General features: G+C 50.3%; 1 long non-coding RNA gene across 1 annotated transcript; it reads left to right on the top strand.

The window, feature by feature from the left end:
- The first annotated feature begins 31,251 nt into the window (after nucleotides 1-31,251).
- Nucleotides 31,252-59,362, top strand: LOC130146632 (uncharacterized). The gene is made up of 7 exons (XR_008820967.1): nucleotides 31,252-31,744; nucleotides 43,997-44,220; nucleotides 45,106-45,233; nucleotides 46,974-47,092; nucleotides 48,939-49,147; nucleotides 51,225-51,405; nucleotides 52,215-59,362. It is a non-coding gene; the product is annotated as an uncharacterized LOC130146632 (long non-coding RNA).
- The last annotated feature ends 11,538 nt before the right edge of the window (nucleotides 59,363-70,900 follow it).

Genomic DNA, 70,900 nt, shown 5'->3' with positions numbered 1-70,900 from the left:
AAAGGTGCTAATTTACATTTTGTTAATGATGTTTTTTTCCTTCCTCCCTTGCATCCCTTTATTCAAGTCTCTTAGACCAAAGGCTCAGAGAGGATATTAACACTCACCTTGACATTATCAGCACATTGGAGAAATGGGTGTTTGCTCCCTCGCTGCTGGGAAAGCACATCTCAGCAAGAGCTGGCCCCTGGAGATGCTGAGCCCGCTGTGCCGGCAGCAGCAGCAGGTGTTGCTCTGTTGAGGGGTTTCTGTGGCAGTAACGCATCAGCCTGCAGCATTTCAGTCCTCGGGGAAGAGGGATTCAAGGAGGGAAACATTAAAATAATACCTATTGCAAAGGAGTGGAAGAGCGCAGGCTGTTATTTACATTTGAAGTAATAGCTTGGTGCTGCGGTGGCTCATGGCAGCGTGAGAGGTGTCTGAAGGCTGCGTGCGAGGAATAAAACTGATGGATACCTGCACTTCCCTTATGTATAAGGCTCATGATGGAGGGTGCTGCTGTGATTCAGCAGAGCACAGCAGGCAGAGAGGCTGCTGCTTGGTGGAGCTGGAAACTCGGGGCAAACACCCCCCGAGCTGCTGGCCAAGGTTTTGGCCCCATCAGCTCCTGGGAACACTTGAGCCCGGTGAGCATCGCCTTGAGCCCGGTGCAGCAGCATCTCGGGCATGGCTAAGCCACTGTGGGTGCACTTTCCCCTCTGGCTTTGTGCAGCTGCTCACCGTCCCTGCTTGTGGCCTGCATGGGAAGTTGTTCTTCTCCCTGAGCAAATCTGCAGGAGATCCCTCCCCCGACAAGCTCTTGTCCCTACAATTTTAAATTATTTTTTAGAACCTGCCTGATTATCAGATTCGGCGCTGTTAATTTACAGAAATAGATACCACAGAGGAAGGTTTGGAATGGCTGGTGGTTCATACAGATGCTAAAGCCTCCTCTCAAGCTTGCAGCCTTGCAAATGGAATAAAGTGATTCTTCTTAAAGTAGTTGAAATCAGTTTTATTTATGTAATTGGAGAAGTTATTATGCGCAGTCCTTATCTGACTTCATGATTTATGGGAAAGATCCTCAAATCTGTATTTAAAATTACTGTTAAACAGAATTTTTTGCCTCTTCAGCTGAGAAAGAAGAACCATTAGCAGTTGTTGCCCTAGAGCTCAAGTACTTCATTAGTTTAGGAAAATTAATTTTTTTCCCATTAAGTCTTCCTAGGATTCTGACGCTATATTTGCTTGTAAACTTTCAATGAGAATAATTTTTTTAAAAAATGTTCTGCTAGTAGTGATCTTTGGTTTCCTCCTCTCTTTAAGGTCTTGTGTAGATGTAACCTGTGGCAGCATCCTCTGGCTCTGGGTTGAGCACCAGGAAAGTGTGCTGCCATTGGGGGAGGTATGTGTAGGCAGGGTTAGACCTTGTAGTTGAGGCGGGGAAAGAAAATTGCCACCTGATTCAAAGAAGCTCATCTTGTACTGCTTCTTGTTTAGATTATTGTAATGCTCTTTCAAAGGGTGGTTGGAAAAGCTGAAATTTCTGTGGCTCCTAATTCAGGCTGAAAAGCCTAAGTGTGCTTCAGCAGCCTCATCACCCAGGCTTGCTGCTCAAAGGCATTTTGCTGCTCGCCCTGGGGCATAGCTGCTGCCACCGCCTCCTCACAGCCTCCTCCCCAAAAGCGTGGGTGCCTGCTAGAGGGGTCCTGTAGGATGTCCCCCCGGAGAGGCAGCAGGCAGGAGCTGGGCCAGGGTGCACACTGGCACCTGAGCATCCCGGCAGCTGCGTGGGAGCTGCCACGCAGCATAACTCGGGGCCATACGCTCTCTGCTGTTTCAGCCAGTTGCTTCTGGGCCACACAGATTTTGGTGCCAGCACTCAAGTGTCACCGCAAAGCAGGAGGACCAGAAATGACAGCAGCTGCCCCAGAGCCCCAACCTAGGGAACAGGTATCCCAGCATCACCCCAGCTTTTGGCATGCTGCTGCCCACTCTGGGCACCCACGGACAGGGTGCTGCAACCATGCTAGGAACGAGCAGGGGCTGCAGCTGCTCCAGAATCGAGTGGTACAGGTGGGCAGGGCTCAGGGTCAGGCACTGGATCCCCTTGCACTGGCTGGAGCTCTTTTCTCTTTCCCAGCCCTCACTGCATGAGCAAAACCCTGGATTCATAAGAGATGGCACATGCTGTTGCTGTTAAAAAGGCTGCTTGGTGGAGATAATGAGTTTTATTTAATGCTGAATCATAAACAAAACCCCAGTTGAAGGGGGGTCAGATAAGAGGCGTTAGCTGTGTAAGATGAGCCGATTGCCCAAGTGGCGGGTGCTCCCTTCAGGCATGATAATGCACATTAGCAAAGCCTGAGAAACCCAGCGTGCCCCTTGTGCCCTTTACCATCTCTCCTCATAAGCAGCAAAAAGGAGGCAGCTTCTAACCTCTCGTATGGGAGTGAGGAGCGGTGGAGCAGGGAGCAGGGGCGGCAGGGGCAGAGATGCCATGTGTCGGGGGGTGCAGCATCCCACCTTCGCCCAGCGGCAAGCACTGAGAAGTTGTGCAGAGATGCTCTGCGGGGAGTCAAGAGGTCAATTCCGATATCCAAACCTGATTGTCAACAATCTTTGATAATGCACGATGAAAGGAGGCAGCACTGTGGGGTGAAGGTGATGCTGTGAGGCTCCTGCTGCCAGGCAATGCTTAAATATCCTTTTGTCAGGGTTTAACCCTGCAGGCAGCTAAACACCACACCGCTGCTTGCTCACCCCCCACCCTCACTGGGATGGGGGAGAGAATTAGGAGGGGGAGAAAAAGGAAAATCCATGGGTTGAGATAAAGATAGCTTAATAGGACAGAAATGGAAGGGAAGATAATAATAATAATTATAAAAGAATTAGAATATACGAACCAAGTGGTGCACAATGCAACTTGCTCACAACCTGTTGACAAAAGCCCAGCCAGTTTCCCCAGTGGCCAGCTTTCCCCTCAGTTTATATGCTGAGCATGACATCATATGGTACGGAATGTCCCTTTGGTGTCCTCTCCCCGCTCCTTGTCCCCCCTGCCGCCTGCTCGCTGGTGGGGTGAGAGGCAGAAAAGGCCTTGGCTCTGCGTAACTCCTGCCCAGCAGTAACTGAAACATCCCTGTATTGCCAGCATTATTGTCACCCTAAACCTAAAACCCAGCACTGTACCAGCTACTAGGAAGGTAATTAACTCTATCCTGGGTGAAACCAGGACGTTGATACACACACGTTTCAAATGAAACTCTTTAGGTCCGAGCTGGGGACCTGGCCAAGGAGCTGGCTGGGATCTTGCCACCACAAGGCACCGGCCAGCCTGCTGCCAGCACTTTGTGTGGCACTGTGATGCCCAGGCAGCAGGAGATGCTCTGGAAGTTCACAGTGCTCCTGTTCTCCATCCATCTGCTGCTCAAATCCTGCAGAGAGGTGGCTTTTCAAGTGAAGATTAATCTGAATTAATTTGGCTTTCTCTTCATGAGCCCAGAGAAAATGCCAAAGACTCTTGTCATGTGTACAGCTACTGCTGGCAGGTTTGAGGTCCTCAGAAGACGTGTTAGAAGACATGTTACTGTTTTCATGCTCCTCCAACTTGGTAACAGAAGAGCTGATAGCAATTGCGCATATATACATGTGTATTAGTCCAAACCTGGAATATTTATATTGAATTCTATCACATTTTCTTACACCTTTCTGGTGTAAGGACTGCGGAGGTGAGGACCTCTGAAACAGAGCTGAGCAGGGAGGCAGCGGTTGTGTTTCAGAGAGCCAACCTGCAGCAGGATTTACAGAGATATTCAATGCTTTATGGACAGCATGGTAAATTTCTCTTTTAATAGAGCCTTAAATATTCATCGCAATATTTACATAAGGATCGTAACGGCAAAGGAGTCGTTAAGGACTACTTACAGAGATAATCCCGATTTAAAAATTCCTTTGATGTGCATTTCCAGAGAGATTACAGCCACATCTATCTGGTCAATAAAATGCATGCGCCCCTCCACAGAGTTTGAGAGCAGACCAGGAAGGCAATTGAAAATAAAGGGGCAAAACTTACTGGGCTTAAGCTGTGTTTGTTTCTGGCTTCTGTTGGCTTAGTTTGCAGCCTCCTGCTATTCCCAAGGAATAGCCAGTGTGCTAATTAGCTACTGAGCCTGAGTAATCAAATGCACAACCGATAAAATTAATCAATGCCCCTGATAAAAGGTTCTCCTCATCCAGTTCCATCCACTGGGGTTATTTGTGCTTTCGAAGAAATTAAATAGGGTTTCCCATCTCCTTTAACTAACACAGCAAGGCATGTCCAAGCCGTTACACTTGTGCTACCTGAGTCAGGGACTGCTGTTGTGTCGAGTTACTGCTCGTTGAGGTGTTTCTGGCTACATTTTGCTATTTTAGGTTGGTTGGTATATTCAGTTTCTAATTGTATAACCATCCACAGCATCTCCCGGCAAGGATGGGTTTTGCTTGTGTCAGACTTCCTATCACAGCACCGAGTTTTGCCAAAATACCCTGCTCGGCACCTTTGGCTAGGTGGCCGTAGCTGCTGTATCTTGTATATAAAGTTTAGTCTCCTTTTGGAGACTTGCTCAGGTCCCCCATGCAAGCAGGCTTTCTCCGTGGCTTCTCCATGAAAAGCCTGGTTCCCACCTAAAAGGAGATGAAGGACACCTAATTGCAGAATGCTTTCTCATAAATTAAGCTATAGCACAGTATGTAACACAAATTAAAGTTTAAAGATCCTGACTCCTTCCCCTCTTCCAACATCTGAGTCTGCTTGTGTGGAAAGACACTAATTTGAGCTGGCAGCAATTCATGTTCACTTTTCAGGACAACAAGGCATCAGAGAATAGGCAGGAGCAGAGCTCAGCTGAAGAGTAGCTGAGAGGCACGGGGGCAGGGATGCACTGGGAGCTGCTCACAACGGATTCAAATGAAAAAAAGGAAAAATTAGGCTGCCATCTCTACCTAGCATCGCTATTGGGCTCGGAAGTGCTTTTGAAGAGGTTTTCATGCTTTGGTTTTCCAAAAAACAGCGCTGCGGGGAAGGGCGGGGGCAGGAATCAGGGCAGATGTTGGTGAGGACAGTGTTTTGTCCACAGCTTCTTCCTTGTGTGAGTGGCCAAGTGAAGCAGAGAGTATGGGCTGCTTGCAATACCCCAAGCACAATCACTGGCAGCAGCAGCGTGGACCTTTTCTCCTTTCCCTTAAGCTTACAAAATGGGAACATTTCACTTGGAATCGTGAAGAGAGAATAAATGTGGATCGTGTTGCTTTACGAGTTTCCTGCACAGAATGGCACTTTAAATTAAGCACAGTAAAGCTCTACCGAACGTAATAGGAGAACAATTCAGCGTTGAACTGAATGCATAATAACCTTTCCTTTTCCTTTTCGTCCTTTCCTTCCTCTGCCAGTCCCATTACAGCCTGGACCCGTCCCTGCTCCTGCTGATGTCTGCAGCCCGCACCATGCCAGCTGTGTCCCGGCAGAGCAGGCTGGTGGTCTGGCTACCACTCTTTCGTGGGGGTCAGTCCACGAGTCAGGGCACCGGTGCTGTGTCCTAGTGCTGAGCCGTGATGAGACACTTTTCCCAGCTGCACAGCCTTCCCTCCACTCACTGCAGGGATGGAGAGCTGCCGTGGCCGTGGGGTTAGAAGCAACACTAGGTGTAGCAGGCTGAGAGTTGTGTAAAAGACACTAATGCTTGGCAGCATAACATGCTGTTACCCTTTCAGCCACTACACGGCACATCGTGTGAACTGTTGGCTCTGAGGGCTTGCCATGGGAGTCCCAGTTTCACTCATTCCTTGCCTCTCTGAGCCTGAGACTCTGGAATCTCATCCGTATGACGGTGAGCTCAGACTGCTGTGGGCTTTCCCGGTTGCCAGCCTGCGATCCCTCGAGTGAGCAACAGCTAGCCATGGAAGGTGGTGACGCAGCAGCCTTACTGCTCCCCCAGCATCAGCACATCACCCCTCGAGTATTCACAGGTCACCACAAAGCCTGGCTTTGCCTTTCTGTCCAAACCCTCATCCTGCAGGACTTGTACTTCTGGTTATAAGTGCGTGGTGTGGCCAGGATTTCGGTATGCTCCAAGCTGGGGGGGCAGAGCCAGCAGGCAGCCCCCGTTCCTGTGCGATGCTCCCCATGGGGGGCTGGGTTGAGGCAACTGGGGGCAGATCTCAGCCCCAGCTGCTCGCCTGAACTGATTACTTGGAGTTTTACACAGCAGCTTAGTCCCAAATTTGCCCGGTGAGAGTGATTTCAATAACTCCACCCTGCCTCTGAATCCATGGAAGTTTACAGAAATAAACCTGTTTGGTGCTGAAGCTGATTTGAAATGGCTTCTCTGGGCAGCCCTGCTTCACTGAGCCAGAAATGTTTTGTTTGAAACCTCTCCAGTCCAATGAACCTCTCCTGCCTCCCAGGCTGGGGTCTGGGCCTGGCAAGGTGCCCTGCAGTAAGGGACTTCCTTTGGAACAAGCCCAAATTCAGGGAAAAGATGTGGTTTCCTACCCAGGCAAGCCTGGTTTTCTTTCTGCTTCAGTCCATGCCCCAGCAAGCCCCAGTTCTGGCTGGCGATGCCCTGGTGCCGCTCCTTGGCAGCTCTCTGGCCTTGAAGGGAAAGCTTTTGATGGGGAGGTTGCTCCCTTGAGCTGGTCCTGGGGATGGGGGCAGAATCCAGCGTGGGGTTCCTCCAGGTGGAGATGCTGTATGGTGCTGGGGAGGGGGGGATGCTGCACATGCGGGCAGAGCCGCAGGTCAACATCGGGATCTGGCTCCTGTCACAGGATCCAGGAGCAGTTCGGTTGTCGTATCCTCCACTCCGAGAGGTTTGCTGCCAGCAGAGGTGAGGGCAGTGGGTACATATTTTCCCACGGCCCACTGCAGAGACTCACTCATTTTTAACAGCCTGGCTTTGAGATGCCTGAGCCTGCTTCCCACCAAGCCAAATTTTCATCCCTGGTGTAAGCAAACAGCACTCCAGAGAAACCACGTTCTTCCTGAGCTGTCAACTATTGTTTTGCCTGTGCTCCCAGAGAACAGAAAATATTTTCAAAGTAAAGTAGGAATACACTTGGGAATAGGTGTAGGGGAGAGGAACCAGGACCCTTAGGATGTTCTCCCTCTCTGCCAAGACTATATGTGCTCCTTTTAATTTCAAGAGGTATTTATAGCTCCTTCCTTCCTTTCCAATTATCGCCGTGTGAAGGCGGTGGAAGGGAAGAGGAAAGCAGGAGGGAACCAGCTCTGAAGTCCGTGGATGGGAACTGGGTCTGCTGGGTATTGCCCCCTGCCTTGCCCACTGCAGTCCCACCTGCAAACATCCAAGGCTGAGCAGCATGCCATGTCCCTGTGCCACATGCTGGGAAGATCCCGAAAGGTGCCAGCTCGGTCACTGCCTTCTCCCTTGCAAGTGAGAGGGAGTCAGAGGAGGGGAAGAAACAAAAGCCAGAAAACAAGCTGCAATTTCAACTTTTAATTTACTTTGCTATAATAGCTGAAGCAATAATTGTATTTGTGGAGCTGAAAAGTGAAAGGAGACAAATGGTTTAATTTGGATCAATATTAATTTTATGCAATTTAACTTTTTATCACAGCAAATACAATTATCGTACTTGCGATCCATCAAGAAATAAAAAAAAAAAATCTCTTTAGCTCAGAAAACACTTAGCTAACTAGGCAAGGTGTTTTGTGGGCTGAGAGAATTTTTATTACCTCAGTTTTGACAGGCTGCACGTTTGTGTTTTAGAGGAGCAGTCCCTGCAGCAGCAGGCAGCAGCTCAGGCAGGCAGGGCTCTCCCCCAGTATTGCTGCGGCAAGCAAAGCTTGGCAAAGCACCTGAGCTGCCTTTTCCCTGGCACTTTGGGCCACTGTAATCAGGGAAATGTCTGAAATTAAGGAATAGGATCCCTAGCATTTGCTAAGAAAAAAGAAGCAAAACTCCATGTCCCTTGCCTTCTTTCTGAATAGACATCCAGGCAAGGAGTAATTACACTGCTGCGGGCTAACAAGAAGCCTTGTTTGCATCTCTTAGCTTCCTCTTCACCAAGACTGGTGCGGGAGCAGCCTGAAGTGCACACAATTTGTGGTTGCCCTGGGGACGTGCCGATCTGGGGTGCCCATTGCACACCTCAGGGGTGCCCATCGTGCACCTCACCACAGCAGCAGGCATGCTGTCGGTAACAAAAGGCTTTTTCCTGATGGCATCCTGTATCTGTGCTCAGTTTCCAAGCTGCGTTCAAATCTCAGCTGCATCCCCCTTACACCGGAGAGCGGTGGGAGAGGTGCGGAGGGGTGTTCACCCCTAGCCTGTGCAGAGGCGGGGAGCTCGTTACTGTGCGGGGGCTCCGGTGTGGGGTCCGGGGCGTGCAACCCACTGGGTCTGAGCCAGCATCATTGCTCTGAATTGGCATCATCTGCCCGTGTGAGCGGGCAGGGCTGCAGGCAGGAGATGTCAAGTGCGTTTCTAGTTACACCCAAACGAAGGATGTTTGTGAATCGCGTAACTGGAACAGAACAAAACTCTGTGGTTTCATTATGAGCCTTTATGCCTTGCGACCACCTTTGAAAAATATTGACAGGCTGCTTTGGCCAAAAACGATTTTTTCCTTACAAGTCAAAGCTACATGCTGCCTTTGGGTTTTTTTTTTTGTTTAAAGACATGAGAAGGTCACCAAAACTAGCACACAGTTGGCTTCAGAGATGCTCCAGCATTGTGCTGGTCCCAGCACGGCTCCTCAATGGGATGTGGGAGCCGGGGGGCTGGGCAACATGGGCTTGGCACATCCTGGGGAACCAGCCATCTCAGTTTGGCATGGGGGCCCAATCCCTCCTGCTCCTCCCTGCGTTGGTCCTGGGGAAACTCAGGTTTATAGACCTGGAGTATATTTGCTGCAATGTGAAGTGTCGGCATCCTTTAAAACCGCCAGTGTAAACCATTTTCAAGTGAGTCCTTGCAGATGCCCGTTTTATCTCTGTCTGAAGTGTCTGTCCTCAAACCACGAACCAGTCAAGGAGCTGCATTACTAATGCATAGGCATTAATTGGGAAATGCTGGTACTGTCTCATATATGCACCGAGGACAGCTTCTTGAACAATCATCGCAGCAAAGTATTAAACACAGCATTTATCTTTCTGAAAATTGGTACAGGCTTTGAACATTGATTTTTACCTTAGGGCTAACGTGTTACTTTGGGGAAATGGCTTTAGAATAAAGGATGTTTTGATCTGTTTTGCTTTAACCTTTTTAAATACAACTCGAGCACAAATGCTGACTGCTCGTTCATTATGTGTTTTTGATCGCCTGCAACATTTGGAGGAAGAGAGGAGGGAGATCAGAAGGACAGAGCGGTTATTGCTGCCGACAGCAGCTCATGTCCACCGGCTGCGGCACAGCGTGCCTCCTGCTTGCTTCGGGACCACACCGCAGGGCCAGGCGCTGGGCAGATGCTCAGCCTGTGACCGGGTACCAGCTGGACCAGCTGTGGCACAGTGTGGCATGGTGTCTGGGCACAGCAAGTTGTGCTGAATCAGGATTCATCTCCTGTACTTCAGGTAGCCAGAAGCTCAGAGCATCACTCAAGCTCAGCTCCCTCAATATCCCCTGCAAAAAGAGAAGCACCTGCAGGGACCCGGGGATGCTGGCTGGGGGCTGAAGAGCACCGGAGACACGGCTGCACCTCCTGCCTGGTGCTGCGGCTGCATCCCAAAGCCTATCCAGTGCAGGACAGAGGGATAGGGGAAGCCCAGAGCAAAGTCAGGAGCAAAATCTCCCTTTGGGCTTTGCAGAGCTCTTGGACGGGCCCTCGTGGGTGGATGCGAGCTGCAAAGGGCACTTCTTGACTTGCTGACACAGAGATGCTCAGGCACTGACGTAGCCAAAGATTTTTGGCAGTCAGAGCGGGCAGCCAGAATAACTTGTTCTTTTTGCACAGGCCTGGGGGAGGTCTGTCTCTCTTACTTCTTTCTGAGAACCAAAGAAAAACCCACCAGAGACAGATGTCCGAATTTTAAGGTCATTTTTTTCCCTTTTATATGGTAATGTGTTAGCTAGGCAGAAGCAATCCTCAGTAAGTGCCTTAGGACAGAAAAGCTGTTTTAGGGAATTGGCTGTGAGATACTATCTTTCACTTAAAGTGCAATAAAAAAATACACTTTCCTCTTCAAAAACACAGGCAAGCTATGCCATGAATCTTCCGGAAAGTTAGAAGACCTTTAAAGCATTCCGTTTTAGACATAATCAGTCATGTTACGCATTTAAAAAGCAAGCAAACTGGGAAACCAAACTGTAAACCTCTCTTTAATGTACAAAAGTTTTGGGAAATTTAATTTTTCACGGTGACTGATGGGTGAACAGGCCCAGCCTCTTGCTGAGATCTGCAGAAAGATCGCATTATGGTAAAATTTATGATTCTGTAACATGTCTTTCACATGCTCTACTAAATTCCTTGTGTTTTATGCCACCTCCTTATCAGTGCCAGGCTGATAAGGTGTTATAACACCGAGGCTCTGTAACATTAACAGATGACTGGATGGGCTCCTGCATGCCTGACGGCTGTGTGCTGCCACACTGCAAGGGTTTGGTGCCACCAGAGTGACGTGTGGCTGCATGTGGCATGGTCCTCCACCCCTCAGCCTGTGGCAAGGGGCCTTCGGCCGCTGCTGCGGTGTGGGAGTCCCCACCGAGCTGCACCTCCCTCGGCGAGAGGGGGCTGCAATGGCATCTTGCAGTTCACCCTCTTGCAATTAAGTTGTCATTGACAGGGAAATGGTTAGTCAATGTAAGCAACGTGTCTTGACTTTGCAATGCTTTTCTTTCCTGTGAAAGGTCAGGTGTAGAAACCATTGATGGGTGAAGTTGTGTTCGGTCTTCAGTGCAGTGCTGGCAGCTGAGTTGCCTTTTGAAAGGCAGCAGGACCAGGGTGCTGCTCATCCCTGGTGTGCAGGTCCGAGCTGTAGGCAGGAGCCAGCCAGGAGGGGCAGGGGCCGGGAGCAGGCATGGGGCTGAGACCCCCAACCACTGGTGTTACTAGCCTGGAGTGCTGCAGGCTCCAGCTGGAGCTGATTTTCATGGACGCTGTTTCCCTAGCAGGAGGTCACTATATTTTTACTGAAAGCAGAGGCAGCTCAGCATCCAGCTACTGGGCGAGCTTTCCTTCCCTGCAGTCCAGGGCCAGGACCTGGCAGGAGCCTTGCCAAGGGGCTCACCCTCTGGCACAGCAGTTACTAAATGGTCATATTCATCAGCAAACACAAAACAAGGGAGCGGAAGCAACCAGGAGTTTTTCAGGACAAAGCAAGCTGGTATAAAAAGACCATTTGGAAATAAAACTTGTTTGGAATTCATTGTTCCCTTGGAGCAAATCTCCCTTTTAAGGTAGAAAAGCCTTTTGATAAGTGCAAAAGCATGTACCATGTTCTCCTGGAAAGAAGAACTTGTGATTCGCATTGCTTTTAGCACAAAAGCCTCCCAAACGTATAGAGCGAGGCTGTGGCATTTATTCCGCTTGCAGGGGGGCCTCAGGCAGCTGCACCCCTTGTCTCACCCCGGGCTGTGGCAACGGGTGCAACTCCTGCCCAAAGGTTCCCAAAAATGCTACTGGGAGGGACCAAGCAAGCCTGCCCAGCATCTCAGCAGCCTTCCTGAGACTGGGGATCAAAGCCAGTGCTTCCCTTCATTGCTCCTCTTTCTCCTCAATCTAATCATTAAGTAGAGCGTACATCTGCATGCCTGCCACGGCATTTTCACTTCAAACGTGGCAGAGGTCATGAATTCCAGAAGGAAGCTGCCTGGCATGTCTTTCCTATGACATCTCACCAAAAAGAGGCGAAGCAGGATAATATTTCAAGTATCTCCATGAGGTTCCCATGATGTGTGCGGTCGGTCCTTGGCTGCTGCTGTGCCTTTTGTCTGAGTTCTGCCAATGTGCTGCCCCTGCCCTGGGGCTGGCATAAGTTGTTCCAGGTGTTTAAGAATTCAGGGAAGGAATTAAAGGTCATTTAAGGATTTAAGCAGAGGCCTCTTGGTGATGGAGAGAGCTGCCTGGGGTGATGGCTTTGGCCAGGATGTCCTTGAGGTGATGGATCTGGGTGCCCAGTGCTGCACTTCTCTGCCCACCTGTCCTTGGTTGCATGAGAGGGGAAGGAAAAGGTGCTGAGGACACAGAGTGGGGAGGTGGGTCGGATGGTCTCTGTGCTGGCTGCTGCCTCCCATGGCAGCATTCACACACCCAGCGACCCACTTCGGTGCATCTTTGGCTGCTGCCCTCAAAACTGCCATTGAAGCAAAGGGAAAAGGTACAAGAAGCTTGATGGAGAACAAACACAATCCTGTATCTGCTCGAGCTGTTAACTGGTGCTTTTCCAGCAGCGGTCCCTGGCTCCAAGCCACTGCTCAGGCTGTGAAAGCAGAAGCACGGCTGAAGGTTGCTCCTGGCTGGGACTGCAGCCGTGGGCTCCCTGGGCAGCCCGTGCAGCACGTGCCCAGAGAATTAGGTTCAAAGCTCATCGACACTCGGGGAATCTCAAGCTGGGTTATAAATGATGTTTGCAGTCTGAGATAACGATGAAATACAACGTGTTGTGTCAACAGGTATTGCTTTCTACAGCATTTGCTGTACTAAGGCAGCAGAGTGCACAAAAACTCTGCCAGTTAAGTGGAATAAGGTGAAACAGCTCGCTTCTCTGAGCTGGTATTTCCCAGCAAGTTTCCCTCATTTCAATAATGTAAAAACACTTCAGTGTATTTCTGACATTTTCCCATCAAAACATGATTATGTTTCACTATTCAAATATTTAGAAGAAAGTTCCTAACCAATCCTTGCTACATTAATTATTCCTATTAATTATGTATGCATTTATAAATAGCAATATAATTAATATTTAATAGTATTTTTATGAGAGAATTTCAAAAGCGTATTAAAAATCTGCATATCTGAATCACTACCTTTTAAGCTGAAGGACAGTTTTCTTCTTCATCTTCTTCCTCACTCTCTTTCATACCAGCTTAAACGCTGTCCGCATTTCTCCCTAGGGAAGATATTTTTAGTTTGGGGTTTTTGTTTTCTTAATCATTATTTGTAGTAGGATGTATAAATTGGGTGCTGCTAATTAGAGCTGATCCTGTGCACACATTATTCCCAGGCGGGCAGCAGGGCGAGGGCTGTAGCTCTGCCCCATCCCATCCCAGGGGAGCACTGCACCTGCGGCTATTACCAGGTAATTAATCACCATGAAGCTGATTAGTTTCCTCCCAGGAGGGCTCAGAGCAGCTCGGCCATGCCCTGCCGACTGGCGACTGGCAGAGCGGCATCTTCGCTGATGCAGCCGGGGTGGCCATGAGGCTGAGATGCACCTTTGGTCCCTGCTGGCATCGCATCTCCTGAGCTTTGCTGGCACGAGGGCTGCCTGCGTCCTGCATGCCCTGCTCCTCCTTAGTGTGCCGGGGGGGCCCTTTGCACCGTAACCAGTGCCCACCAAGCCTGAGCCATCAGGAAACCCCAGCAGCTGCTCTGTGGGCTGTGCAGTTTGAAGGCCAGCGTGGCACATGGGTGATGTCAAGAAGAGGGGGCTCAGTCCTACCAAAACCAGCAAACAAACGCAGGCTCCCCAGTGTTTGCGGGGCTGTTGATTTGCTGCAAGCAAAACAAAGATGACTTGGGATAGGGCTAGAAATCCGGGGGGGTAAACCCCCAAAGGCTCAATCTGTGAAGCAAATGGTGAGCCTGACGCTGTGCTCCCCATCCCAGGTGGAAGGGACCCGGCCGCCCGTTGCGACTGTGGCCTGAAATGGGAGCGTAGTTGTTCCTCCGCATTTTCTTCCATCACACAATTCAGGAGCAGGTGCCCCGTGCCTGGTGGTGCTCGATGCCATGTGGCACAGCCCGGCAGAGCCCTGCCAGCTGCATACTGTGCTGCCAGTGATGCCAGGCACGGTGAAGCCACTCATGCAAAGCACCCTGCTCCCGGGATGCAGAAAAGGCAAATCAGCACAAATCCTCCCCTCTGAGTCAGGTTACATGTATTTTCTGTTAACATAACGTGAACCACCTGCCTGTGGTGCACACATTTTATTTTTATTTGCAATGCCTTTTACTTTCCCAGTGGGATCCTTGGTCACCTGAGTGTGGTATTTCTTGCCTCCAAACATCGGTGTCAACATTTCTCAGCCAGTGCGTTTGCTCCATCTCGGGGATGGGCCTGGTCTTGCTTGACTCATCACTTTCTTACTGCTTTCTAAAAAGACATTGCAGGTTTTGTTGCTGATTTTATGCAGAGTGTAACATCCCAGGAGTAGCTGGTATACTCCAATGGGGCATAGCATCTGCCTAGATCTCTAAATTACGGCATTTAAGTCCCTGTGATGGCCAGTCCTGCCTGCACACTGCAGCTGCGCTCACGGCAGCCAGGTAGGTTACTGCCCCGAAGTGTGTTTTCAGTAAGATCACTAAAACTATTTTCTCAGGAGAGTGCACCTCTATCAAAAGACAAAATAATAATCCTCTTTTCTCCTGGCCCATTCTGCAGGCTAGAGCAGAAGAAAAAAAAACAAACCCAAACCAACAAACTTAGAATGAACTAATGGAAAATTTCAGTACAGCTTTACATTGAGAAGGAAATAGAGCCTCTGTGTCAGCATCCCTAACCGCTGAGGAGGCTGCGTTCCAAGCCTGCGTTATGCCGGTGGTGGTCCCCAGGCTCCAGGAATGATCCTTAGCAAATGGGTTTCTGCGTTTCTGCCTTGCGCCTTGAATTGTTTCCAGTCTTCCATCACCTTGAAAAAAATCTGCATATGGTGATGACACTTGGGTCATCAAGATTAATAACGATAGACTTCTGCTAGTGTTTAGTCAGGGAAAAACACCTGGAGCTGCTCTTTTATGACTGATTAATTAGGGGGGAAAAAATGCCGTGGTTGTAATTGGCATTTGAGTTCTTTCTGAGTTTTAACATTCATGCTATGCAAATATATCAATTCCTAACAATGTCTAACAAGATCATTTAAAAATGAGTCTCCCTGGGGTATTGCAATCACGGCTTTGGGAAAGGCCCAAGCCTCTTTGCCATCCATGTGCTTACAGAAAGCAACAAAAAAGTTGCGATCTGCGGTTCAGCGGCTGATGCGCATCAGTTGGGCACTGCCCCAGGGGGAGGGGGTGGCTATCACCTGTACCTAAGCGCTGGGAGGAGGTGCTGTTCATCTAACTCTTGTTTCAGTGCCTAATTAAGAGAAAAGATGGGATCCTAGTCTTTTTTTTTTTTGCCCCTTCGTCTTCATGCCACCCCTGTGCTCCATCCCTGCTTGCTTCTCCGCAGCCCACTGACAGGAGCCAGCGATCTGCCCTGGCAGGCTGGGACAAGGAGGCTGTGCTGTGCTGTGCCTCCAGCCCCTCTCCTCCCCACCAGGCACCAGATGTTTCAGCAGAGGGACCAGAATTGCCCATGGTTAATTGAGCCTCATGAAAAAGCCATGTTTGACTCCAGCTAATAGCTGGTTTTAAGGGTGTTGCATAACTTGGCTCTGGAAGGAAGACTGCTGATGCCGTCTCGGTGATGTAAGGTGTTCCTGGAGGTCTTGTTTACACTGGAGTGATAAAACAACTCCTCGACATATTTTAATGTGCTAATTGGGGGTTATTACGGCCCTTTTTATTTACGATTATATTACAAATGTAATACTCCATCTCATTTTACGCTGCGCGAAGAGCTCTGAAAGGATGATAATTACCTCTCATGTAAACCTATACTTATATAGAAAAAATGACGTGTGAAATGAAAGGCCTGAAGAAACGGCATAATCTGTGTTTGCTTTGCGTAGACATGCAGGATACGCGCCCGCTCCGCTCCTGGATGTATGCAATATTTACACTGGAGCAGCTCGTTAGCGCCGCAGACGCACTGCTGCGTTTGGGCACCCAAGGCAGCACGAGGGGACCGGCATCCCTGCACCTCCCCGCTGTTTGCTTAATATTAAGGCAGCCCTCTGCATGTAAATGCTGGCTGGGAGGGGATGAATAATTCATCACTAGCACGCGGAGCAGATGGATTTTGCCTCTTTTTCCCATCCGGTTGAAAGCCGGTGTGCAAAGGGCATCATTGCCTGCTCCGGAGCCTGTCACAGACTCCGGAGGATTGCAGAGAGGTCTGGAGAGTATTGCCTCCTTCTTTTATTCCCCACTGGATCAGCGTTCTGAAACTATCAGGTTTGGAGGGTTTGCTGGCGATGGCTTGCACTGCTCCACGCTCAAGATTGCCTTTGCATCTGCTCATCTCGTTATGTGAAGCACGTCGTGCCACAGCGTGAAAAATTAGCTATGGATTTAAAAAAAAAAAAAAAAAAAAAAAAGTACAAGTACAGGGCTATAAAAGCAACAGGTTGGTGAGGCATGCAGGAGGGTACTGAAGCACCCGGCTATGCTGCAGCTCCCTCCCTCAGTAGCACATAGTTTCCCTGTGCCTGCGGGGAAACCATCAGCTCCCAGAGCTGGCGAGAGAACTTGTTTCTGTAGCTCTTCCCTCTCACTGCCTTTTCTGTTCCTTTTCCCCTTTTTTTATCTCCAAGGCCTCAGGGCGATAATTATTTTTTGACTGGAACAATAAGCTGAAGCTCTGCAACTGGCAGGGTAAGTTGCAGTTGTTGTTTATTTTGTATGACTAAGCTGATTTGCTTAATGCTGATCTCTCAGCCCGGGATGTGGAAGGGGCAGCTCAGCCCAACCTCTCGCTTTGCTGCTGTGGAGGAAAGGTAAATATTTCCTTGGCAGCCAGTTTCTCCAAGGCTTGTGAGATGTGGCAGCCACCACCTTCCAGCGCAGGGTGAACCTGCAGCCGTCTCAAATGCACAAAGAGAATTTAAAAGGAACTTTGCCCACCCCCCACCCCCTGCTGTCCCTGCTGCCCCATGAGAGTCCAGGCGGTGTGGAAGCCTCAAGGGATGGAGGTGATCCCCAAGAGAGACAGCCCTGAGCTTGGGGCTCTTGATGGTGTCTTCATCTTGGTGTCATCACCTGGGAGTCATAACAGCGAAGCAGAGGGATGACATGACATGGGCTGTGCCGGGTCCTCTCTGTTCCTCAGCACCAGGATGCCAGCACCCCACAGAGAGATCAGACCCTGGTACTCAAAGCCCATGTCTGCATGGCAATGCCACCAGCAAGGGCATGTTTCTCCCATGTTGCATCAAGAATGCAATTCTAGCTACATCTGAATATTTTTTCCTTCTGTTTTTGAAGCTTGCCAGGAAACTTACTAAGGAAGCTAATACGGAGGTTTAAGCCTTTTCAGAGCAAAGCCAGCTAGCTGACCCAGTTAAGTCACCTGTCCACCAGTATAACGGGATATCTGCTAAACCCTTCAGTGCCACCAAGGGACCGCTGCAAATCCTCCCTGATGGCACGCTGCATCATGCCAGGGATGGGGTAATAGGGAAAGCATCCCACAGGCTCTGTGCATGGCTGCATCCCTCCCTGCCAGGTTTGCTTTGGTCCCGGACCAGACCGAGATCATCCCAACATCCTCAGGCTCACCCAGAGCACTAGAAAGGACTTGCCATGTGGTGGATGCAGCTCTGCTGTCACTCTGCTACTCACTTGCCTCTTTTCTTTTTGCTTTATTTTCCCAAAGCATCCACAAATAAGTCGGTCTCTGCTTTACAACCCTGGCAGGCAACAGCTTTGCCGCACGGCTGGCTGCTGCAGCTCTGTGGGGCCTCCTGCGCCTGCGCCCGGGTCCAGCGGACGATTCAAGGGCACTTAATAAAAAAACAGCCAAACTTCTTCCGGCATCACTGGGCTGCTCTTGGGGTGCCGCAGCAGAGCAGCCTCGCACAGAAAGGGCTGCGCAGCTGTCACGGGCTCTCTGGGTATCCCTTCGGCACGCGTACTGACAGGGCTCTGGACCCCACCGGCCGTCAAGGAAGATGCTGACAAACCACGACTGGGATGTTTTCCATGTGCGACTGGGCCAGGAAGCGTCGCCGGTGCAAGCTGCCACAATCCTCCCAGATATTTGCATTGCAACAGATGTTACTTTCTACATTTCCTTTCCCTTAAGTCGGCGGTTATTACTGAGAGGCAGAGACGCCAGGTGGGACTCTAACTACCAAAATCAGGACTCGTTCAGTGCTTTGATGACATCAATTAGCTTCAGGGTGCAAGTGCCAAGATTTCTCCAATTACGGCAGGTAAATCTCTCAGTCTGTAATAATCTTGTTTGAAGTGGTTCAAATTAGTTCAATTGCTGTAATACAGAGACATACATCCATATGGGCCTACATAAGTGAAGTAGAAAACTGCTTGCTACACTGTGACTTTTGCCTGCAAAGGCTGTGTTTACATATGCCATAATTTTTTGGAAAAAACATCCCTTTTCTGCTGATGCCCATGTGAGGATTGAGGCCCCAGAGAGTTGCCAGCCCAGGAAGCTTTCTGCAAGAAGAAAATGACCTTCCCAGAGCAAGCTGAGCCCTTCCAGGCAGCCACTGAGAACTAGTTTCTGGATCAATCTGGCAACAAACCTCCAGAATTACCAGTAAAAGAAAGCAAAAGCACAAAACCAATCAATTCTCCAGGTGCGGAGGATGACTTTCAGACTGTCTAGGGAGTCTGTTCCTTCGAGGACTCTGTCACTAGATAAAAACACAGTTGTCAAGTACTGTCACAAGGAGGGAGGTGCTCGGTGCTGGCTGAAGGCACTGGGATGACTGATGGGCATCAAGGCAATGCCTCTGCGCTGGGCAAATTCTTCTCGAGCGCTTCAGCCCAAGCAGGAGAAGAAGGGAACTTCAGAGATCAGCTGTGCAGAGGGAATAAATTCATTATAACTCTTGATGTGGAAAGGGCTTTGTTTAAGTCTGCTTGAGAACAGGCACCATGGTCCCACATCACTGCCAGCGCTGGGCACAGACTGAGCCGGGGTGGCTGTCCTGCAGGCAAGGCTGCCCACATGGGGAGAAACCTCGTTGTCCTTAGTGTAACTGTTCACTGGATAAACAGCCATGTTTAATCTTCAGAACTTTTGCTTAGACACCTTTCATCAGAACCGTATTAACTTCTTTTCTTTTTTTAATGAGAGAGTATTAAATCCAAGAGGATTTGCAGCAGAAGTGAGTTTCATATCCCAATTTCCGCACCCAGGAAATCAACTTCTGAGTCCAATCGTTGTCAGAAAGAGTTACCAAAAAAAAAAAAAAAGAAAGAAGAAACTCAAAATCTGCACAGAAGAAGAAACACAAAGTCTTTGGTGTGAAGGGAAGAGGCGTATCTCCCTGGAGAATATGATAATTTATAACGAAACATTATCTACAGACCCATATGTTACGTTTTCTATTTATGGCTAATTTGCTTAAGCATTTATAATGTGCGCCCCAAGGGAGGACAATTTGTCTTTGGGCAGCTGGCTAGCCAGGGAGGGAAGAAACAACACGCTTTTTCATCTGAGCATGCCGGCAGCCAGGAAGCAAACAGCACCCGCTCGGTAAGGTGCTTGGAGATACCTTGGAGAGGCTGCTCCCGCTCGGAGAGCTCTCCCTGCAGCCTGCACAGCTCCTGCCGAGCCTGCTGCAGCACAGCCAGGATGCTCACCATGGCAGAGGAACCCCAGGGCAGGAGCCGGGGTCCGTGATGGTCTTTTGGTCCCTGAGTTACCGCTGCAGCCCTCAGGCTGGGGGCTGCCCCCACCCACCTGCAGGGCCATGGGCTCCAGAAGTTAGCCTCCTGTCCTTACAATTTCTGGTGTAAAAAAAATGAGGGGGCAGCTTTCCCCAAGCCACAGAATATCCGTGGCATTTCTTGCCAGCATCTCATCCCTCCTGGACCAACCTGCCGTGGGTGAGTCTGAGGACAGGGCTTTGGTCAACCCACCTGGTGCAATCAGGTTAAAGCTGGGAGTGGTGCTGAATGAGAAAGCCCCGCAGCAACCCGAAGAGCGTGTATGAAAATGATGAATGCCTCTCTCAGCCTTGCTACGAGGCTGAGGAGATCCTGGGATATAAACATGACAGTTTCTACGCAGGGTATGACTGCTCTGCTCTTCCCGGATGATATTCAGCCACAAACATTTCAATCACATCCTCAGCGAGGGGTGGATAACCCAGATGACTCTCTGCATCACTAAAATATTTTCAGATCTGATCATAGACGTCTCAACAAGATGTTCACAAATCAGCCCAGGAACACATCTCCCTGCCTCTGATGTTCAAATTTCACCTGTGAGCTCTCAGAGCAGCAAAAAAAAAGGACCATTCCAAGATTTCCTCCTGCTATTTGACCCAGATGCTCCTTGCAAGCACACAGAGCTCTTCAGGGTGTATGGGCCAGTCCGGAATCCAGAGCGCACCGGCCCCCGCACTGCTGGCAACAACGGCCCCGCCGCAGAAGATGACTTCATTGTGCTCAAGCAAGGCTTGCCCGCAGGGCCACAAGCTGCTTGTGGAGATGACGTGATTTTGCTTCAGAGTGCGGCGATGCTGTTTTGCTGAAGTCCAAGTTACGGGTGCTCTGCACCTGTGGGGCTGCAGAGGCAGTTCACTCCTCACTCTGTAATTCCTTCTGGGCCTAAGGCCGATCACAGGAGGTTGGAGTTAGATAGTTAATTGATCGGCTATCGGTGGGATCAGTGAGAAGTTCAACCACGCTTTTCTTTCAGGGAAGGGAAGATTACAGACCTGGATTTCTGCTTTGATGATCGAGTGTGTACACGCCAACCAGCTGGCACATAGATCCTCGGTGAAAGGAGCAGGTGTAGCTGGAGGTGTACGTAAGTGTATGTGTCTAGCAGTAATGTGTGCACTTCAGAAATGAAATAATGTGTCAGTCAGCTCCTGCCTTCCTCGGGCCAATTACATCCCCATCCAGCTAATCAGCAGCGGAGGAGAAGCTCGCTCTCCCTGAATACTCGGATGACAATTTTATGGGTACTTCACACTTCGGCAGCATCAATCCAGCTCTCAGCTTTGCCCAGTTTATTTATTAAAAGCGTATTAACAATTGATAGCTGGTCTAATTGTGGGGCTGCTTTAATGGCTGCTTCCCACGGCTCCCAACTCTCGCCACATCCACGATGCTCGGCAGCAGTGGCAGCAGCAGCAGCAGTAGCGTGCCGTTCCCTCTCCCTCACCCCCTGGGAGCTGTACAGCTGCCTGATGTGTGACTGGGGATCTAACATCTCCCCAATACAATATCAGCCTCCCAGAGTCAATTTCAATAGAGGAAATCAAAGTGAACTATTAAAACTCATTACCATTTTTATCTCCAGTGCTGCAGATTCTATTTGCTATAATTTTTTTTGAATCTGAATGCATATTGTATTTGCATAGGCAAGAATACCCTCTCTTTCTCCTCCTCCTTTTTGTTCTAAGGAATACCTAGTCATAACCGTAAGTGGAAGAACAGCAGCCACACACATCCCTTTCGCAGCCAGGCTCTGGAGAGAAAAGCAGGTTTGAAGTGCTGAGGCTTGGTGGGCTGCAGAGCCGCTGGGAAGCTTGGATGGCACAGAATGAAGTTCAATAATACAGGCAAACCTTTTAGCATGCTGAAGTATTTTAAACCAGTCAGCAGGTGCACTCATCGGTGTTTTTCCTTATCTTAGTGACTGTTGTCTCTGAGCTGCGTAAAAAACAAATGGGAAAGATGGACTGCGTGAGGCAGCTGCTGGGCTCCGAGAGCCCCCACACTCCCCAGCCCTCGTGCTGCCAGCCCGGGCATCTTCTCAAGCAGATGCTAGAGTTGCTTCCTTTTGCCAAAATCAAAGTTTAGCATCTGTTTTTACAGTAAACCCTGATGCTGTTTCTCCAGTCCCCTTCCAGTGCTTTCACTTGGGTGTGCTCCTGCACTTCCTGGGGGGGGGCTTCATGGCTGCCTTGCTGCGATGCACGCAGTGCCAGCTGCCAGCAGTGAGCCGGGCACCGAGAAGCTGCCTTCCCCCTGTGCCCCTTGAAAGGGATGGACTTGATCCCCCACTGCACTCAGGCTGCTTGCTCAGCCTCTGCTGCAGCCTTGGCTGCAGGGCACTGGTGCTTAAGAGCACCGTCAAGAAACACAACTCATCCCACTGGTGCTGTTCAGAGCAGCTGTTGGGACCGAGACAGTTCAATTCCCTCCTCAGTAGAGGGGTGCCAGCCGGCAGTGTGCTGGAAGGAGCCAGCCAACATGGTGGGTACCCCTGCCATGCTGGGGTCCTGCTGGGGACCCCCGACACAGGCATGGCCGGGTGCCCCACGGTGGCTGCCTGGGTCTTGCTTCCCCTCGCCCACCCGGGCAGACTCATTTTCACACCTGCCCCCTCTCTGGGAGGAACCACACATTTCCCCTCACATCATGTGCGCACCGCATTTCACTGCAGCCTACATGCCGTTTAAAGTTAGAAACAGATTAACATGATGCTAGCACCAAGACGTTGCTCTGAGCAGCACGAAGCACGGTGCCAAGCTGCGGGGAGCGAGGGCAAGCCTGGGTGAGCCCCCGCCAAGCCCCTGCAGCTGCTGGGGCTATCAGGCTGGGATGGGGCTGGCAGCAGGAGCATCCCATGGGATGCTGGAGCACAGAGTCACCCCCAGCCCCAGGGTTCCCACAGTGGCAGCAGCAGCAGCACCGCTTTTCCCATACTGCTAAAAATGACCATCAAATGGCAGATTAATACACACTCATAAAGGCAAAGAGCTCAGATCCTCTTCCAAGGCTGGGCTTTGATGTTTCGCTCAAAACAAGGAGAAAGTGCCAGAAAGAAAGAGCCACACGCCAGTATTTTTAGAGCCCAGTGTGCGGCTGTTGCAGCTGCTGAAGCTGTGGTGCATTTGGACTCATTACAGTTCGTGCTTCTCCAACAGGGCAGCCTGGCCACGGGGACAGAAGGACCGCAGCCGATCGAGCAGGTCCATGCCGTGCCCCGAGTGTGAGCCCTTTCCTAATCACCGCCCAAGCGGGCTGCTGGTGTTGTGGGCACAGTGATGCTGCTGGCTGTGCTGGAGCTCACAGCTTCCTCCCCCACCAGCAACTGCTTGCCGTGAAAACATTAATAGAAATTAAGATGCAAAGATGTGAAACATCCCCTTGGTAATTGGAACATCTTCAAGAAAGGAGGCAAAGGGGTGAGGATGGCCACTGCTTGTATCTCTTCCTACCTGGGTATGGAGCTGGAACTCTAGGAGCATTTCCTTCTTGAAATAAATGATGCCCAGTTGTGTTTGCACTGCGTGCTCACATGGTTGTTTATACCAGCAACAGAAATGTGATAGCCAGAAGAGTGATGTTCCCCCAGCCTCCAAACCTCCCAGGAGCAGGGGCAGCTGAAGGCAGCAATGGAGACCAGGCTCTGGGACAGCACAGAGGGGAAATGCAGAGCCGATGCTGTGGTTTGGAGAGGGAAGACTTTGGCTGGTGGAGCAAAGCCTCTCCACCTTTTTCTGAAGGCACAGAGGGTCTGGGAGCCCTTGTGAGGTGAAGCTGGGTGGCGTACAGGCAGTGGGACAAACCCTTTCCACCAGGAGAGGCACAGAGCTGCAGCAGGAGGTTGCACACTCCTTCCCATCCCCTGGTTTCCTTCCCCTCCACCCAATGCCAGTACGATGCCATGATGGTTTTCATTATGAAAACAATATATTTCAGAGTTTGCCAAAAGAAAACGATACCAATTTACTCACAGCAGCACATTTCATTTGACATTGTTTTTTTATGGAGCATAACGAGCTGTGCAGTGGGTGTGATCTTTCCTGAGCATTAATGCAATAGCTCCAGTAGATGCGGACACTGCTGGTAAGAGCATCCATATAAATCAGCTGCTTGTGATCACCAGGTGCCAAAGGCTCCCTGGCCCCAGGAAACTTCTCTCTGCTTCCCACCAAAAATCCAGCAGCTCCTCACCCAGCCTCTGCTTCACCGTCATGCTTTGTAGTAGAGCTAAAAATGAGAAAGGATTCAGAGCAGCAAGAAGACGCTTATTCTCAAGGCAGAGAAGATGCTTTGTGCAGCTTGTTCTCTGGCGCAGTGAACATTTCATCTCTGGAACACTTTTCCACCTTTCAGCGATTTACGAGTTTCCCTGAGACACGTTTCTGTCTATGGATGCACTAAAATTCCCTCTCTGCTAACATACACTGGGGCTTCGCCTCACTGCAGTTAAGGCTCAGAACTCTGAAGGGTTTGTTTTTCCAGCACTGGCTGCTCTGAAGTTTCCTTCCCGTGAGCCACAGATGTTATTTCCAGCTGTTGCCAGTCTGAGAGTGCAGGGAAAAAATTTACAGCCAAGAAAAGATGGTCTGGCTGAATGCAGGTAACTTCCAAAATCTTTCCTCAGACATATTAAGCAGTTTTCTCTGATTTCTCTATATAATTTGTTGCTGTTACACTGCTGTAAACTCTGCCTGGCAATAGTGTGGCAGGTGCTTGGTGGCAATATATATTTTAATGCCTGGGCCACGCATAAATGTCCCATATGTAAACCCAGAGGTATAGATATACTCAGCCTCTTGCTGAGAACAGGACTGGCTTTCCAGCCCATGTCTCGTTCACTAGCAATATCGTGTCTGAAAAAATAAAGCCCTGACATTTCTTAATTGGGCTGCTGTTCTCCCATGTGCCGCAGACTGCTGAAAGCCTCAGCTGAGTTTAATTAGAGTTGCCCATTCCTGCCAGCCAGGGCATTGGGAAGCTGAGCTGCAAAGGCATTACCCGACAGCTACCGCAAAGGCACATGGCAAAGTGAGAAAAACTGTGTAGTGAAGTAATAAAATGAAAGAGAAGCTACCAAGCAAGAAGCAAAGTGATTAAAAGTAAGGTGTTGCACATGGGACACAAAGCATAACGGGTCGTGTTCATTTTGCTGGAGTGCGTAGAGACGTACTCTTAAGTTCACTGGGATTATTGATGCTGAGGAAGATAACCTGTAGAAGAGTTTTGCACCATTTTCCTGTGGAAGGCACTCCCTGTCTGTAAGAGGATTCCTGGAATCACTGCCGCCTGTGACGTGGGACGTGCGGTACCTGGCATGTCTTCATGACTCACGCTTAGCCAGGTTTCTGCCAAAAAAAAAAAAAAATACAAACAGAAAGGTCAAATAGGGATTGACAGACATTCCTTCCGAAGGCACTTGAACCCAGCCAGCCGCTCTCCATGCAGGCTGCCATCCTTACTGTCAAGGAGGGTCACGGGCTGGTATTCGGCTTTCTGCAGGCTCTTACCATGTGGGAAAAATCCTTCACAGGCAAAGTCTGCTCTTGTCTGCAGAGGTGACGTAAACCGAAACACTGAGTACTGTCTGCGTGGTCCTCAACTGTGCAAAACCTCAGTGCTCAGCCGAATGACTGCTTTATGTCACGATAGCACGTGCCAGGATCACATGCAGGTTCCTCTGCTCTCCCCTGTGCCAGTACGTACAGGAGGAGACACTGGCTTTCCCCAAATGCTGTCCTTGCTGGTGAAATCCTATCCCCTCCCCAGGTTTTAGCACAGGAACCTAATCTTTTGCAATGAGCAGAGGTGCTTTTTTTGACAGCCACATTAATATTCATTATTCATCAGGGAAGAAAACGCTGAGCTGTTTATCATTGCTTCATTAGATTTAGCCAAATACCAGCTAAACATAATTACTTGCACAAACTCCAGTGGCAAGGCTCAAAATTTGTACTGAAAAAAGAAATATCTAAGGAAGAGAGGCAGAAATCTGACGGGAGGTCCAAGCTCACCGCTGGGTTCTGAGCTGTAGCGCTGCTTTCTGACCAGCAAGAAGGCACACGAGCTAAAGAGGTCCCGAAGTGCTCCGTTCCCACCTGACCGAGCTGCAGCTCCGGCAAGGACACGCCGGTACAAGAAGCAGCTCCAGAGCCACCAAGAGGCCCCGGCGAGGCTGGGTGATTACCGATAACCGCCTGGTCCCAGTCCCTCCCGGCACGGCCAGTGCCGCTCACCTGGCACGGGAAAACCTGTCAGACCCCCAGGCTGGAGCCCAGCCCTTCTAAGCTGGCCCCAGAAAAGAAGCGAGGGGAGAAAATTTCCTTTGCTTGCTCTCTTGAGCTACTCGTTTATTTTGTGCCCACAGGGGATGGTGGGGAGCCTGGACCTCCCTCCAGCCCCCTCAGCATGGGTCAGAGCAGGGCCAACAGCCCCTCCAGGTGCTTCCGTTGGGTTTTGTAGGTGGGGAAATATAAGCCATTCCCCCTTCCTACAGGCTTAATTAAGCTAATCAAGCCTTCCCTTCCCTCTGTGCTTCCCTGCCAGTGAAAGCCAGGGCGCAGGGCTGTGCAGATCCCAGTGGTGATGTCCCATGGAAGCCCCACTCCATCCCAGCCTGCCTGACGGAGCCCACCCAGAGATGCTCTCTAGCATGTGTGGAAGGCAAGTCACCTCTACTCCTCCCCCAGGGCCTGACCAATGTTAAATACCTCTAGCAGGCACCTGAAAAGGAAGCAAAGGTTCTTCTCTGCCTTTCAGATCTACTTGCTAATTACAAAGCGCGTTCATTTTAGCACCCTGCTATCCCATAATTGATGTTGGATACCTCTCACAATGAGCCTGATTTAAATGTATACATGTTTCTCCTTCTCCTGAAACCCTGCTGGCTGTGAGACACCTAATTAACAGCAGAGCTTTCAAAGTCTCCCTAACAAACGCATCCCTGTGTTTCTTAGCACAAGGACTCTCATTAGCGAAGCTGTGCTTTGTGATTATTTATACCCCCTTCTATAATTAAAAATTCTGAAAGCTAATTACAATTACCCATCAGTTCTTCAACATTCCGGGACTAGAGACCTTCACCTTTTTTTTAACCATTGTTTTTCTGTTTTAAGTGACATCCCCTCACCCTTCAGGCACAAACACACACACACACACACACACACACACACACACACGCCCTTCGCTGCAGCTCTCCCCGTCGCACTTCACAGCCGCTGGTTATTTGCTTTTCTGATGCGTTTTGCTCCATTGTTGCCAGCAACCCTGTTTGCTTTGGTAGCTGGAAGTAGAAGCAAGTGACAGCAATTGCTCGTGGCTCCCAAGAGGTGAGGGAGCATGTGAGGGGCTCACGTGTGCGTGCAAGGGTCTCACATGTGCGTGCGAGGGGCTCGCACACCTCAGCTGTAGCCCTGGGGAACTGGTGCTGCCGTGCTGGGGAATGATGGGGGGCAGTGGTTAGGGTCCCTCTCCCGGGACCAATTGCCCATGTGTACGTTCTCTTTAGGTTTAGGCCAGGTTATTCCCATTGTTGTGGCCACCCACCAGCTGAGCTGGGTGCTGCATCCAGCCATGCCAGGCAAGGCACCCACATAACCCCATTCCCACCTCGTTCTGTGACCCCCTCCCAACAATTTTTGGGTTTTAGGAGCAGGACTGAAAAGGGACTGTGAAAAACGACTTTCAAATAGAGCAAGTTCCCTACACGGGCTGAGTCTGGGAAGTCATAATCTTAATATGAACATCTTTAAATATCCTTACTAATGGGCTCATTCTTTAATTTCCTGAAGCAATGACAGTTTCAACAGACCCTATATCACAGCTAAGATGGGATCTGTCACCGAATGGCTGAATTATATTTCATCCTTTATTTTTATCAGCTCCGCTGACTTATTTATTACATTTAGAGTCTCAGCTGCCTTTTGTCTGGCCTGTACTTTGCTGATCCGCATAGAGGAAAAAGCAATAGTTTATAAAGCCATTTTCACAGCGTCCCCATAATTTTAGGCCATGTCTGAGGCTTCATTTTGAATGAAACTCTGTAGATAAACTGTTATTCATGGTGATGCCTGTGAAGTCCTTGGCAGCCCCCAGAGAACGCTGCCTGCTTATAAAGGGCTTTCCCTCAGATTTATTTCTGAAGAACAAAGGGCAATTTTCCCATCTTCACAGCAGCAGTCCACGTGGCAGATGCCGCTCAGGGCATTATCTTGCAGCACTTTTTTTACTGAAAACATAATACAATCCCGGGCTGCGTGTGGCCAGAGAACGAGCCTTGAGGATCGCTTCCCATGCAGGGGCCGGGTGGGTTTGCAGCTGGTGGCTGCTCCTCAGGTCAGCACAGCCCTGTTTCTAGCTGGGATGCTGGGCAGGGCAGTGGGAAAGCCCCCACGTGTTTCCCTGCTGGGCATCACTGGGTGGTCCTGCCCTGCCACCAGCTTTGCTGCACAGCAGCTGCCCGGTTCACCCCCCGACATCGGGGCAAGAAGGTGATTTCCCACTCGACTTGTCCCCCACCTTGCTGCTCCAAAAGCCTGGCTCCTGGCAGTTCAGCCTGGAGCAGGTCCCGGCCAGGCTTTAAGCATCTGGACATTACGCATATGGGTGTTACTGCGCCAAGAGAGCAGTTGGTCATGTTGTCCTGGATGCATTCCCATGCTCCTCACTCTGCTCATGTGTTGGCTCCAGCATCGTGCAAGCGCCCGGGAGCAGCGAGCATCTTCCAGCCCGCACCGCTCAGCTGCTTTGCCGCACTGGGATGGCTGAGCACCATCTGCGAGCCTCACTGGCCTCTCCTGCCCACCGAGTGGTTCAGGGCAGCTCCCAGTGGGGCACAGAGATGAGCTGCTGGCAAATGTTGGTGTCCTCGAGCCAGCCACAGTTTCGGGGACAGAGAATTTTCCAGGCAGAGAAGGAGAGCAGAAAGGAGCTGGGGGAGCAGAGGCAAAGCACATGAGCAGCTCTGAGAGCTTCTCCTGAGACCCAGCAAGTGCCAAAGTTAATACATTTAATATATTTTGTATGCGCTATGCCAGCCATTAGAAATGTGCTTGTTCTGTCATTGCTCTGAGGCAATCACGGTGAAGCATTTGTCCTCTGAGTGCACAGGGGAAAATTAGAGTGCCCTGAGCTGAATTGGTCAGCCAAAAATAATGTACAGCTTTATCCTTGGAAGGAAATTGGGCATTGATTGGAGGACAGAAGTTCGGTGCAATAGTTAAAGCAACGTGATATTTCTGTACATTAGGGAAGCGTGCGTGGTAGGCGTAATTCAGGGCATACACCACTGGTTCCCCATCACATTCCTTTGCATGCCTTCGCCCATGGTGGGAGGAGAGCGGCTCTCGCCGGGCGATGTGTCCCGGTCCCTTGCTCAGCACATCACCAGGCATGGTGCTGTCCCACGGGAGCAGCGGTGATTCTGCCACGGAGGTCTTTAGCACAGCTGTAAACTTTGAGTGGGGAAACACCAGGAACGTGAATACACTCATTGCCATGTACTGATTTAGCAGTCGTGGGGGGAAGCGATGGAGCAAATCAGCTTTGGCCTAAATGCGGGCAGCTGCCAGCCTGGACCCAGCCTGACCCACTGCTCGGTTGCCTGCCCTCCACTGCTGCTGTACAGCTCAGTGATGGGTTGGGTGGGCTAAGACAGATACGAGGAACTGCTTCAGTTTTGGGGTGTATGGTTTTTGCATCAACAGTGGATTTCCAAGTCTTTTCATATTACTAAATATCTCCTTAGCAAGTGTTTCTATTCCTTCAGTTCCTATGCCAATGGATATTAAGAGGGGGGAAAAAAGGCAGCTTCTGGCTTAGGTAATTATAAGATTGCTTCTATTGCTGCTGACAGAATGGTGGGACTATCTGAGCTTTATTTCTTCCTGGAGAAAGGCTGAGGAAAGACCTAGAAGAGAGCCTTTGCTAAAGCATCCTGCTAGCATGAGGCGCCAGGCAGCTAGGCGTGCTGCCTGCTCAGCAAGTCCAGGCGTGCTGTGAGCAGAAACCCAAGATCATCCGTTCTCCACTCTGGGGAGCGTTTCCAGCCTTATCACGGGATGTAGAAGGGACGACCTGGTGCCACTCGTGAATAAAAGGCCTATAGAAAAATTCAGCCTGTGGATTTCCCTGGGAGCTTGCCCGAGCTGACAGCTTCTGCAGCCCTTAGCAGGCTTGCGGAGGTAATTTCATTAGTTTCTGTGCATCGGTCTGAAGAAGTGGAAGCTCAGATGGGACTGGCACTCACGAGAGGAAACTCACAGCCAGCGGAGCAGCAGCCGTGTCTGTGTTACTCTACAGTGGTAAAGCTGCTTTGGGAGCCTTCGGGATATGTTTCCACAGCAGCGGTGCAAGCGAACTGATGTGTATCAGGGCGAGAACGTGCGTGCCGTGGCCTTCCTCTGTCTCGCCTCACCACAGCTAAAACCTGGAACAGGCACAAAGCAGCAAGTGACCAGGAAAAAACACTGAGGTGCCTGCCTCCGGTGGAAGTCCCTTGACAGGGTATTAGCTTTGAGTGCCAGGCCAGTGCTGCCACTGGTGCAGGCTGCTGAGCCCTGGGTGACTGGCACAGCAGTGCCTGGGCTGGGATGCTCCATCAGGAACCAGTGGCTGTCAGGGGAGAAGCAGCCCGGTCCCTTCAGCTGGAGGCACTTTCCCCATCACAGCCCGTCCAAACCATGAGAAATTTCTCTGGGCCCTATGAATATTTAAAGTAACTTGCAGGATCTCAAGGGCTCCCTATCTGTCCTTCTTAAGGACGGTAATGATCTCTGAATATGAAATTAGAAATAATTGTAATCTATTCATCCTTTTAATAACGAGTCAATAATTCCAGTACTCGTTGGCAGAAGTTCTCTGGAAGTTTTCCATCCTGCGTGAGCTGAAGCAGTTTCACTGCCGGCTGAATTAGCAGCTTTTCTCTTTGCAGCAGCTCGTGGCCTTCCAACACCTGAGAGACTCAGCACCGAGTGCCACAAGCTGTGGTTGGCTCCTGCACTGGCTGTCGGTGAGCTGCTCTGTCTGACCGTGCATCCTCAGGGCCCCGGCTCATGGGCAGGAAGCATCCGAGAGCAGCAGCTGTGAAGCGATCAGGAAAGGCAGAATGCTTTTATTTTAGAGCAAACTTTCCAATTCCAGTGGTAACTTCAGGAATTCACAGGCACGTCCAAGGACAGAAAGCCAAGTGCTCTGTTCCCAAAGTTAATATGTGTATATTTATACAGACAACAAGAGAAAAAAGGAGCTTATGACTAAACATTACAGTAGCCCGAAGAGTACAGCAGTATTTTAAGCTCCTGCCTGCTATCTTTGGACTGTGACTCTCTGATGAGTAACAAAATATTTGCGCTTTTTTTTCCCTTTATGGGTCTGTCATTTCACTGGCAGAATCTTGTCCTATTGACCCAAAGAACCTCAATTTTGAAGCTATTAAAACCTAATTTTCTATACCAGGCTCCTGAGACAGGCACTAACTTTCATAGAATAATTCATTCCTTTCCTCTGGAGAAAAAAAAAAAAAGAAAGAAAGAAAAAGAAAAAAGAGAGAAGAGAGAAGAGAAAGACGTTCAACTGCCTATTCAAAGGGAAGCCTGGGATGGAGCTGCGCAGCCAGGAAAGGCTGCCTGTGTGTTTGCTGCTGATACTTCCCACCGCAGTGTCCTTCCAGGACAGGAGCAGAAACACTCTTTAGATAAATGCCTGTTTAGTAGCTGTGGAGCGTCCGCTGTATTTACACAAGACAACTGCCGTGGAGTGATAAAACCCACAGCCCCTGCCGCTGCGCTGCATCCTGCCTGCGGGCAGAGCTGGGCCGCCAAGGTCGGGGCTTGGCCCGCAGCGGGCAGGAGCCGGCAGGATGGCTCATCCCCTCTCTTCTGGTGGGATGAAGTAAACTTCCAGCCTCCTTCACCTCCAAAACCCTTGGGTTTGCTTGATCCCAGGAGCTCGGTGCTCACCTGCATCCAAGCCTGAAGCCCTGCATGCCATGCTGCAGTGGTGCGATAGCCGCTCAGCTCCTAATATTCCTGAAAGGCTGATGGGGTTCCAGGGAGGTGTTAGAAGAGTTTGGAGCCACTGGGTGAGTTAATCCCACATTGCTGCCGTTTCTTTTGCCAAAATATAAACATTGTGGAAAAGAAAGGATTGACAGAATAAAGCCTGAATTGCATTTTGGCACCAGGAGGAGGGTTTGCCAAAGAGTAAAGCCATGATCCCAAGGTGGGATGCCTTTTTCCAAACCAACATGGAAGAGCGGATTTCGAAGGCTAATGCCAACTTTGCTGCCAGGGTCATGTTCCCTGACGTCATTAAAACACGTGAGGGGGAAAGAGAGGGTGGCAGCAAAGGAAAATGTGCCATTTTCTGGGGCTGGCATCTCTTTTTGGTTGCTGGGTACCAGGTGACTGAGCAAATATCCCGGGGCTGTCATCTGTAAGAGGAACAAAGGGAGGGTTTGGCTGGGGGATGAGTGCAAGGGGGACCCAGGGGGCATGGGCAGAGCTGGGAGTTGTGTCCTGGGAGCAAACTGAGCAGAGTAAGTCAGGAAACTGGGGACCCCCCCCTTGAGTGTCATGAAACCAGTGGGAAAATAGTGGTGTTTTGCTGGGCTGTGCTACGGTGGGGCCAAGGAGATGCCCTGGCTCTCCCCTTCTGCTGCAAACTCCTTGCAGTGCTCACTCCGGTGCCAGTGAACCCGGCAGCTGGTGGTGCTCTGCCGGGCCACCCTTTCATATTCCCAGTCGTGATAACACTTTGTTGGATAAGTGCTTTTTAAACCCTACAGATAGATAGAGTATCTGGAGTGGCATTTCAAAAGAAAAAATCGAGACAAGATTCATTACAGGCACCAGTAAATGTCAAACATTTTATCAACTGTGTAAAGTGCCATGTTAAGCTGTCTTTCCCCCCCAAAGCTTGATTAAAACTATAAATGCCTTTTTAATATTAATATTATTCCCTCCTCCGTGCTGCCTGTTTGGTTATTTGCAATGGCAAGGAAGGGCCTGTGGTTAGCAGAGGAGGCAGTGCGGGCAGGAGAGGCAGGGGTGCAGACAGCAGGAGCCCCACCATTCTGTTCGGTCCCAGCGATGTGGGTACCTGGCTCGGGGTTGGCCCCTGGGAGGGTAGCAGTGCCCACCCACCACCCTGCCCCAGGCTGAGCCCTCCTGCTGCAGGACCCTCGTCCTGGGGCAACGACCCAGGCAGGCTGAGTGCCTTCCTCCCCTTTGAACTCGGTCCTGCTCTGAAACGCTTCTGCACCCATCTCTCTCCTACAAGGAGAGTTGTCTATAACAGGTCCTTCTCACTAAGCTGTGTTTAATTAAAATCTGGCTCTGTTGCATGTGCTAATTAGCACTCTTTGCTTGGAGGCTCAGACTCAACGCATATCTAAATCCGTGGTCCAAATCTAGTGTAATAATAAATAGCTGCGCAGGCTGTTTCACAAGGATCCCAAAGTTGTTGCTGTCGTCATCTGCAGTGTGACTCCCAACACTGGCAGTGCTGAGTGGGTCTGCCGGAGCCAGCCCACGGGGCTGGGAAGGCCTCACGTGTTTCCCCAAAGACTCCTGGAATTCACAGGGAACATGCGCTTTGATATGACTTGCATTGCGGGGAGGCAGCAGCTCCTGCCTGGCTCGGCTCGCCCTGGCTCTGGGGGTCCGCAGGTCCCCCTGTTGCTCAATAAGGCTGAGCCAGTGTTTATCCTGTCTTTTCGTGATGTTTTCCCTGCAAGTCGTCTTCAGCCCGGAGCTAGTCTGGCTGTTCAACCTGCCTTCGTCCCGAACACCACCGCCGTGCTCTTGGATGATGTCTCATTGTGTGGATGTGCCGACACAATGAGTTATGCGGGGCTGTGGCAGAGCAACAAGGCTATCAGTTAAGTTCACGGAGATTGATAGGTAAAATAAATGATGGTAAACGAATTAACTCTGTCTGAGGATTGAGGCTGCCTGTGTACAAAGGGAAAGGCTCGCGCGGGTTGGTGCTTTCCACTCATGCTGGTCCCGGTGAGGCGGGTGGGAGGACGGTGCCAGCGCTGGCAGCCTGCATGGGAGCCATGCCACAGCTGCCTGGGGGGGAGGGGGGGGGGAGCGAGCTGTAGGAGCCCCGCTGAGCCCCAGGCATGGGTCCTGTCACCTCACTGAGAAATCGTACATGAATTTTAAATTAACACTGCTGTGCTAGATCTACAAACTCCTCTGTAAAGATCAGCACTTTACCAAAAATGATGCAGTGAACTGCTAGAGATATTAACTGATGCTTCCTATCCACCTGTCACCTTGTACCGACGCTTAGCCTCGGCTACGTAAATACCATTTTGCAGAGTCACTTAAAAAGATGTGTAAATTGAGGGGAAGAAGGGATGCAGAGAGAAGCCCAGAGAGCATTAGGGGGAGTCTGGAGGTTCCTCTGTTGTGATAAAACAGACATCTAATGGCACTGGGCAAGACTAATGGGCGCTCTGCGGGCAGCACATCATTCAGTCCTGGCGACTTTGCCTTCAAGTCCCCGCACGTTATAGATGAGGTAGCTGGTAACTACTTTGTCGCCACTTGACAGCCTTGATGGCTTTGGGGCGCGGCAGTCTCCTGTCTGGCACGTCTCCCCTCACTCCCAAGGGATCTCATCAAGGGAGAGGTGTGGGATGGCCAACGCTTTTTGGGGATAACCCAATCCCTGCATCAGCACTGATGCTAACCCACGTGTTAAACTGGAATATCAGACTCAAGTCCCATACCGAGAGCACCACAGAAGTGGGTTAGAGCCAGACATTTAATTACCACAGCAAGGCTTTTATTTATTTTTTAGGTTTGGGCTGGGAGCGGGAGGTTGATGCGAGCACAGACAAAACGGATGGTTGGCAACTCCCATCTGTGCAGTCCTACAAATCACCCATGATTCACAGTTATATAAAGCTTCTTATATAGTAAACAATCTTGTTAATAAAAGCAGAAGTACAAGGTCCAATGTAATCCAGCGAGTGTGACTAACTGGATTTATAGGCTCACTCCCAGTGCTCAGTGCAGAAGCAGAAAGATTCCTCAGATCTTACAGGAACTAATTTTTGCAAAGATCCTCAGCAGTGATGGTTCCACCTGGAGAAGGGACAATGGCCATTCCGGGGACACTGGTTGGTTTGCTCCGGAGGCAGTGCTTCCCACCCTGGGCTCGGCTCACTGCTGCAGGTGACTCCCAGGCTTGGCTCCGGCACTGCTGGACCCCCGACTGCGCAGCCAGCCTCAGTGGGGGCTCTGTTTTCTTGCTGGCTCAGTGTCAGGATGGAAAGCTCTTTTTCCTTGGAATAAAGCGGTGATTATGGGGTGCCTATCACCTCCCCAAGGTGCTTTTGCAGAGATGGATGTATTCCCGTGATCTCTGGCTTCCCTGTAGCCAGAGCTTTTCCAGCTTTCCATCTCCAGGTCTGGGGCATGATGAGTTGGGTCTTCACATTCCCGTACTGGTTTTGTTCGTGCCGTTTGTCGCCCCTGGAAAGGGAACGGTGAGATTTGGTGCACGGTCTGGAGGGAGGAGTGGGCTTTGGGGAGGGCTGTTGAGAAGGAGGCTTTGAGAACAGCCAGTATTTATAGACTATGACAGCAATGGCATTTGCAGATAATTTGGGATATTAAGGGAAAATAGCAGCATTTGCTTCCCCAGTTACACAAAGTATTTGTGCTGACAGCCGTCCCCGTCCCCTCCCAATCCAGCGAAAGCACGGTTCCCATCACTCACTCATAAAACCTCTCACGACTTTTTGCTTTTCTCAGAGACAGCAAGTGGGAGAGTTTTGTCATTCCAGAGGCACCGTCAGCCTCAGTGCTGCCTGGAGCGTTCCCCAGTTGGGAGCCCTGTAAGTGCCAGCCCCGGGCACTGGCAAAGCCCCTGCCACAGGGGTCTTGGTGGTGAGCCCCTGGCTCTGCCCTTGGCCACGCTGACCTCCCTCAGCCCCTTGCTCAGGCTGCGCCCGGGTTCAGACGAACACAAAGTGGAAACAATGACATTGACATAAGCACCTGCCAGACCTCTGCCATCACTGAAGTGGAAGAAAATTCTGTAATTATGCACGCGTGCTTTAATTATGTATTTGAAGAACTAGAGGTTCAGCTTCGGCGTTGACAAGAAGGAGCCTGTTAATTGGCTTATTTTATCACCCAGCGCCAGTGGATGCTTTGCGGTTTGGCCAGGGCGGCTCTGGCACTGCACACGCCCGCAGGTAACGGCACCCGCGGGCACAGGAGGCAGCAGGCAGCATCCTGGTGGGACCGGGTGTGGGCGCCTGCCCTGGGGAACGCCACTCTGCTCTATTTTCCCTGGCCCTACCAGTGTCGATTAAACCGTCATAAGCTGAGGTGCCATATGTCATCTTTTCCTACAGCCTTTTTAAAGTGCGAAGAAAGAGACAACTGTGAGAGGTGGCATTTCCACACTCGGTACCGCAACATATGCTTCTTGTGAATAAACTTGGCCTATTATAATACGGGCAACAGGTAGCGTGACATATGGCCAGGCTATTCTGGAGACTTGGAAAGTAGAAGCAATGGTTTCCAAGCCAGCCCTTGCAAAGATGCTGCCTTCCCAGTGTGTGCTCAGGCCGGGTCCCACCAGGGAGGACACCCATGCCCAGATGCAGGGGGAGCAGGCTGCCCAGTGCTTGCAGCAGCTGCTATCGGCATAACCCAGGGTACCGCAGACCCAGAAATGCAGCTTCACTCACCAACACCAACCATCTTGCCAGCTCATCTGGCTGCAATAGCTCTTCGCACCACCAAATATGAGATTGAGCCACTGGCCACAGGCTGTCTACTTGCCTAATTTCCCATTTTCCCCTTTCCTTTCTTGGAAATTTCGCTTAATGGAATTCACTCAGGAGCCATCACAGCATCCCTGGTGGTGGCTGTTCAGGCCGACTGCCTTATGTAAGCGAGGGAGGGTCCTTGCAAATCTTCCTCCCTTCTGAGGCTTATTTAATTAAAAGCCAGTTCTATGGTGCAGGCGGTAATTATAACTTTTTAGCCTGGAGGATCAAAATGAACTTGTTGCTTATAGTTCTATAATTCAAATCTCCTGCAATGAGTTTGGACACTCAGGAATTTTCAGAATAATTCCTCTATATAAATGTACTTTGCCAATATGATTTTTCCTCACTTGAACTTTTTTGTGTGCTTATATGCAAAGGAAACTGCCTGGGGATATGTTTCTTGCAGAAAGTAGGGATGCTGATTCTCGAAACTATTATGATGGTGAACAGCACTAATTATCCATGTTTTTTTAATACCACAGTAAGATATCTCAGGCAACTGAGCACTGCAGAAGGGGAAACTGCCCTGGGGAAACAACCAGCTGTTTCCTCTAGTGAGGGCGGCAGCGATTTCCCATCGTGATGAGCTGTTGAGACTTCACTTTGGTGTTTTCCTTAGAAATATGCAGGTTGCAGAAAAGCCAGACCCCGTCTGTGATTGAAGGGAAAAGGGTGGGAAAAGCAAGAGGCCGTCAGTCCCTTGTTAATTACCTGCAGGTTCTTTTCCTCTCGGGCAGCTCTGGGAAACCACAGCAGCAATAAAGATGATTCCAATGTTTGGATGCAGTGCTGAGTCATGGGTAGGATTCGGGGAGGTTTGAAGTGTTGGCCAAAGGGCAGCCCGGTGGTACAGTGCTGGTGCGGGATGGCAGCCGGCAGGCGAGGGCCGCGGTGCTGAGTGCCCACAGCTGGGGTCCACAGGGAGCCAGCACAGCCCAACCTGGTGCTGGGCTCTCGGTTCTCCCTTTCTATGTGGCTGGAGGGGTTTGCTGTCAGCTGTGACAGCAATTACAGAGCCAGCAGCCAGCAGGGCTGCTGCCTTCCCGCTTGCACATCCTGATGTGTTTGCCAGCGTGGGTTTGGGCTGTGGGTGGATTGCAGCCCTTCAGTGCAGAGATCCTGGTGCCAGAGCATGCAGTCCCTTTGCCATGAGACAATGATGATTTGAAATGACATCTGCATCCCTCCCAGCAGGTACGCTACCAATCACAGGAATTCTGTGCCTTAATGAAGCCAATTAGTGCTGTGGCTCTGCCAGCATGGAAACCTCAGCAAAGTGCACTGAGTAAGGATGCCTGTGCATCCCAGGATTGACCCACCAAACGCAAGCCATGCTGGTGCCAGTGCTCCTGGCATCTCCCTTCCACACTGGCATGCTGCTGCCAGAGGCCACGGAGCCACAGGGAACTGGAGGGATCTTGTGAGGTGGCAGCACATCACCCACCCCAGCTGTGGGTAGGTCTCAGCCCCTGCAGCCCGTGCCCTGGTGTAAACACCAGCCTGCCCTGCACAGGTCAGAAGAGCCATTCGTGGCCTGTGTATCACCTACTTTCGGGCAGACTGGGAGAATTGAAAGGAAAAAAAAAAAAAGACTAGTCTACATTCAGAGTGGAAAAGGGCAATGCTGAATTTATTCTAGAGTGGAGTTGAGTCTCCCGAGTACAAGCAGCAGCTGTTTTTCCTGAAAGTGAAAGATGGGGGCATATTCTGCCAGGAGTTTTTAATTTTCTATCCAGTGATTTCAGTGCTGTTTCCATCCCGACTCACCGGTCACGGCAGTGGGAAGCTGCACGTGTGATGATGCGGGGAGGCTGCTGGCAGCACTGGCTTTCCTGGCTGCACCCCGGCAGCACTACGGGCTCTGGCCCCTTCCTGGAGTGCAGATCGCACCTTTTGGCCCCAGTTTCTTATTCTGCACTTCCAGGAGTATTTGCAATGAGCTGCTTGCTCCACTTCCACCAAGGAAGATGATCTTTTTGCTTCAGTTCATTATAAATACTCATCCAGGGAAATATTAAGTCAGGAATTAAATTCCAGCTACTTACGGGATTGACAAAGGAGTACATCATCCAACTACCTTAGACTGAGGGGTAAGACGACAGAAGCTTATGTAAATAGAGCAGCTTATGCCTGGCTCTAGCTCCCCGCTCCACACCGGTGCTCCCTGAGCCCCCAAACGGGGATGCCCACCCTCCCCAGGACCGGCGTGGTGGTGGGCTCAGCTGCTCCTCCCCAGGCACAGCAGCAGGGAATCAAGCACGAGCTTGGCCCTGCTGATGGAGGAGAGCGCAGAGGTGCAGGTCACGCCGCTTGACCCCATCCTCAGACAACCCTTTCCTGCTTCTGCACACGGAGCTTGCATTCAAAGGGGGGAAACCCAGGAAAGCCTGTTGAAAAGGTTACAATCTGTTAATAAGAAAATTACTCATCTAATTATCTTAATTATGGTTTCACTGAGCTAATGTTATTGCCAATACAAAGGGGAAAAAAACAGAAAAAAAGCAAAAAATCTCCTGGATTAGCAAAGCCTTGATTACAAGCAAGTGAGTAAGATGGTTCTTTTTAAAGCCTCCGTCTACCTCCGTTGCACTTGGTGGGCACAGGCTGAAAGGAGGGGGTTAGAAGGAAGGTCAGGTTGCTTCCCCTGCTGTGATCTGTGCCTTGCTGCTTCAGGCTCAGGGCATGGCAGCCGCTGGTTTGGTGCTTGGCTTTTCACTGGCACGATGTTCCCCGGCTTTGAAAGTCACGGCTAATGGAATAAAGGTGGCTAGAGCCAAGGAGGAGTGACTGCCATGCCTGGGTGCCTTGCACTAATGTATTTACGCCTGCTCTGTGACTTCTCCACAATACAGGAACTGATGCTGTACTGCTACCAAATGCTGTACGCGGTGCCCAGAGTGCTGTGCTGGTGGCCGGTGACATTGCCAGTTCCCTCTGCGGTTTTTCAGATGAGATTAAATCTGCATCTCCTCCTCCCTCAGCCAAGGATGGGGAGCTCCATCGGAAGATGCTCCTCAGGGCAGCATCCACTTGGGGTAGGCAAACACCCACAGCTTCATCCTCGCCCTTCCTCTGGCATTCTCCCCCCTGCAAACGCCTCTGCAGGAAGATGCAGCTCTTACGGTGGCTGAGACTTGTTGCAACCACGTACCGGTTGGGATAAAAATAACGTCCAGGTTTTCAAGGTGTGTGAATGTCGGCTTTCAATCAGCACAAGGTGAACTGGGAAGGGCATTGCCCCCGTTCAGCCAGCAGCTGGCAGCCCTTGCAGAGCCCACAACAAAACTGCTACTGAACAGTGATGTGTTTAAGTGTATGCTTAAACATTGTGTTAATTATGGCTTGTGAGAACGTGTGCAGTAATTACTTTTTTTTTTGCTGTTATAAAGCGCAACTACTATTATTGTATAAATAGATGGAGCAAAAGCAAATATGTTTGCTTCTACCTTACCTTGTGCGTTACAGGAAGAAGCACCAGCTGCCTTAGAAACATATTTATTATTCACTCAGAACACACTTTAAAAAAACAGGAATAAACAGCAAAGTCAAAATATTTGGTTTCCACAGCAAGCCAAGGCTGCTGTAGGACTTCTTAGAATGCGGCAGCTAAGGAGCCACATGTCACAGAGTTGTGTAAAATGGAAAGAATATTTTGAGATCAAAAGCTCATTTCAGGTTGCTTTGGCATCAAGCTGTTGCAGCGCTGAGGCACATCATTCCAAGGGCATGGATTTGCACCCCACAACAGAGCCAGCCACCTCCGCCACTTCCATGGGGATGCAGCTCTTCTGAAACCCTCCTGTTTGCTGGCTCTTTGCACCCAAAAACCTCCAACAGCCCCTTCGATGGCTCATTTCAGCAGCGATCGAGGCACCTTGCAGCACCCCACAATGGCAGAGGCCAAAAGCTTTTCTGAAAGCTGTTTCTTCAAGGCATAGCGGGCGAGCGCTCCTGCCCCCGTACAGCCCCTGACCGCATGCTTGTGACGATGGCACAGATGGTAATTACAGGCATTTTGTCTGAATGTCTGTAGGTGTTTTCTCTTGTCAGACTGCGGCCATTTTCAGTTTTAATGATGATAATGGGTTTTGGAGGATGAGTTATGGGCAGCGGGGAAAGCACAAGGCTCTGGAAAAGCAGAGAAAAGGAGAACTTTGCCTGGCACCAGCACTGCAGCAGGTGATGTGTGTCACCTCGTGTTGTTGTCCTCCCCGCACCTTTCTCCCCAGCCCTGCTTCATCCATCCCCACCCTGGGGAGACAAAATAAATAACAGATAAATAGTAAATGCTGCAACAGGTGCTTGCAGCAGCAGGAGTCCGAGTCCTAGTGGTGTTTCAGAGTGGCGAGCTGATGTGTGACCTACTTGCCAGCCCAAAGGTGGCCAGACTTTCAGGTGTTTCAGAGACCACTTAGCCAGGGTGGCCGATGGACAACCTTGACAGCCGAGCACGCGCCACTCCCACCACCCACTTTTCGCACGCCGGGAAGCCGAATAATCCGGTTTTCCCCAGCCCCAGACAGAACAAGCACATCATAAATATGCATCTGCTCAAATGAAAGCATTAGCCCTTGTTTCCTCGAGTGGAACTAACTGAAAAGTGATGATAGTTTTCTGAAAAATGCAAGATTGTGTACACAGAAGCAATTATATATAAACTTATTCATTATTTAACAGCTTGTTAATGAGCAAGTTTTGGTCTCGTAGCTTGGGCCGTACCACCCATTCGCTGCCGCGGGCGGCTGGGCACAGGGAGCAGAGGGACCAAGATGCTGTTCACGTCTGAAGTGGTGACCCCTGGGCACCGAGCTGCGGGAGGTGATGGTGGAGAGGCTGGCTGCGGGGCCAGGGGCCAGCGGCACAGCAGCCCTCTTCATCTCCAGCTCCAGATGCCTGCTCGCAGCCTGGAAGCATTAGCTGCATTATACGCTTTTGAAATTCTCATTAAACATGTATAAATGGAAATAATTTGATTTTCTATTGCAAGCAAACAATTTGCATTGATAGAAAATGCATGTTCCTTGAGTAGCGCTGGTGTGCCGGAGCAACCAGCACCACCGGCCGGGCTGCCAGCGCCCACTTTGAGCCTCTGGCAAATAGAGTTTCTCACTTCTATTGGAATTCCCAAACATGCCGAGCTCTGTTATGTGCTGTTGGCATTAACTGGTTGATGCTATTGGGTGTGCGTGGTCTCAGGTCAGGTCCTGCGGTATCACAAGCACGCTGCAGTCGTTTTGGAGGCAACAGGAATGATAACCTTTCTCTCAATACCTGTTACGATGCTGCTTTCAGAAATATTTTTCACATCATTACCCGTTCCAGAATTGAGATATGTACCTGCAAATAGGTGCATGGCACATGGGGATTTGGGGCAAATCAAATCCAGCAAGCTCTTATCCTTTTGCTTGGTGGAAGATTTGTGTGTGTTTAAAAAACACATAGATGCGGTATTTGGGGACAAGGTTTAGTGATGGACTTGGCAGTGCTGGGTTAATGGTTGCACTCGGTGATCTTAAAGGTCTTTTCCAACTTAAATGATTCTATGATAATAAAAGTAAAAACTAATAAACACTGGCAAATGCACATAAGAGGAGGTTTGTTACTTCTGTTAAGCAGATGATGTACATTACTTACACATAGATGCTTATGTGTTGATGGACATGGAAAGCAAAATACTCCATGTACTTGGATGTGGAGGTTCCTTTACATGTCACGATACTCCGCCCCAACCCAAGCCTCTGTCATGCAGCAGCACGAGGGATAACGATTCCCCAGCTGAGGAGCGGGTTCAGCAGGAGCTGGGGTTGGGGCGGTGGGTGCAGCACTTGCCTGGGAAATTAAACACAGCTGCAGAGGAAACTGCTTCGATGGCAGAGGGTGAAGCTATCAATCACCTCATCAGAGGGTAAGCTGCTTCTCAGTGCTCTCCTGGCCCCTGGCCTTTCTTTCTCTCTGTGTTGTTCTGGAGCAGAAAAGCCTTGTTGTTTTGGGTTTGGTTTTTTTTTTTTTTTTTTTGGGGGGGGGGGGGTGTTGGGTTGTTTGTTTTTTTTTTAATTCAGAGCAAAATGGGCAAGCCCAGGGAAAGCTGCATTTCCCTCTGATTCTGCAGTGAATGGGAGCTGGAGGAGGAAGGTAGAACTGCCTCACGCAGGGAGCGGTAACAGGGTGGCCTCCAAGCAAGCCCTGTCCTTGCTCTGCGGCAGAAGAGCACCAGCTTGTCCCATTGCACGTGCTGGCAGGGATGTTGCTGCCCAGCCTGGGCTGGTGTCAGCTATGCCTGTGGGAAGGCAGCTTGGGAAAGGGCAGGAGCTGCTCGCCTACATCTCCACCAACTTTGGCTGTTGTGGAGGCACCAGGTATGGTGGCCTCTGTGAGGCAGCCCCTTGCAAGGAACTGGTCAATTAGTTGGCACTTAATTCTCTTTCCCCCTCAGACAAGAGGACATTTTAAAATATAGTGTAATCTAGATTACTCAAAATTGATGTAATCGGCTCCCAGACTTCAGAACCAGCTTGACGGCAATGGCTTTTCTTCCCCCATGAGCTAATTTGTTTATTCCTAGAGGAAACAATGCGAGATCTTGTTAACAGAAGTCTGCAGAGGTTGTGTTTTAATTTGGGCAAACAGGAAAGCTGTCAGGCAGGAATCTGAGCAATGGGAAAATTATTAGGGGCATTATTAAAGACACACAATCCCATTAGCATCAATGGGGACAGATAGGCAGGGCTTCTGATGTCTCAGTGGTCATTCTTGGGGAAAGTGGATTCCACATCAGTCAGGACGATGCTTTCCCATTATTTTATTCATCATTATGAATGTGATGAGCTGAGTGGATGCAACTTCTTTGCATTTTAAGCATTAAAACCTGCTGTGGAGGCATGCTTAGCCCCAGCCAGGCAGGGTAGGGACCCTCTGGAGGCAGCTGCCTGCAGCTTGGCAGGTTCATTGCTACAGACTGGTGTTTCCTCCTGACCCTTCACAGTTAAAAAGTTCTTTTAAAAACTGCTGGCAGCAGGTATTTAGGTGTCTTGATGGATATGCTTCCTGCAGGAGACGTGTAGGTTTGGAGTGGGGAAGAAGTCCTATTGCATTTTTTAATACATATCGCTGATGAGGAGTTTCATTGCATTATTCATCCTGGAAACTGTGCGACCAAGAAAGTTAAAAAGGGGGAAATTGCTCCTGTAAGCTGAGGTGTTTTAACATGCAAATGATGGCTTTTATTCCTAGTGACAGAACCACTAGATTTTTAATTTTGCACGCTATGTGCTCGGTTCGCTCTCTGTGCTGACACGGCAGTCCTACGGCTCTGACTGGTGTCTCCCCTATTTCCATTGCTGTCGAGCAGCTCCCAGATCTGTGATAATTTAATTAACCTGCCTTATTCTGCCATATCTGTTGGAACAGGGGAAAAGGATCCAAACAGCCGGGGAGTTACTCCTTTGCCTGAGCACATACATTTCCTATACAAAAGTCACAGAACGGCAGTTTATCCACCTGGAAATCTCATTGTGGGTTTTTAAATTATAGATTGTTTTCCAGACACGTGTCAACTGCCTGGGGAAAAGAAGAAAGCAATCTATCGGGTGGAGTCGTGTCAGAGCTGCCCCTGCCCGTGTGGCTCTGGGGTGGTGAAGCTCTGGGGCAAGCTGAGAGCCAGGTCTCGCGGCAAGTGCTGTGTGTTGTTAGGTCCGATAGCCGCCTGGAAAACCAAGGTGCTTGTGCAAGGGCAAAGGAATGTCAGAAGTTTAGAGGTAAGCTTTGACCCTGCCACTTGTCAATGTGATGCTTCATAGCTCTAAAAATAGAGCATCTCCGATGGAGGAAGGATATTTTTGGAAAAGCTAGTTACTGCAGCCAAGCTCACGCTGTTAACGCAGGTCTTGCTCGGAGCCTTCCTTTAATTTCTTTCTGCACGTAAATTTTACGAAGTGCCAAGAAACAGCTGGTGCGTGCCCTTGTGAAGCAGCACCCCTGGGTGAAGGGAACCTCCCGGGGTCACATCCTGCCCTGGCAGATCTGATGCTGAGCATCCATACCCAACCTGATGCATTACTCTGCCTCTTTGCACATCGTAACCAACCCCCAGCCTGTAAAGTCTGGCTGGGGATAGCAAACCTGGCCAAATATCCATCTCTGTCTCTGTGCGAGGGCTCAGGGAGCTCAGCAAACCCACACAGAGGTGTCAGATGCAGGAGGCTGCAAAGAGAAGGGGAGCATGTGGGGTGCTGTGCAACATCCTGCTCCCAGCTGGCCATCACCAGGCTTTCAGAAGCAAACTAATGAGCTGCTTGCAACCGGGTAGTAGGGCCAGGAAGTGGTGGGAGCCCCAAGAGATGCAATTAGTCACCACTTCACTCAAGGCACTACAGTGAAGCCTTATTTGAACCATTAGAAAATCTGATCCCCGGGATCACGCACGTGCCTGGTAATGAACTGAAGGGAATGCCCCCAGCAGTTTAGTTGCCAAAATCACTGCTCAAAACACGCTTTGAGAAGGACTGTAAATACAGGGAAGTGGGTAGAAATTATGAACTCGAGCTAGAAACCTGCACTGAGAGAGCAAGCGCACAAGATCTATTTTTTCTTTTCATAAATGAAAAAAGAAAAATATCCTCTTTTTTTCTCTTGGCTCCCAGCAGGCAGCTCACATCAGCTCCACCACATCTCCCCAGCAATGATGGAAGCTGCCTCGAATGTCTCTTACAAGCACAGAAATTAATACCCTTCTTCACTGGAAGCGGCATATCCAACTGCTCCCCAAAAGGTGAATGTTGATACTCGGACTTTCAGTTGTTAGACATGTGCTTTGGCCTCAGAGCTGCAGAGATGGGGGCATGGGGGAGGAAAGTGTGGTTCTGGGGTATCCTGGTTCTGGGGTGTCCCAGCTCCATTCCTGCAGCATCAGTGGTGGGAAATGCTGCTGCTGAGGCCTGATCCTGCTGGAAAGGTTGTGGCATGACAGCTCCTTCATCAGATGGGTGTCTCAGAGTGTTTTCAATTCAAGAAAAGAGGAGAGAAATAATCATGGATGCTGCCTTATTATCTATGTGGCATTTAAGCGTAATTTATGCTCAGTGTCTCGCCGCTTCTCTGGTAGGAAATTGCATTGTTGGTTCCCCAGCTCTCGGCTTCTGTGGCAACTGTGTCAGAAATACTGAAATAAATCGATCAGTCTTGAGTTCCCTGTGCATTTTTATTGCCAATTTATCAATGCAGGCAAGGCACTAAAAGAGTTACGTTGGCAGGAGGAGGAGGAGGAAGGTGGAGACGTGGTGGCCTGGCTGTCTGCACCATTGCTAAAGAGGGGTTTGGCTGTCTTGGCAGTTGCTGCCCACGCTAGGGATCCGCCTGAATTGTCTGTGCCTCGAGTTTTCCTTCTTTTCTTTTTTTTTTTAATTGCATCCTAATTGGGGAACCAGCAAAAGCTTTAAAAAAAGAAAACAAACAAGCAAAATTAATGAGCAGCGTCAGGGGAGGAAAAAAGCATTTTCTGGCCAGAGTCCTTGGCATGGGTAGGAAATAGCTGCTCCTTTTGGAGAGCGTTTAGTCCGCTGTGAGCTGCCAGCTGAGGAAGTCAAGTGAAAACCAAGTGCCTGGAAGCCGAGTTCACTGCAGCCTCCCTCGGCTTAGCTCATTTAGTGTCTCTGCCTTAGCAGTGGGTACTTGGATGTTTATTCCCAGACTAAATTGCTTTTGGAGCTCCGACTCATTTGTCAGCAAGAGAGAAAACAAGCTGTCGTTTGGACTAACAGCCTTCACAGCTCTTTCTCCAGGTTGTTTGTGCTCATGTCAAGGAGGCACGCGGCGAGCATCCTCAACCGAGGGCCAGCACTAGCCCTGTTGTAGGCACTGCTCGGCCTCCCGGATCAAGGTGGCTGGTGAGCAGGGGAGGAGCCCTCGGCATCTTGCTGGTTAAACCCTTCTGCAAAGACCCAGGGCAGCAGTTCCAGGAATGTCCCGGAGCATCCCGCAGGAGCATCCCGAGCTCCCTCCCTGTCCCTTAGCAGCTGTGCTGCCCAGAGCTGCTTGGTGCCAGTGTTTTCCAGCATGGAAAGAAGGGCTCCTGGTGCTGGCATCCACAAGACACTGACACACTCGGAGCCATGCATCAAAGCTGCAGACTCTTAATGGGAAAAGTTTCCCATGTCTGGGCGATGTCAGAGCCTCTGTCAAACCTCAGAGCTTCCCAGTTCCTCTGGGAGACCAGCTTTGCCTGTGGGCTTTGCTCAAAACAAACATTGCCAGGTGCTCACACAAATTAGGAGGCTGTCTGGTATAGACTGCAAGCAAAGTAAGAGGTGATAAAGCTCCAGCAACTGTCTGTATGCACAGCTCGTTTATATATGGTGTCATAAACCTCCTTCATTTGCATGTCTCCCTCTACAGTCTGGTGGTTGATTCTTTCTGGACAGTGCATGTTTTGGGGTTGATTTTTTTTTTTCCCCTTGTTCTCACTTTGGGGTTTTTTTTCACTGGTTGGTATCTCTTGCCTGTGGGGAAGCAGTCTGTCTGAGAGCAGAGCCTTGCCTTGCCTTGCCTTGGAGCATCATCCACCGCTGCGGCAGCCACGCTGTTTGGCCACGACCAAGTGTGTGGCTGCATATGAGTAAAAGACTGATCCTGGTAGGTATTTCCAGAATTCTCTGAGTCACTTACTGGTGACTTTAAGCCTTCATTGTGAACGTTGCTGATGTCATGGGCCACTTGTGCAGCCTGTGCTACCTTACCCACAACAGCTTTGCCTTTCCTCCCAAGTGCTAAGCAGCAAATGACTTCCTTGTAGGCTGCGTGAAAAACTCATCGTAGGGGAAAGATTCATATGATGTTGCCTGTGTCCATGAGGTCTGCTTTGCAAAGGTGGGAGGAGGTAACTCACTGATTTTTGCTAACTCTGCTGTGTACTGGCCTGGGAAACTCCTCACTATGTGAAGAGGGCTCCTTGTGCACATGTTCTTCCTCTCTTTCTCCATGGACCATCCCAGTGCTCTCTAGAGAAACCAGCAAGTTGTTTTTAGTCCGCAGGGGAGCGATGCTAAATTGCTTTTTTTAGTAGTGATCCTTCTCAGCAGAACTTGTGGAATTTGCCCCAAAGTTTTGGGTAGAAAGAAGAACAGTTTTCTTGCTTTGGCATGAAGTTAGGAATCCAGATGGAGACATTTAACGCCTCACAAGGATTATTAGAGACAAAAAAGCATTGGGACGAAAGCATGCCATAAATCCAAGCCTTTCTGTAAGCTCTAAATCTGTTACACGTTAGACCGTAGTCTTCTAAGACAAAAGTGACTGCACCAAATAGAGACTGTTATTGTTTAAATATTCCTGCTGGGAAATGCTGCATGAAGAGAAGACACAATAGCCGCCCTGACGCAGGATTTATTAGAGCAAGTTGGCACCAGTCTATTTGTAGGGAGTGGAATATGCTTGTAGAGATTATACCAGATTTACAGTGATTAATAATGGATTGGACATGGCAGACTTCAAAGGGTTTGGCTCCCTCGCACTTTGGTGGTAGGTTGAGTTAAAATAAAATTGCAGATTTGCTCCAGCGGTTCGAACAACTGTTTTTCCTTGGAGAGCAAGGCTCTTGGCCAGACAGCATCAGCAAGGCTCCTCTTCTCATGCCCTTGTACCCCCTTGGCTTTGTGCCAGCAGCGCGGCTGATGCCGTGGCATGCCGAGGTTGCCACCCAGCACAGTGTGGTTCCTCATGGAGACCTGCTCAGCACCACAGCCAAACTCAGCTCCGCTGAGCACCCAGCCAGCTCCGGCACCCTGGGAGATGCCTTGCTTTGGGGAAGCTGCTGCATCGGACAGAAACGGCCTGAGGGCCCTGAGCCCATGGCTGCTGGGGAAGGCAAAGCCCGTAATTATGGGAAAGGCTGTTCTCTGAGATGGAACGGGGAGCTCACCTACCAGGAGGATGAGTGGGGATTTTGTCATCAGTCTGAGGGATTAAGCAAGCTGGGAAATGTAGGACATCCCTCTCGCTCGCAATGTTGTCTGTGCACACACACAAAGCTCAAGCTATTTTTAAAGACCTTGCAGTGTACGGCGTGGCTGTGACTTTTAGTATTAAATGCTTGAAATCTGCTCCTTGCAGCAGGAGTTCCCTCTCCTCCTTCATCTGGAGGCTCCCACCATGCTGAGGAAAACACAACAACCAAAGATCAAGACTTTTAAAACTAATAGTAGTGTTATTAAATATGCATTATTATAAACACGCTGTCATTTGATCTTTGTCAGGCAGTCTAGTGGTGTCCTGCATGCAGCTGTGATTGCACTCTGCCTGACTGCATCGCTTCTCTTTCCCTGTCTGCTCGAGCCCTCGGAGGTATGCTTGTTAACGTAAGATCATTCAGACAAGCTGAGAAAAGGCCAGGGCAAGCATGAGTTGCCAAGTAACCTCAGACAAATGTATTTCATAAGTAATAAATGCTTCAGCATTAATCAAATGTTATTGTGTGTTATAGTTGTGAGGCATCTCGAGCTAATGAAGACGCTTCCCCTCTATCTGCTGTTATCGGGTGCCTGGAAGGACTGCGAAGGAGCTTCATCCTGCTCCAGGCAGGGCTGATGGGATTTGTACCGGTCCCAGTTGCCATGGAGAAAGTGTTGGATGGCTTTAATACATCTCCGTGAATTTCTCCCTGGAGTTTTCCCGTGACAAGCTGGACTGGAGGTAGCACATAAGAAGCTATAATCTTCCAACTCTATGAAAAAATGATTGACGGAGTGTGAGGGGCGTAAACAGCTTACCGGGGCTCTGGCAGCATGTGGCGCGGCGCAGCAGGTGCCAAGAGGGACCGGCCGTGGTCCCCATGGGATGCGCCCCTAGACCGGGGTCACCCAGACATCACTCCCAGACCTTTGCCACCTGTGGGGTGGGATGGGGACAGAAGCCATCAGGCAGCCTCATGGTGGGCTGTGCTGGTGCTCCCCTTCCTCATCACCAGTCCAGGTGTTCTCTCATTACCCCTGCTTCTGTCAACAGAGCTGAGCTCCCCACCTTCTCATTAACATGCATTCACCAGGAATCAAAGGAAACTAAACCTCTATTTATTTTCTCATCAATATATTCCTATTTAATAATCTTAACTTTGCATTTGCCTGTTTGCTCTTTAAGTTGATGAAAATATGAATGATTCCTAAAAACAAAGGAAAAACAAATTTCCAGCTGGGCATGCCAAAAAGCAAGTCATCCACCTCTGTGGCTAGCCCGAGTTTTTATTTTGGTTTTTTTCCACCCCCCCTAGATTCATCAGTCTGCCCTGCCTTTAACCTAAGAGGTTTTTGGACAGGCACCGTGATGGAATGAAGGAAACCTGATCTAGATATTTTCAATGAGAGATGGCAGGACTAGGAGGAGCAGAGGGAGAAGGGCTGACTGCAAAAACCTGTGGAGGCTTCTGAAAACTTCTGGACTGAGACACGGGATGGTGGGTTTGGGAGCCAGCCCCAGGGCCAGCCGGGAAGCCGGCAGTCGTTTTGTCAGTGCTGGCTCCTTCCTTTTCCTTTTTGCCTTTTTCTTTTATTATTTAAACCCACACAGAGACTGTGGGGCTTCTAGTTTCTTTAGACTCTCTAAACATTTTCTCTTCAGCAGCTCGTGGGCTTTTGAAATATGAAGTCCATCAATCAGTGGTTAATGTCACCTCCGCAGCAATTTCAGCTCCTGAGCAGCCCCCGCTGTGGCCAGGCACAACACTGCAAGGGGCTGGATTTGGCGAGCGGCTGCAGCTGTAGCCAAAAGTCAGGTTAACCAGCTTCTTGTTCTCTCCTTCCTTTGCTTTCCAGGGGTTTTGGTGAAATCCCCTGCAAATTCAGCTGCTTTGCTTGAGGCTGCCCAAGCGCTCGGCTCAGAGGACAATTTCCCATGGAGTGCTGTGGAGAGGAGAGGTTGTGTGGTGAAGCATGTGCTTCAGCTGGTACACTGGGGTTAAAAAGTAATTAATTAGTAAGTTTATGGTGTTTTCCCATCTGAAATTAAAAACAAAAATTATGCAGAACATACAAGGTAATTAGGAAGCAGCAAGCTACAACACACCTTTAAACGAAAGCTCTAAAAAGCATGATGTTCGGCAGCAGATTTTTAATGTAACAGCTAATAAAGGCTCATGCCCTCAATCGTGTTCCTGGGAGCATTCATCACACTTCGCCCTTCCCTTACAGATCCAGGTGGGGCCCCAGGAACGCTGAATTTTTCATATTCTCAGTGCTTATCCATGATCAGATTTCCCATTTAAAATCTATTAGCCGAGATGAGAAAATTGGTTCATGTTTTATGTGCCTAGTTTAATTTTTTTTTTCTCTTGCATTTACAACTGGCCCCTAGTGTTTCATCCACCCCCTAATGATTTAGCTGTGCAAGATGTTCCACCAATTTATTAGAGTGGAGTGCATGGAGCAGGTCATGCATATTAAACGTGAAGTTTTTACTACAGTTGGTTCAATAATCTGAAAGAAAAACAATTTTTTTCCCCATTTTTAACTGTGTACCACCTGCTGCTGTTGGCAGGGCAGTTTCTCAGCTGGGCACCCTGTGATGCTGATGCACTTCCCCGGGGGAGTGATGCCCAGCAGCAAAGGGCGTCCGCTCCCTGCCTGTCGTGGGAAGCGAAGCTGTGCTCTGCCAGTCGAGGTAATGAAGTACATGCAGACATAGCACCTTTCGGGAGACAAGGTGATGGTTGATCCCTAGGTCTCTGTCTCAGCATTAAAAGCTGGAAACTGAGGTTTTATGCTGTGTTTCCTTTCAGGCAGGTCTGCAACGTGGAGGTGTTTCATAGCACGCTGCTCCCTCCTTTGCTACCCTCGCCTAAGCCTGGCTGCACGGAGGCTTGGGAGTCTCCCCCGTGGGTACCTTGCCTTTGGCGTGTGTTTCCAGGGGCTCCTCATCTCTCCATGGGAGGTAAAGGCTCATCTGGGGAGCTGTGACTGGTGAGGCAGCTTCTTGGCTGGCCATTTGATGGGTGGGCATGGCCAGGCTCCTGCCTGTAGCCCTGGGATGCCCAAAGGCCGCTCCAGGAAGGCAGCCGGAGCTATTCAGCCGATACAGCAATAACTCCCTGTCCGGGACATACCAACCTTCCTGCAGCCCCGTTGGCGTTCAGCTGCCACTCAAATTTCCAGTTGCACTTTTGTCACCTGTATCTGTCCTTGCCTGCCCATCCTGCTGGCCTGCAGAAAAGCTTTGGTTAGATTGGGGCTGATTTAAGCTATTTTGCATAGGTTAGCATAGCGGGGTGCCAAATGCCAGCCGAAGGCAGTGGAACTAGCGTGTCCGGCACGGCTCTGCAGCCCCGACCCCGCTGCCAGCCAGGCAGCTCCTGCCTGCCAAGTTCTTTCCAACACTTCGAGCGCAATCAAGGCTAACACATTCCTGAGATAAGGCCGACTAATTAACATACAGCCAATTGCTGCTGCTCTGCTTTCCCATCTCTTTCACTTGTCAGGCTCCGAGTTGTATTGTAATTGGAAATTTTTAGGAACAATGAACTCAGGCAATTAGCCATGGGATGGCAGCTTCCCCTCGGATCCAAAGGGAAAGTAGAGCTAACAGCCAAAAATATGGTCCCAGCATATTCTGCTGCAGGAGCTACGGTGCTGGGCTTGTGGTCCACTGCCGCAGCAGCGGTACTCAGGGGAGTCCTAAATGAAATTTTTAATTATTGTGGGCAGCAATAGAATTGGTTAAAAAATCTTAAATAAAGACCATTCTTCTTATCACGTTTTCCTTATTTCCCTAGGTTTTCCCTATTTTCCTCCCATTTTCCAGCCTGTGTGGTTGAGCACAGAGCACTTTATGAAACACGGGGGGGAATCGGCATGAGAAATGGTGGCGACATGAGCTGAGCCAAATGGGCAGTGGAAGAAAAATCATCCTTGCAAAAGTGCCAGCATCAACCCTGGTAGGGAGAGAAGGAGAAAGAGGGTGTTTGAAGGAGGAAAGCATAAAAGCCTCCACAGGAGCGGTACCCGCACAGGAATACTGCCCCAACAGACAGTGTTAGGGAATGTCGGAGGTAATGACTTCTCTGCTTCATTAGCTTCACGTGCATGCTCTGGGTAATGACTGATCATGTTTATGCTGCTGTTTCTACAGTTCTCTCTGTATTTTCCGTTTCTATTCGTTTCTCCCCCCTTGGCTTCCCTTCTGCACCTCTTTCTGCTGTTATCTGTCTTTTCCCTTCCCCATAGGCTGCTCCCTCCCAAGCAGGCAGGTGCAGCTGTGTTCCCCACCGTGCAGCCTTGGCTCCTGCCCCCTGTGCATCCTCCTGCTCATAAACTCACTCAGCCTGCTCTGCCGGCAACATCTGCTTATCCTTCCAGGGAATTCACTTATTAATAACTTTGCTCAGGCCCCAGGTGCATTTGCTGAGGCTGCCCAGCCCCACCAACCACCGTGCCACCCTTTTCTTGTCCCAGCACACTTAACCTCCAGGAATCCAAAGGGTCCTCCCGAGGCACCAGCTTGGGTGGGTGGGGGAAACTTTCTGTGATGAATTCGCTGCAGGCCAAGGCCTTTTGTTTCTATCCCAGAGCTTGTGTGTGGAAAGGACTGGAGAAGCAGGATGAAATGTTGGTTTGCTGTCTCCCCTTTACAACAACGTGGGGGACGGGACTGGGGCAGGAGGAGGCAGGACCTCATGGTGGTGGGAAGTTGCTGAGGATGGTGGGTGCAGAGCAGACAGCACCGGCACAAGGGCATGCACGTTGCTGGTTTGGTTCAGTGCCTGCAATCAATACGAGCTTGCTCAGGGTAGATTTTTTGAGCCTTTGGAACAGTTTATTTGGTTTCTAAAGTGCTCATTTTCTAGAGTAATTTCTCAAGCCTTGTCTGAGCCTCTTGTCATGTCTGCACTAAGTGAGTTTGAGGGCTGTTTTCTAGTCCGCTTTGTCATTTCTATTTTATTGTTTGGTTGGCTCTAAATATACATTGAAGTGTAATTCTGTTTCGTTTTGCTGACTTGGGCATGAAAAGAAACACGTTGCCATCATCTGGAAAACCCCAAGAGGCATTTGTTTTCTTGGGCAACCTGCTGAGCTTCATGAGGTTTGCCTTTCCTCACCCCAAGCCATTTTCCTCCGATGTCTCTTTCCCTTCGTCAGGCTTGGGCAGTGCCTGGGGATGCAGGGATGTGGGGATGCGCTGTCCTCACAGCCATGCCAGCCCTGCTGTCCTAAGCCCCTCTAAAATCAAGCAGTAAATGAAAGGATAGCCCATGAACACGGGGAAGAGAAGAGAAAGCCTGATCTTTACAGATGACATTTAAGCCTGGAGAAGGCCGATGTATTTTACCCACTGTCACATTATAAAAGGCACTGAATTCATTATACTGTTGAATAAATCATTTTTTAAAAAAAGTATTTATCCAGAGAAGAGCCACCGCTTTCCAGTCAAGAGCTCTTCCTGCTCAGACGAAAGCTTCCAGCGTGGGAGCAAACAATCCGGCTCTCTCCTTGCTGGCAAAGCCCACAGCTGGTGTCTGGATCCCATGCCACCTTTTGCTGGGGACGAGGAGCCGACACTATGCTTGGGGGAGCAATCGAGGGCTGACAATGTGCTGAAGTTCTCGCACTCTTCTGCCACCGACCATCGCAAAGGTTTAAGTTGCTGAGATGGAGCTTGGTACGTCAGGCAGGAAAATAATCAGCTCCCAATTGAAGTGGGGAGATGCATGATATCTTACAGCTTCTTTCATACACTTCACAGAAACCAATGGTTACACAAATAATACCTGTGGGATGACAACAAGCTATAAATAATTCAGGGCTCTCTGGCACAGAGCTGATATGTGCAGGTTTGAGGAGCGCCTGGGTGCCATGGAATGCATCAGGTCCTGGGCCTCCCAGAAGAGGCAGGGGCGAACGGTGCCATCTCACTGACCCAGCAGCTCTCTTGGCAATACCCCTGCCATTTTCCTAGCCTTTCCAGACCAGCCCCACTTTCTCCCTTTCACCCACACCCCTGGCCACCGCGGTGCTTATCGGTGATGCTCTTTGCCTGTGGTGCCAGGAGAAGCTGAAGGTTTCCCGTGCACGCTGGGACCACGCAGCTGGCTTGGCAAACCCATCACCCTCCACACAGATTTGTGCGTAAGCTGCTTTGACGTCTTCCTGACCCAAAGGAGTGGCTGGGTTTCTACACCTGAGCTGAGCTGAGCATCTCAAGAGAGCAACTGCCTCCTGCTAGCCACAGGTCCCAGCCGGGCATGTGCAGGGAAATGGCTCTGCCCCAGCAAATTCCACAAGTATTGGAGGTTTTCTGGGAGCCATTGTGCAGTTTCCCATCTACGGATGTAGTGGTTTCAGTTTAACTCTGCATCTAAATATTTTGACAGCCTCTCTTCTTACAGCCTAGCACAGCGTGTCATGTTGTACAGTAACAGTCCTCTCAGCTCCCCGCTGTGGCACACCGGCATGCCACGTGCTCCGTGCCAGCACACCGCACGCTCCCCGCTGCCGATACAGACTGCGCAATGTGGCTGTGACCCCCCCTCGCGGGACGATGCTCCCGGCTCAAACCCCAGGGATGGGGAAGGCGAGGAGGGAGAAAACTGCTCAGCAGCTGGCTGTCTCAAAGCAGGGGACGGCTGGCTCACCAAGGGGGGGGGGTCTCAGCCTGTCTCCACCCAAAAGATTCCCACATGCCAGATCCCCCAGCTGCCCCGCTGGCTACCTTAACATTTAGCCCGTGAACACCTTGCTCTCTTAATCAGAGCACGAACAGAAAAGTTGGTGGCAGGACACATAGCTCAATCAACCAGGAGAACAAAAACCTTCTCGTTGCAATTTGGAAATGATTTTATTTCGCAGCCCGTTTCACAGGGAGGAATTGATCTGTCTAATCTCTTATCTGTGACTATGAAATTGTATTTCCCTCTTAATAGGCCTACAAATGTTACAGCTGAATAGTTTGGGAGACACACTGCAAACGGCAGGAATACTAAAAAGGAATGTTAGATTTTGATCACTTTGGGCTGCAGAAACCAGCGCACAGGAATGCCAGGGTCTGCATTGGCTTCATCCCCACTCCCTGGGGACCGGTCTCCAACCCCAGTGCGTGTGCCTGATTCCTGCTCAAATCAGGCTGGGGAGGTCTCTAAGAAGCTGTGTTTAGTTCAGTCATCACAAAGCTGCCCCGTTCCCTCCTTGCTTCATGCCTGCATTGCAAAGGAAGAGGAGGCAGTTGCAGACCCAGCTCTTGCTCCACTAATCCCAGTTTCCCATACTGAAGCCTGGTTTTCCATGCTGGGATGACCACCAAGTGCCTCAGCCATTTAAGCTTCCAGTCAGAGCGACAGCTGCCATCTCCGAGGCAGCGGAGGGGGCTCTCGATACCTTCCTGCTGTCATTGCTGCAGCTTTGCCCTATGCAGCTCCATCACCTGTGCTCTCAACTATTTTGTTTGTAAGTTTGCAGGCATTGGCTCCATGCTTCGATATTTGGGTTGCAAAAATGTGAGCTAACAATGTCCTTTTAACCTACGCTCCCTGCCTCGAGCCTGACAGGGGCTGTCTCACTTGGCAGCATCTCCAGCGTGGCCGTGATGTGTTGATGTGAAGTGCCTCCAGCCCTCTCCATCCCCGCCACTTCCATCACCACAAGTTCCTGGGACCAAACATCCGAGGTGATGCAGAGGTGCAAAATGTTTGCTCCAACTCGGGGATTTGGAACTGCAAGCAGCCATCCCAAACCACTGCTAAATGTTTTAGAACCAGGAAAAAAGTCAGCCTTCCTCCTGCCTTGCTGCTTCTAGAAACCTGCACAAGCAAGGAAAGCAGAGAACCATGCAAGCCTCTGCGATGAAGCTGTTTGATAAATTAATTTAGAGTGGCCAAGGAGACCTTTTCAGGAGGAGACGGATGCTGTGCCATCCCTGCGCATCCCTCGCACCTGCCCAGGCAATCGCGCCCTTTGCAGGACACCGCTCAGCAAAGTCCCTAAGGGGCACTCGTCACTAAACCATCACAGTATTTAAATACGTTGGTTTAATCACTTTATCATCCAAATACAGGTGGATTAATGCAGTCACTTAATACTCTGTTTAAGCAGCTGATTTTTTCAAAAAGCTAAATAATTGAGGGAATTACTATAAAATAAGAAAACTTAACAGTTTATTTACTGCTTGTTGTCAGAGTTGCTGGCCACAAAAAGCCAGTAGATGCATGCCACTGGCGTGGCTCAGTGGTGTGGCAGGGACTAAGGAGATGGCAGGGATGAGGGGACGGCGGTGCTGTGTAGCCCCGGCTGCAGAAAACAAACAAGTGCAAGAAGTGGCATGCCTCTGCCTCCCTCCCACCAAAGTCTTCACAGCAATTGCTCCTGCTGGTGTAGCCAAGTCCAGTTACCTAAATGAAACTGAGAAGGTGAGGAAATAATTATAAAAGAAGCTGAGGCACCGTTATTTTCTCTAGATGAAAATATTTCTTTGGTTACAGTGGTATCAATAAATCATTTCGTCCCCTACAGCCCACCTCTCTTCGAGGAGCCCAGCTTTTAATACAAATCTGGCAATCCTGTGCTTCATTTGTCTTGACTGTGCCCATGGCAGCCAAGTCAACTCGGGGAAAAAAAATTTGGATTTTCAGCCCCCCACGCTGGTGTTCGTTTATCTGTGTGCAAAGGCATTTTTGTAACAGGTCTTTATCTTTCTTCTGTGAGAAGAGGCAGCTCCCTCATGCCATGTGGTAGCAAGAGATGCATCCTTACTGAGTTTTGCTACACCGACTCGGTGCAGGCAGTCAAGCCATACCTGACCCAGCGCGGAGGCTGTGGGGAAGCAAGGCGTGATGCCTTGTGTGTGTTTCAATCACTTGCACCCCTGTTCTTGTTGCACATGTCTGCAGGGGAACTGTGGCTGGCTGTTTGCAAAGGATCTATCGCCTTGTGCGCTGGAGACACCCTGCTTGCTGCAAAATGTGACCGGGAGCGACGGCAGCAGGGCGCTTGGTGCTGTCACCTGGCTAACAGCCCCGCTTCCTCAGCACACAGGAACCGCAGCCACTGCCAAGCAATGGGGTCACACCGTTCCGATTGGCAGGGAATGGGACAACGAGCTGGAGAGCCACGTGCTGTAGAGGGAAACCCCTTGTACCCTCTTCCCAAGCAGCAAGAAGAAGGGGCTACAGAAAGAGGTTTCTTGGTGGGTGCCTGCCCAGGGTATGGGCTTCGTGGCCCTGGTGAGTGGATACTGGAGCCAAGGGGCCAGTGCTTGGTCTCCCCAAAACACAGCTGTGGAGTGGGAAGGGGCTCCCAGGGCCATGAGTGGGTCCCCTGCCTGGATCGCTGCAGCCAGGACTGAGCAGGCAAGCATGAAAATACCTCTGTCGTGGGAAGAAACGAGCTTCAGCTCCTCGTGTTTTAATACGGGAAATGTCACCTGCTTCTCCAGCTCCTCGCATAAACAGAGAATTTATCTGTCAGCAAGCTAAACCAATATAAGTTGAATAATATTTGTTGATTAATGTAGTTGATGAATTTCATATTTTCTTTAAAATATTTGCTGCATATTTCTGTAAATTATTCATCTGGTTTATAAGGCAAAGCAAATATTTGTGAATAGATATGAATTATGTGATTTATAAAAATGAAATATTCATGAGTCATTTTCATTATTCACCTCGTCCTGGAATTGCTACATAAATCTGATCAAGCAAATAGATTTGGTGAAGCTCAGCCCGAACTTAGATATCGTGGAGCTCGCTGGCTCCTGCACAGCAAACCAGAGCGGGTTTGGACCAAACGTTTGAATCGTGTGCCCGACTGCTGCTGCTCGGGCTGCTGTCCCATGGCTTTGCAGGGAGGCAGGGAAGGACGTGACGGCTGCGCCCGCAGCGTGCTCTACAGCACCTGCTTTGTGCCGAAATCGGCTTTAACCTGAATTTCAGCAGAGGCAAGGACAAGAAGAGGAGGCTTATGTTTTCGTTCCCTGACAAGGACGCTGGCACTGCCAGAAGGTCGTGCAGCACCGTGGGGAAGGGTGCCAGGGAGAGGTGTTTCGACTCAGAGGGACGACAGCAGGAACGACAGCTGTACAAAATGAGTGAAGAACTGGACAAAAAGCCTTGCCGTTGGATGGCTCTGAACCCGGTGCTTGCAGATGCCTTTTGCCAGCCTTCAGCAGGATGGGGCTCAGTGTGGGTGCACAGCCATGAGACGTCTCCCCGGCTTCCCACACATCCCTCCTCACCTGCCCGTTGTGCTCCTGCCCGCTGCTGGGCTGCTCGGGCTCTTGTGTCGATGGATGCTGAGCCTCAGGGGGGAAGGTTTTGCCCTCCACTGACTCCCACCGACTGCCAGGCTGCTCTCCCACATGCCTCCTCCAGAACGTTGTCTTTGCCCCCTGCCTTTTTGTTAAAAGCTATTTATTTTACGAAGGGCTGGCTAAAGGCATTGCCCAAAGCGCTGAACAGAGAGAGCAGCAAGAGAAGCAGCTCATGAAGGACGTGCTTGAGCAAGGGGCATTTATCTCAGCCTCTGCTTTCCAAAAAGCACCTTGGCATCGTGAAACAAGGGCAAGTATGGAAAACGCTGATGGCTGAGCCATAACTCCAAGGGAGAGTCCTCAGGACGGCAGGGGACAGCAGGACCCCCAGCCACAGCTGCCTCGCAGAGACAGGGTGAGTCCGGGAATGAATCTGGTGCCAGCCTTGGTGTTAAAAGTAAAAATAATCTAATGTTAAAAACTCAGTTAAGCAGATGCTTAACTTTTAGGATGTGAGTAATGCCTCCGACTACACTGGGACTGTGGGTCTGCTTAAAGTTATGCACACGCTAAGTGCTGCTTGGACTGGTGCCACCCGGCACTCACTGCTGCTCAGTAATGAACTCAGCTTTTTCAGAAGCTGCAAAATGAGCACTCAAAAATTCAGCTTTGGGGACCTTCCTATTTTCCAAAGTGTTACAGTGCTTTCTTTTTAAATAGCGAGCTGCCATTTAGGAAATAGACTGTTCCACAGGTAGCATTATACATCTCCTGCCACTGAGGTGTTTTGCTTGACACTGCACGGGAACGTCATAAAAACCATGTGCTTAGTCAAGTGGAATTGCTGTCTCTATTATCCTGGTCAGAGAAAATCGTCTGTCTTCATCCCGCCTCTTATCCGTCAGGAAGGGGCTGGCAGCTCAGCACTGTTACTGCGCATCTTGGATCTGCAGCCAGAGCCCATCAAGCTGAATTGAATGGAAACTCTTTGTGGATGCAGAACCCGAGGCCGTGGCTCCTCTCTGCGTGTTGGAGAGGTCGGATCGGCCCACAGGATTATTTAAATCTGCGAGAGGGAGGATGGGCAGTGCGGACCCCCCGCAGCCCTCACCCATGCTCCTGCTTGGAGGACACGGCCATGGAGGCCAGAGGCGGCAGGGTGGGCTGCTATTTTAGTGGCATCTCAGAAAAAATGGAATGTTCCCGCAGTGGCTGTGGGTAGCAATTGCTCCTCACCCTTGTGTGTGGAAGGGGAAGCCAAGGGACCAAATCCCCCAGGCAAAGAGTGGGCACATGGGGACTCCCCAGCACTGGGGACCCCCAGGCACTGGGCAACCCCGGCAGGGGGGGCGGTGGTCACAATGAGAAGGGACAGAGGAGCTTTGGATCCCAGGCAGCTCCTTCCACGCTGCTGGCTACTGGCGTGCTTCTTTGCAGCCCCTCTCCCAGAGGTCCCATTTCTGCCTGCCAGGCAGAGGCAGTGATGTTTTATTCTAGCTGAGGCAGCTCCTGAGTTGTTGCACTAAACTCTGGACTTGTTCAACTGTGGGATGGCATTTTTCCCCTTGCCGGCTCTGCAATAGCCACAGAGAAGCCATTTATCAGCACCATGTGTGCATCCAATCTCCGGGGCTCTCTGCTTCGCCTCCCATTATCGGCCGCCTCTGCGGCACTTAATGAAGCAGCTATTCTGAGGCGATGGCCTAATGAATTTGAAAAGTTTTTGACCCTTTTATTGCAACGTATCAAATATCAAATATCAAATATCTGGAAAATAGTTCTAATGTTGCACAGACCATTATGAGCCAATGTATTTATTCTAGGTATTCTGCTCTGAGATGTTTCACAGGGCTTTGGGACAGCAGCTAGCAAACTGGAGTAGTGGGAAATTCAGCAGGTCGGGTTTTTCCTTGGAGAGATGTCTCTATTTAATGGTCTCTTCCTCTCTCCCATGCCTACTAAGCATGTCACTGCATTGTGAGGCTGGAGGTTAAAGCAGACTCATGGTCACCACAGGCAGAGCCAGCACTGGCTTTGCTGCCGTGAGGAGGCTGGCTGTCCCATGGCACCGCTGGCACTGAGACGCTGCCTGCCCAGCTGGTCCTTTCCAAAGGGCTCCCTCCAAAGCAGAAAAGAATACTGTCTCACTGGTGGTGGGCCCAAAGGGCAAGCAGAAGTCACCTGCGGGTGCCTTCCCCCCTTAGAACACAGGCTGCAATGTTGAGGGGTAAGACCAGGGTCAGGTGGCGCTAAGCCGTAGCAGCTTTGCAGGTCTTGCACAGGCGCGCTTCATGCCAGCACTGTTGGCATCTCCAGTCCCTGGGAGGGCAGGTCTGCACTGGCAGCGGGGCACTGAGAAACAAAGCCTCTTTCTCCAGAATATCAGTGTTTCCATAAATACGCCTTTCCCATCAGAGAGCACGGCAGGCTGCTAAGCTGCTTAATAGCCACCAGCTGCCGATGCAGGCGATGCGGCAGTGCCGACAGCCGGAGAGGCAGCTAGCTGGCAGCAGCATCTCCGACAGCGAGCTAGGCTCACCAGCAGCATCTCCCCGGGCAGCATCCCCACGCAGGGTCTAGCCATGCCTGGCTCTGTTTCTAAGCCCCTTCAAAGCCTTTGCTGCAGCTGCCTTGCTGTGAAGAACGCCTTCCCACAAAACTAGCCCGCTGTTGGGAAGCCCTCCTCTGAATGAGCGTGTTCCTGCAGGGTTTGGGGCACCAACAACCAGAGTGCAAAGAACCAACAACAAGAGTGCAAAAAGCCCCAGGAAAACGCTCTTGCTGAAAACGGAGCAGATCCTCCTGTATCTGTGCATCTGGCCTGTGTGCTCGCAGCGTGCTGGGCAAGGGCTGGACCACGCGGTGCCCACATCCCACTGCACCCCCATCATCCCTCTGGCTCCCACGCCCAGCTGGGAGTGCCCCACGGGCACCTCTCCCTCTTGCGGCACGCACAGCTCCCAGAGCCCAGCTTTCGGGAGATGCAAAGCCGACCTTTACAGGTGGGTTAAAACCCCATGGGTTTTCCCAAAGCAGGAGAGGGGGGATGCTGGGAGGCCATAGCAGGGCTGCTGAAGGAGGGAACTGAGCTGGAAACCCCCAGGCACCAGCCAGCCAGTGGCTGGGAGAAGTTTCCATGCTTTGGCTCAGCTCTGTAACAATACATGGATTTAGTAGTGGAAAGAAATTGCACCCTTGGGTTAGCACAGCTAGAAACACACCTGCCAATATCAGCCCATGTTTGTTTGGGGTTTTTTCCTCCTGGCTCTATACAGTCTCAAGAAAATGAAGCACAGCATGCAGGTGAGGGATCTGAGCTTGGACAGCAAACTTTGTAACTGGTTTGGATAATACAGAATTTTACACAAGGAAGTCAAGAGTTTGGGGACTTCGAGACAACTGAAGCTTTCAAGGGCAAAGGCAGTAAATCATCCCTCGTTCGCAGCCCTGCTCCAGAGAGACTCCAGCTGCGGCTGAAGTGCATTGCTGCTTCGGGGTCAGGGGATGCTCATTGAATTACTGCTGGCATGTCTCAATAAATACAGGATCCCAGCTTCCCATCGGCACACCGTGCAGTCCCCTCTCCTGGGCTCATGCAGCTGGGGAAAATCCCAGCCACTTTCCGGGGTGCCGCTGGCTCCCTCCAGGCACCCGGCAGGCAGGCAGGGGAGTGCAGCTGTCACAGCCTCCCGTTTTGGGAATGTCTCTTTTCAGGTTTTGTCTTCTCCCCCATCCGCTTTGCCAAAGGACTTTGCTCCTTAGTCATTTATTTTTAGAAAAAAAAAACAAGATAAAAATCTTTAGTCCTCCAAGGAATATTAAATGCTGCTACTTTGGAGCATACAGGGCTGATAATTATATTTTTTGCAGCTGATGGACTTGGAAACCGCTTTTAACCCTGACAAGGAAGGGAGAGGCGTGCCATCTCCCAGGTAAAGCGGGGACATGTCTTCAAGCACTGGGAAAATGCTTACATTCTCCACAACAGCAGGAATCCTGTAACAAGGGCTGAGCATGGGGAAATTCCAGCCCCAGATCAGCCCTCTGGGGAGCCCTCCCCTCCACAGACATCTCCCAAAGCCTCCTGCACGCTTCTCACACGGGACACTTTGTTTGTCAGCACCAGGAAACAAACGCAGCCAAAGCCATCGTTAGCTTGTGGCAATATCGGCTATAATTTTAAGGTCCGTTAAATATGATTTAAATATTTTTTTACTCATTAGCAATAATTTAGAATTATTTTCTCTTTTTTCGGAAACTTCAACTATGATTGTAATGGCTTTGTAATTTTGGGCTCTATCATTAAAATTAATGATATCCTAATGCTCTATGTGCACTAGAAAAGTCTGATCAGTTTTTTTCCCCTTTATATATCATTACTAATAGAACATTTTAATGGCTGTAATTTCCAGCCCTGTAGATGGAAACCTAAAAATAGGAAGAAAGCCTATTTCATCACGCCATGCCAGCCCCTAAATAATTCAATTACATAGACCAGAATATCTGAAGCTGGGTGTGTTCCCAGCTGCAGATAACCAAAAGTACTTGATACCACTCTTAGAGAAGCACTGGCTATTACAAGGTCTCACCTTTTTTATATATCCTGCAAAATATCTTGTCTCCTCACTGAAACCACCCCCCAAATCCCCCTTGCTGTGTTTTCCCTGCAAGCAAAGTCTGCCTCTCCCAGCTCTGCTCTGCCGTGGGGAAGGGCGAGAGCATCACCACAACCAAAGCCTAAAGCTTCCCTAAAACCCTGCTAAGCACCCGGTTTATTACTCCCCACGGTCTTTCTCCTGCTATAGGTACTTCTAAAGCCTTTCATTATCCTACATACTCCTACGCACAGCTAACTCATTTCACACCTTTACCTTGCGGAGTTTATCAGACGTATTTCTGCTATTTATTGGTTTATGCTTTGCCTCCACCAGCAAGAGTTGACGACTAAATTCTTACTGAGGTTTTGTTGGGGTTTTTTTTCTTTTTCTTTTTTTTTCTCTTTTTGTGCCTAAGGCAGTGAGAGATCATTCTCATGTGCCCAGATACGGGTCTGATATCTCCCCTGGGTGGCTGAACCCAAACAATGGGTGGGAGGAGAAGGATGTCGTGGGTCAGTTTCCAGTCGACCCTTTTTCTCTTGACAGTAACACATCATTTTGCTCCAGATCTGCCGTGTCACCACCGGTGTCTTGCAAGCAGAGCAGAGGTTGGCACCGAACCTGCCAACTGCACCTGCTGGCAGTTGCGCATCCCACCATCCTCACCTACACCGCAGCTCTGTGGGCATCACGCTGGCACCCAGCAGAGAGCACTGCCAGGGGAAAAAAAAGTCCAGGAATTACTGACAGAGGAAAGAAAAGCAACTTTTATATGTCTTTATTAACAGTTCATAAGTGAAACATAGACACAAAGGATGCAGCTGGGCCCACAGCAGCAACATCGCAGGGGCAGCATTGCAGCTCCAGCCGCTCAGCCCCAGCCACTGGAGATACTGGACTGGTTGCAGTTAGGTGTGATGCAAAAGGCCAATATAATTAACGTGGGCACGGCCCATGCCTCAAGAGCGTCACCAGAAAGCCCCCGGTGCCTTGGGCAGCTGGCTGCGCTTCGCCTCTTTCACCATCACTTTTCTCATGCCTCTCACTGCCCAAGTTTGCAGACCCACCCCCAGGGCAGCCCCAACCTGTGCTCCACATTTGCAAGGGTTTTCATTTGGCTCCAAGCAAACAAGTTAGGGGCATATTGTCCACTGCTTATTAAACACAACAGTGAGATTTTTCTCCTTTCTTTTTCTTTACTTCTCTAGGTTTGCATCACCTGTGTTCCTGGTGCAGCCATGTGAGCAAGCCCCTGGCCAGGGAAGGCTATGCCAAGACCGAGGTTAGATGCTCACTTTTATGTTGAATATTTGTTTTACAATAATTACCTGGTCTGAGCTGTTCTGTGGTCCCCCCAGGCACCGTGCCCCGAACACCACCACGTACCACTGCACAGGGAGAGACAGCCAGCTTCTGGAGGCAGGCAGGGCAGTGCTGAGACCTGCTCTGCTGTGCCGGCAAACTGGCAGAGGGATGTCAAAGATAATTATTTAGTAGAATGGACCCAGCTCCCCCCCAAAACCCAGCAGGCTGCAGAAGTTAACTCCTCGCTGCAGCTGCAGGCATGTAGGCATGGTCAGCCTTGTAATGTGTACTGGCAATGAAGAAACACCTTTTTGTCTCTGCTGAAGGTCTCCTCAGGCTCGACCATCACTTACTGCCTCATAAGGAGAACTTTTATGTTTGGGCATTTCTTTTCCCGGGGTATTATTAATGCTTGGGAGAAAAAGCCAAAGCAACAGAGAAAATTAGTGCAGCCACAAGTTAGTGGGCTGGAAGCAGGAATGAGTGCTGGAGCATCACTGGTCTGTGCCACCGGAGCTCAGGAACGGGATGTGCCTGCAAATGCCACATGCTGGGAGAGAGCACATTAACCCCCAGCCCGCTGTTAGAGCACGGCTCTTCCCTCCTCCATTAGGCAGGTGAGACTAGCAGGGGTGAAGCCTCACCTGAGAAATGAGCATGGAGGAACAAACCGGAGACAATTAGGGAAATGTCAGCAATTGCGAAACTAGAGATGAAAACCCTCCGCGTGTGGCTCAGCGCGAGGCAGCCGCAGCGAGGAGCAGAGCTGAGCCCAGACCGAGTGATGTTACACTGCTGGACATGTGTGCGAGCCCTGTACCATGTTTCCAAGGCTGTTTCCAACTCAAACCTCGCACCTTCCTAGGCTGTTGGATTTGCCACCCGCTTCCCACAGGGACCCATGGGCACAGCTTGGCCACAGCATTTCTCACATGCTCAGGGTCCCTTGCAGACCTGCAGCAGCAGCGGCAGGAGAACCTGCATCACCTGTGCTGCCTGCAGGGCCACAGCATCCCCAGATCAGCCCTTCCCAGCTGGTAAAGAAAGCTACAGCCAACTTATACAATGTGCTGTGGATGCATCTCAGAGGGCTGTTAAATCGATTTGACTGTTCTCAGGTAGCCATATCAGAAGGAAAAGTGGCTTCACCAAGAGAGAAAAATCAAGGCACGTTAGGGAAAAATGCATTTATTTTCAGGTGGGATGCAAGCAAGGGCAGCTGGTGGTGGCCTCAGCCTGACAGTATTGCATCGGGTCTCCAAACTGACATTTACCACAGGACAAGGCATTTAACATAGGTTAATGAGAGGAGCTAATACTGGCCAGCTGTTAGCCACGTGTTCAGGAAAGAAAACCCTTGTATTCCACCTCTTCTGTGAGTTCCCAGCATGGCAATGCCATAGAGCCAGTCCATGTTTCGGTTTGCCTTTTATGTTAAAGTTTGGGTGCTAAAGGGAATAAGTTATCACCCAAAGAGCAGCACCCCCAGCAGCGAGCTGTAGAATATACGTGAGTTCCAAACTGGCAAGAGCACACTGAGTAAAACAAGGTGCTGTTCCTTCCAAGATGCTGATTTACAGCGCATCAGCCCAGACCCTGCTGACACTTTCCCTGCAAAAGGAAGTGATTTTCTGCTTCCAGCAGTCCACTGAAACATGGTGCAAAGAATTTTAGCTGTGTTATTCTGTATTTTGATTATTCTGCACAAGTGGTTTGCCCACATTCCTCAACGATTCAGGATGTGTTTCGCTGTAAAGCGCAGCCAGCCCTGCCCTGAAGCAGGCAGGCGCAGGCAGAGGGGGTGCAGGCACCCAGCTGCTCGGGAGGGGGATGTCATCTGATTGCCCCTTGGAGGCAAGAAGCAAAGTCAGTAAGCAGAAGGCTTTCCATGCTCTGCAACAGATCAGAAAACCACAATATCTAAACATTTGGACTTGCTGTTCCCAATGTATCACTGCCTTAATAGATAATTAATGCGTTAAAGGTACAGCTTTTAAAGGCACAGCTCCCTAAAACCACCAAGGTTGCCTCCTTTCATCATCTGAACGACACAGGTTTAAAAATGTGGCATTCTGGCTGTTGAAGAGGAAGGATTTCTTCTGTATGACACTCACATTAGGACGTCCTGACACTTCCTACCTGCCTGCCCTGTGCTGGCTGTGCTCCTGCCCATGACACCCGGCAGCCCCCGGGCTCCTGACGTCTCCGTTGCTCCATGGCCAGGTCACAGGTTTCAATCGCAGCACAGGTAGAAACCCAAAGCTGGGTCTTTTCAAGGCATTTTAAGAGGCACGGTCATTCGGTCCATGCTGATTTGCAAGAGTGCTTGGCTTCCCACCTGGAAAAGGGCAAACCGAAATCTTTTGGAAGAAATAAACTGGGTCCATGGTATAAAAAAAGCTATTAGAAAGAAAGCTCTGGCCCAATTCCCAAGGAGCAATGCTGATTTGTTCAGCACAGGGGGCTGCAGCCCGCAGCAGTGATGTTTCCACCGAGGATCTGGGATGCCCTGCTCGCTCCCCAGGTGCTGCATGCACATCATGCCCAGGCCACAGTCCCCAGGGCTGCAGCTTGTCCTAGCCCCACGTCACCCTGCCTGTGGCACTTCCACCAGCTTATAAAGGGGTTGGCCTGCACATCTCTGAAAGCAGGTCCTCAAGCGCTTTGCAGTATTTTCCCTGTGTACAAGGATTAACGTTTTCTTAGAAAGTAAGAATTTGTCATCGTACTTTTCCCCCTCCTTTCAGTTTTCCTGCCCAGCACAGGGGGAATGCAGAGAAGAGCAGGTGAAGCGGTGGTGTGACCCTGCCGAGCCCCTCGTGCGCTATCAACAGGCATGGGACGGTCGAGCCATGACTATAATACTTTTATCCAGTGATACATTCAGCATTTCTGTTCCAAACTGATACATTTTTCTATCTTAAAAATACTAATGGGGTTTTATCGGTTGCATCAAACTTCGTGTGAGTACTGCTCCGCTATCAGCTGTATGAGTGTTATGGTGCAGTAAAAGATATCAGAACATACTCAAAGCTGTACATTTCTGGCTCCTCTCCTCTTTGGAAACTCCATTCCCTGTGGGAAGTTGTTCAAACACTGGTTCTCATGTCCTCCATCTTCATGCCAGGAATGCAACCCTGAGCCACAGCCCCACAGGACCTGCCACCACAGGCATTGCGACATGGACCCTGCCGCGGAGTATGCAAAGCCTCCTCTAACTGTGCTCCGCTTCCTTGAGCACACGGCAGGTGCTCAGCCAACGCCCTGCGAAGGAGATTCCCAAGTGCAGGAGAAGGAGGTGGCTGTGACCTGCGAGCAGTGGTGTCTGAGCCCGTAACACTCGGCGTAACTCCAAAACTTTTCTCGCAACCAGAGAAAGCACTCAGGGCAGCTATTAAAGTGTAATCCATCAGTGTCAAATAAAAGTCATCAGAATATGACTAAGAGTCTGATTGCCTGTAACCAACATAATTAGATGGTGAGGATTTTCTTTCTTTTCCCTTTCCACAAGAAGGCTAAAATCCTCCAAAATTGGAGCTAATATCCTGTGTCTGTTGCGAGGTGAATTCACATTTGACCTATTGTTCAAATAAAAATTCTCCTCAAATCCAGCCCAACCTGGCAATGGCAATCACGGCAGGGGCTTCAGCACAGACCTATCCAAAGAACACGAAAAAAAAACCCCATAATCCCTGAAATTTGTTTCAATTTAGTATGCGTGATCGGGCAGATTTCAAGGGTGACAGTCCAGGAGAGAAGGTCTTTGTCTCACTCATTAATCACCGCCTTGCGAGCAGCCTTCGTCCCAGCATAGGTGAGCATCGTGTTGAAAGCGTTTGCTAAATAAAGCCGTGTGTGTGGTGGCGGCAAGACAAGGGAGGGCGAGATAAATGGTGCTGAGGTGGGAGAGGAGGCACGCTGCAGGCAGAGCCCTCACCCCAGCCCCAGCGTGGCAGCATCTTTGCTCGGGAAGGCTCGGCCACGGGTGGCCACGAGCCCAGCTCCCTCCAAGGGACACTGGGCTCCTGCTGACGGGTGGCCCTGGGGTGGATCGGGGCTGGGAGCTGAGCCTGGCGCTGCCGTCAGCCAGGCAGAAGGGCTTTCCCTCTTTTTTCTGTAAAGAAAAAAGACTGTGCTAGGAAACAAAGGGTGAGTCTTTAGAAGTGACCCCCTGGTGCTGCAACGCTGTGGTCCTCTGGCCAGGACCCACATGGGGCCGGTGCTGCTGTCCCGGCTGGTCCCAGCCTGGGCATCACAAGCATCCTATATCAAAGCTGTCTGCTTTGCATTTCCAGTAACACTGTACTGATATCCTCAGGCTGAAAAAAGTAGGCTGTGTTTCCATATTCCCTGTCACTGCTTATCTGTCTCCTGTCACCCTCCAAATCCTCTTTCCATTTATATTGGCTTTAATGAAGTGTTTCTGTCCCATGCCGCCACTGCACCCTCGCCTGTCCGGAGCTGCCTCACGTACCAGCACCCTGGCACCCTGCAGCTGAGCCAAGGGCCAAAGTTACGGCTCTTGTCCCACATTTGCAGAGGTGAAGCATGAGGCTTTCTGTCTGGCTGATGTTGAGGTGGGGATTTTTTCTCCAGCTGTTTCGGTTTTATCAGATTTTTTTTTTCTCCTGTCATCCTGCCTTTAAGGTGACCTGCAAAGGAAGCAAACAAATGAGGTGCTCATTATTTTGTCCTTTTTTTCTTTGCTCCTTCAATGTGTTATTGATCCATTTCTTCCTCACCTCATTTGTGCGTGTTTTGGCATGGAGCTTGTTTGGGAAGGTGTGTGGAAAGAAAGGCCAGTTCTTTTCCCAATTTAATTCTGCTCCTGGTGAAGGTGGCTGGCGGTGGCAGGGTGCTCTGGAGGAGCTGAGCATCCTGGTGGTCTCTCTGGACCAGGGCTCCTCTCCCCAGGGCCAGGTAAGGTCAGGAGCCCAGGGGTGCTGAGTAGTCTGAGCACACAGCCCAGATGGTTAACCCCTGCCTCCACTTTGTGGGATCAGCTCCTGGTTTAACCAGCTCTCTGGTCTTCGGCATCACCCTGAAAGGTCCTCGACATTGCCTACTGCGCAGCCCCACCTGTGCGGAGCATCACCAGGCTGCCACAGCCAGCAACCAAATCAGCTGACTGATCTACTTTCCTAAGCACTGAGTAATTAAAAAAAACAGCAAATGGAAGTAATTCCCACTTATGAGAAAGGACCTGCTGGAATTCATGATGGGAAGGAGGCATTCAACAGATGTGCATTAGCATAATGTGGAAATGGTGTAAAGCATGACGCTATTTTTCACCCTGAGCTGCTTGCAGTAAGCAGAGCTGCCCTCCCTTCTGTCTCAGGTTTTCCTGGTGAAAGGGAAAGTCAGAATAAATAAAGCCTGGGAATGGTGGAGCTGGAAGTTCTGGTCAAGAAAGAGCCAACCTTTCTCCCAGGGCTCACCAGCATGGGTGCAAACCAGCTCAACATAAGCCAGGAGAGGTTTCCTTCAGAGGTGGGCAACCTAGCTGGGGTGGTGGGCGCCCTGCAAAGGGCACCTGGGCCCCTGCTCCCACCGCAGCTCCCCCAGCTGCTGACATTTCTCCTCGGGCTCTGGCATTTATTTTAATCTGTCTTGGTGTTGCATTTCCCTCCTAGGATTAACAGGTGAAGCAGCAAGCTGTTGATACATAAAGATTGTTACCTCGCGTTGGGAGTGCCTGCCATCAGCCACAGCCCGTGGTGCAAGAGGGGAAACTGAGGCAGCCTCAGCATCCCGCGCAAGGGATGTGAAGCCCAAAGAACCCCTGTGGAGCAGTTTTAGTGCCCCTTGAGTGCTGTCAGAAGTTGTCTGCTGTTACAGGTTGTGCCCATTGCTGTCTTACTGTGAGATGGCATCCCTGGGCTCAGAGCTGCCCAGTCCTCCTGGGAGCAGCTCATTTGTGTGCTTAGGGCTGGAGGGCACACATGTGTGTGCACAGATGCTCAGACACACGCACACACGTGACCAAGGGCCTGTGCCAGGTCCCCAGTCAGCTTGCACTGCAAAGTGAGACAAACCAAGACAGCCGCTCTCCATCCCTGTCCGGGCACCACCTAGGAGATGGATGGATGGACAGCCAGACAGGCCATTCTGCATCACTCTCTGGGCACTGCTGGGGAGACAGACAGACAGAGAGGCCACTGTGCGTCAGGATGGACTGATGGAAGGAGAGCCACTCACTGTCCGGCATCCTCCTGGCTGCACATTGTCTGCCCACAGGCTCCATCTTGTGGAAGATGCTCCCCCAAGGAGCTGGAGTGGGAAGGCACCCCTCAGCGTGGGAATCAGCTTGTGTGGGTCCCCT

This window comes from Falco biarmicus, chromosome 3 (genome assembly GCF_023638135.1).
Source record: "Falco biarmicus isolate bFalBia1 chromosome 3, bFalBia1.pri, whole genome shotgun sequence".
Lineage (NCBI taxonomy): Eukaryota > Metazoa > Chordata > Aves > Falconiformes > Falconidae > Falco > Falco biarmicus.
The sequence above is the reverse complement of the archived record's forward strand: the minus strand, read 5'-3'. Positions and strand labels throughout refer to the sequence as shown.